At 49.6% G+C, this 69,341-nt stretch overlaps 2 protein-coding genes across 3 annotated transcripts in view; both read left to right on the forward strand.

Annotated features, from left to right (window-relative positions):
* The first annotated feature begins 3,319 nt into the window (after positions 1 to 3,319).
* CTNNBL1 (catenin beta like 1) lies at positions 3,320 to 50,745 on the forward strand. Its single transcript, XM_041478778.1, has 16 exons — positions 3,320 to 3,430; positions 10,781 to 10,969; positions 13,139 to 13,245; positions 14,113 to 14,252; positions 17,885 to 17,982; positions 20,174 to 20,267; positions 21,062 to 21,153; positions 23,731 to 23,803; positions 24,076 to 24,134; positions 24,782 to 24,930; positions 29,489 to 29,670; positions 37,892 to 37,989; positions 39,033 to 39,113; positions 44,621 to 44,758; positions 45,356 to 45,428; positions 50,496 to 50,745. Exons 1-16 carry the CDS (start codon positions 3,401 to 3,403, stop codon positions 50,582 to 50,584), a joined length of 1,692 nt encoding a protein of 563 aa, XP_041334712.1. The 5' UTR covers positions 3,320 to 3,400; the 3' UTR covers positions 50,585 to 50,745.
* Positions 50,746 to 59,106: 8,361 nt separating this feature from the next.
* The window catches only part of VSTM2L (V-set and transmembrane domain containing 2 like), a 12,655-nt gene continuing 2,420 nt past the window's right edge, over positions 59,107 to 69,341 (forward strand). The window contains exons 1-3 of one of the 2 annotated variants that reach the window (XM_041478780.1): positions 59,107 to 59,308; positions 66,644 to 66,813; positions 67,956 to 68,006. In XM_041478780.1, the coding sequence (XP_041334714.1) occupies positions 59,200 to 59,308; positions 66,644 to 66,813; positions 67,956 to 68,006 (330 nt within the window). In that variant the 5' untranslated portion in view covers positions 59,107 to 59,199. Of the gene's footprint in view, positions 59,309 to 66,640; positions 66,814 to 67,955; positions 68,007 to 69,341 lie in introns of both variants that reach the window. The other variant, XM_041478779.1, reaches the window with a different exon arrangement.

The following is a 69,341-nucleotide window of genomic DNA, read 5'->3' on the forward strand; positions in this document are numbered from 1 at the left end:
CCATCTGATGCCCATTGTTCCCTTGCTGGCGGCTCAGCCCTGTTCAGGCACCCGGGTTTGATACTCTGGGAGGGCGAGCACAGGGAGGGGAGTGAGTGTTGGGATGGTGGAGCAGGTCCAGGCTCGTGTCAAACTCGTCATTACAGCAAAGCACCTGATCTGTTGGTGCCCTCCAAAGAACAGCCCCTGGCCTGCTTTGTTTTGTGTGTGACCCCCTGATGGGCAGAGCTGGATGGACCATGATGCCTGTCCCAGTGCCAGTGGCACATCTCCACCGTGGAACAGGGTCTCCTCAATGTTTGGTGGCCCCTACCCTCTGTGGGAGGACAGGGGCTCTGTGGCCATTCTCCTTCCCTGCTTCAGTGGGACAGCAGGCTGGGAGAACTGCTGCCTTTCCCTTTAAGCATCATCCCAGCTTAATTCGATGGTTTTGAGTCCCGGCTCATGATTTCTGCAGCAATTTGGGCTGAGATTTCTCTCTTTCCCTCCATTATCCACTCTGATTAACTCAGCTGGCCCTGTCAGCTCCCATTCCGGCGCGGGAGCCCTGTGAGAGCCTGTTAAAATGCATGAGCCTGTGGCAGCCGCTCCGCTGCCCAGCCAGGCTGAACCGAGGCAAGGGGCTGCAGGCAGCAGGGCCGTGGTGGGGAGCTGGGGGCTGTGGGGGTCCAGGGATGGGGGGCAGGTGGTGTGGGGGTGCCAGTGTCCCCCTCTGTCAGCATGGGGGTGTCCTGGCTAGAGCTGAGCTGGGGGGGAACCCTCTGGGGTGCAGGATCCAGTCACCCCCACATGCCAGGCTGTTGGGTGGCTGAATCTTCCCCCACGCAAAGGCTCGTTTCCCATTCCAGCTCTGACTTGTTCCCTTTTTCTCATTTTAATAAAGACGAAAGCATCCGGAAACGTGGCTGCACCCGCCGAAGAGCGAGATCTGACATAATTAAAAAGTGGCTTCAATCAGGCTGTTTTCCTAATGGTTTGTCATATCAGCCTGCACGGGCCTGCACCCCCTGTGCTCCCAACCCCCTGAGGCATCATTTACATTTCTTAATAACCCCTCATTAATATTCATGACGTGGGGAGGGTAATAACGGCTGAGTGCACACCACTAATTCAATTTCAGCGAGCCTCAGTGTGTTTAGTTAATCACTGGGGGACCTGGGTTACTCAGTACAATTATTTATTCGGAATTAGATCTCGAGGCATCTGGGTTGAAACCTGAACTCGGAATAAAATTAAACCAGGATTCTCCTCCTCTCCTCCTCCTCCCACCTCCGCTCCCATCCATGGTTCTGAGCATCCCCTGCAGCCCTGCTTTGCTGGGATGAGGATCTGGTGTTTCCATGCTGAGACCATTGCAGAGGCTGGGGCTTCTCCTCATCTGCAGCTGCTGCTGGGTCCTGGCTCCTCTGTGCCCATCCAGGGAAAAGTGTCAGGAAAGGCCTGGGGACATGGCCAGCCCCAAGGGTGGCACCCCATCCCCTGTGGCAGGTGGGTGCCTGGGAACAGTAAGCCAGGAGTCCTTGTTCTCCTGACCAAGCCAAGTCCCAGGGTTTGCTCCAGCCTATCCAGAGCCTTCAGCCCCGTTCCCAGCTCTGCTGCATGTTCCACCTGGGAGAGGCTGGTGCCAGCCCCGTGCAGCACCCACCACCCAGAGCAGCTGCTTCTCTCCATCCTTCTTTTATTTCCTTGAGAGCTTTTTTAATACTTTGACTTTGCTCCTGGTTTTGCTTTTTAATTCAATATTTTGTCCCTGTGCTCCAACACACCTTATTGGATAAAAATTCTGTTATTGCATCCTGCCCTGTAGGACTGGATGAGAGTTGGGCTTCCCAGGCAGCAATGCGGTGCCTCGGTTCCTCAAATTCCTGCTTTTGTTTTTTTTTTTGAATGTTCCCCCTGGCCTTTGAGTCCTGTCAGGGAGGTGAGTTGAACATTTTCTATCCCTTTCTTTAACAAGAAGCTCGAGCCAAAGGTGCCGGCCTTGCTGGCTGTGCTCAGGTTGGGGCTCTTCTTGTCCCTGGTGGTTTTTGCCTTCCCCCAGCTCCTGCAGAGCTGTTCACTCAGCGGGAATGAGGTGCAGGGGAAGCCTCGGGGCAGGAGCAGCTCATCATATTCTGTGTCTGTGGGTGCTCACTTCTTGTCCCCACTGCTCCGTGTGTGTGCTACACCTGCCTGGTGTGCTGTCCCTGGGTGGGGGTCGAGCTTCCCAGCAGCTGAATCCTGTTCCCAGTCTGTGCCAGTACCCCTCCAGTGTCTGCAAATGTGGAGATTTCACAGCTGGGGAATTATCTGAACACTCAATACCCCAAAGCCAGACGAGCTAATAATTATCTTCTATTTATCTCATCTTTAACATGCAGATTTGTTGAGTTAATTTTGCCATGACCGATCTCCTATATTTTCTTGAAACAACGGGGGATGCGAGGGACTCCTTCAAAAACATTATATATTTTTTTAATTTTCTGAGATTTCTCAAACCAGACTCCTGCTGAGATAACTGCGTAATAGCTGTGATCATTATGAAAAATTATTTCAGCTCAAAACTGTTTTTTAAAGCATAGTCGAAATAAATTCAGTACGATTTTGGCCGAGTTGACTCTCTCCTAATTATTCTTATTTGTTAAATTGAGAAATGCCTCGGTCTGCCTGGGGTTTTGCATCTTGTGGAATTACAGAGCCATTTGTCACGACCTCAGCAAACAGAGGGGCCGTCACGTCGCTGCTGCCGCGCTCAGAGCCCGGGTATTGGCGTGTGTTCAAGGTGACAGCGGTTAATGACGCCGGGTATAAATAGAAATGGGCTGTCAATAACCGCTGCCAGCAGCCGCCTGCATTCCCGAGCAGGCAGCGCCTTTGGGCGGCTATGGACAGAGAATGTGTCACGGGAAATCGCTGATTCCCGGGGGCAGCGCTCGGGGCCGGCTGAGGGGGCTCTGCCGGGTGTCGCTCCCCCCGGGGCACAGCGGGGCCGGGACCGCCCGCGGCACCAGCTGCTCGGGGCACGGCGGGCCCTCCTGTCTCCGGGCGTGCCTCGGGGTCTCGTCCCCTCCCTGCCCTGCACCGCGTGGCACCGGGGACAGGCGGGATGTCCCCGAGCCGCGTCGCGGAGCCGTGAGGGGCGGGGGAGGCCCCGCTCCGCCCGCGCCCGTTCGCGACAGCCCCGCGCTGCTTTGCGGCAGTGTGGCGCCTCCCGCCTCTCCCTTTCCTGCACGGCCCCCCTTGCCTCGCTTTCCGGCAGTGTGGCGCCTCCGCCTCTCCCTTTCCGGCACGGCCCCCCTCGCCTCGCTTTCCGGCAGTGTGGCGCCGCGCCGCCCTGGCCTGTGCTGCCTGCCTTACGGCAGGTGTCGCGCGGCCCCGGTGGTTTGCGACAGGTTCCCGGTGGCGGGGCCCGGTGGGCGCGATGGACGTGGGGGAGCTGCTCAGCTACCAGGTGAGCTCGGGAGGTTGGGCCGTGCTGGGGGGTCGGGGTCCCCTGTGCTCCGTTCCCAGCACGGAGGTGACCGCTTCCGTGGCCCCGCTGCGGCGGCAGCGATGCTGCTCCGGCTCCGGTGCGGCCGCGGGCCTGGGGCGGCCGCCGTGCGGGGCCTCACCGCCGCACTCGGTGCGCTCGCACGGGGTCTGGTTAAAGTGCCGCTAGGTTTTGGGGGTCTCTCCCGTTTTTCTGCGCGGCGGTGCCCGGTAGGACCCGGTTACCGGCGGCTCCGCGGCTTTGCCGGTGTCGCTTCGGCCGCAGATGGGCGGATTGGAGCTGGAGCGAGGCCTGGGCTCGTTCCGTGGCTGTTCTTTTTCTCCCTGTTTTATGACAAAGCTCATTTAATTTAATTTTCATCAAAATATGTTTTTAGAAGTTTTCTTTATGAAAGTTTTCCTTTACTCGGAGCGTTTTCTCCCCTCGCCCTGCAGCCACTGGCGGCTCGTTGTGTGCAGGTGTCGAGTGTTGGTTTATTGTCCCAGGAGCAGATTCCAGGTGTTCCCTGTGGAACAGGGAATGCGGGCACAAACTGCAGTAACACTTTGATACCTTTTCTGGGATAATGCCGAGCTTTGCTTCGCTCCTCAGCCCGGCTGCAGCCGTGGGTTTCCCTGGGTGGGGAAAACACCCCGAGGCATTTCAGCCTGTAAGTGTGGCCAGCTCTGCTCCGAGCTGAGAGCACAGAGTTGCTGGTGTGCCTCATTCCGTGGGGCACACAGGTGGAGGGAGTGTCCTGCTGTTCACTCCATCTTTGTGCTTTGGGAATGTGATGTTTGGAGATGCTCAGGTAAAAAGGGGAAGTTTCTGTTGTGTTTGAGAGTTCCTCAGCAGTTTTCCCAATGGTATTGAAGTTTCTGGGGCAGTTTGTCTTTGAGAGCTCCACTGGATTATTCCTTGGTAATCTCCAGGATGTTTCCCTCTGTGGATTGCTCTGTCTCAAACATCCTTCCACATCCTGCTGCATCCAACAGCATGGCCCTGCTGGTCTGAGATCTACTCCACTTCTGTATTTCTCTGTCTTTTTCAAATGTGATTTTTCAACATCAAGTTAGAATTCTCATTTCTTACATTCCTATGATTCTTTGGCCTTGTCCTCCCCATCTGGGGGTCAGCAATGTCAGCCCTTACATGTCTGGGATGCAGGTTAAGGCACAGAGAGGTAAACCTGAATGAACTTTGTCATTTTTAAACCAAGTTCCAGTTTGGGGTTTTGTTGGTTGGTTTTTCTCTTGCCCTCAGAATGTGAACTCCCCAGGATTCCCTCCACTCTGGAGGGGAGTGTCCATCCACTTTGCTTTGCTCACTTGGATTTTGTGCAGCTTTCCCTTGGATGAGCTTTCAGCACAGTGAGGGGGTGATTGCTTGTGACAGTGGGGGCTCTGTTCTGTCGAGGTAAAGAAGTGCTGCTTAGCTGCAGGGTATCTAAATTTTAATTCCATTTCTTGCTGCTAAAATTGTTCTTAGCTGTGGGGAAAAGCATTTTCCAGCTTTCAACCAACTGCTGAAATAGTTCCTAAAGGATTTGTCCTGGCTCTGTGCTCTCCTGGGCTCTCAGCTGAATGCAGGTGGTTCTTGTGTCAGTAGCTGAGGTGATGCTTTAGTGAGCATTGGAAGTGAGTGGTGCTGAGTTCAGACCTCCAGAACTGCGTGCAATGTGAGTACAGCTGAAAGAAGTGCAGGAGCAGAAGGCAGGCAAATAGCTCTGGTTCTGAGAAAATGAGATTCCCTTCTGTGAGGGCATTTCCTGCTGAGATGTGGGGAAGAATAGTTGGAAACAGCAGATTTCTCTGCCTCCCATCCTGTGGGTCAGGCTCTGCCTGCAGGGAGGGTGGCTTGAAGAAGATGGCCAGGAGAGGGTGGCTTGGCAGCTCCCCCAGCAGCTCCTGGCCTGCTCCAGCCCTGGATTTGGAAGTTTTCCTGCTCTGGGCTGGGCTGTGGGCTGGCTCAAGGTCTCCTTGCTTGTCCTCGTTGCAGGGATGGTACCGGCTGTCGGGGAGGTGGTGTGGTGCCTCAGCTCTCTGATTTTAATCTCTTGCTGCAAATGAGTTGGTCTTCTCAACCTCCTTCAGCACAAACCAAAATAATTGCTTTCCTCTTACATGTTTTGAATTTTCTCCTCTAAATGTGTAATCTGTGCCCTTGCTTCGGCAAGAAGATGTTCTCCCTCAGAGGCAAACTTGGCGTGGAACACTGCAGGCACCGTGCCACCAATTCAGCCCCAAGTGTCTGCCAGAACGGGAAAAGAAACCTCTTGCAACAAAAAATACAATTAAACAGCACCTGGCCGTTTATACAAAGCTCAGGAATCCATAAACTTTACGTGTTGCTGCAAAACAGTTGCAGATGGTCTAAAGTGATGATTAAATATTGCTGCTGTTTGCCCAGATCCTCCGTGTTTGGTCTCTGATTACAGAGGGTAATTAAGAGGACAAAGCCAACTCCAGGGCTATTCAGCGTCTTCTTTCAGTTGTCTTGGGAGGGAATAAGGGAGATTATTTGAATTCTCATTAAAGGCAGATTTCCTCACTGTGAGTGATCCTTGCAAAGCACTGATTGTCAGTAAAATCAAGCAGCAGAAGAAGCAGTAACCGATGGGGTGAGATCTCCCCGTGGTCTGTCGGGGTTCAGTGCAGCGTGTACAGGGATGGATCTCTGTGGATCCACGGGGGCTCATCATCATTTCTGCTGCTGGTATGGATAATTTGCTGTCAATTTGCAATGTAATGGATGCATCTGATGGTAGGGGCAGCTCAGATGAGCTGGCTGTTGACTACTTACAGCATTATTACCCCAGTAGCTCGTGCAGTTAAACAAGGAGCCTTCACTGGCTCAGCTGTCTGCCACATCCTTTGGCTCTGCTCTTGGGAGTACAGCCCCATGCTGCTAGAGCTGTCTTGGTGCTCTCACAGGGTGGCAGATGAATCTCTAGTTTACTTCCCAATGTATTGTCTTTGACCACCAAACCAGGGGATGTCAAGAAAGATCCCTGTCCTGCGCCTTCCTGATGCGTTCCTTGGGTGGTTCAGAGCCTCACTGGAGGGCACAGGGGTTTGTTCCCTCTGAAATTAATAATCTGTATCCATGTGGGTACCTGTCATTACATTTGCCTCAGATTGTGTGATTTTGGAACTCTTGGGTCTCTTGAGATTTCTGATTTTCCTGGGGTACCAGTTCTTCCAGTTTTTAGCACTCAGATCCTGCACATTTAGAAGTGCTGTGTGTCATGCCTCAGGAAGAAAAAGCATGGGAAAGTGAGATTGATGGTAGCCTGCTTTATCACAAACGTTGGAAACAAAATTAGGAAGTCATTGAAGATTCCTCTGGAGATCAGGATCCCAAACTGACAGCTGCTGTGCTGCTTTCTGAGTGGCTCTTTGGAGCAGGCTGGGATGTGGGCACAGAAGCTGCATCATTTATGAAGATTTATTTCAGATTTCATTAACAAAAAATTTCTGAGCTTCACAGTAATGAGGTTACTTACAAAACAGATACCTTAGTAATACGAAACTCCTGAGTATTTCCTGGGTAATATGAAACTACTGAGACCTCTCTAAACCTTCCTTATGTTTGGCAAAGGCTGAAGCAATCAGGATTCTGAGAAATGTGTGTTCTGATTTTGTGGTGTACTTAACCTTGATATTAATGTGCAATCACTGCTTGGAGGGAGCCCAGGGGCGCTGGCAGATTATTGTGCTTTGATTTAGGACGTTGTTTCCCTGTTCCTCGTGGCACACGTGGCTGATGCTGCTCCTGCTGCCCACACTGAGGTCATGCTTGGCTTTACCTGGCTGTGCCTAGACCAGGATCTGTGTCAGGTGTGTCTGGGGAAAGTCTGTACCCAAAGGCTGGGCCCCAGGGAGTGTCTGCCAGCTAACAGACACAACCAGTACAGGAGGATTACAAGAGTAAGGCAAAGATAATTCTCCAATTCTCCCGTTCCCAATTACCAGCTTCTGTTTACTTTATCATATTTTATAAACAGTAGCTTTTTTTAAACCCTTTTGTATTCATTGGTTTTTGTGTGGTGCTATCAGTGTTAGATTTAAATGAAAATGCCTGCTGAATAAATTACTGTGAATGCCCTGCATTCATCAGGAACAGAATTAAGCTTAGCTAACATAACAATTGAAAAATGCTTTTCTTGTGCATTTTCTAATGAATTCTAACTTCTTGCCAGATTCACCTTAGCACAACTAAGTAAAAAACCCCACATTTTGTTTATCAAATAAATGATTAACTTTCTCTTTTCTACCAGAAAGACAGAACTTGTGCAGATGTCTGTGAAGCTGTGGGATTGGTTAAATAAATGTGTTTGATCACAATCTGTGTGTTTGCTGAGCGAAATGTACCAGGCTCGGTGCAGCAACCTCTGAGCTTAATTCTTGCTAGTTGGTAAGAGTCCTTTGCAAAACACAAATGCAAACCCAAGATGAAAATCAATGAACAAAAAGTAATGCCTGCCTTAAATCAGTTGTTCATGACTGTGCATCTCTTGTGGAATGAGCAGGACCCAGGTGTTCCACTCAGGCCTTGGTTTCTTGGCTTTAATAAGTGCTGGTTGGGAACAGCAATGTTCTTAGCGAGGTTTTGCATAACATCAATAAGGAGAGGCAAAGCCTTAATGCCTGCTTAATAGCGTTTGCCCAGAATTCAATTACTGCCTATTGCCAGGCTGCTGGCAGCGTTAATGATCGCACGCGGGGCACTTCCATGATTTATCATAATGATTCTGCTCTGTGTTAGAGACGCCTCCCCCAGCAATGCATAAATACAAAAAAGGGTAAAATAATTGAGATGGAAGCAAGGGTGTAAATTCTGGTCTTGAGGATTGTGTACTCAGAGGAAATGGGGATGGTTTCATGATGGAGTTTTAATTTAGGTATTGTTCTGGGATGCAGTCCCTTCCTATGGCACATTAGTTGGCATCTGACAGACCCCCAGCTCCCTCAGCCTCTCATTACACCTCTGGCTTGCCAGAGGCTTTGGTCCTTTTTAATGTTTAGAAATAAGAGTGAGGATTGAGATTCCAATTCCGAATTAGGAACATCCATGGCAAATCTTGTTGAGATTTAGGTGTAAATTTCAGGATTTATGTCACTAATTGCTGTATTTGTGACATTAATCTGTCAAAGATGGTTTAGGATGAGTGGGGTATTACCAAGGAGTGAATGGAAGGACATAGGAAGGGCAGGGCCCCTTGTGACATCGAGGACATTGAGTAAGGAGTATGGATTTACTGAAGTTTTTTCTTTGGGTGATGTCATTTAGCAGAGCACCTTTTCCTTATTCTTTTTATGGGGTTGCTGGTTGCTCAGGGAGTGTTTGAATTATTAGTTGTTGTCAATGACACATTTGTTTCCAAATGGATCTATGTGAAATTATATTTTAATGTACCTAGAAGATAAGTAATAGGAATCTGCTTAAAAAAAAAACAACCCAATCCACAAAACCCTCCAAGCAAATAAATTTTTCATTTCACAGAATCTCTGGGTATGCTTCCATGTCATGGCTATTGAATTATGAGCTGAGTAACTGCTTTAAAAGTGCATGGAGGCACTTTAGAAGGGTTTTAAGTCAGGAATGTACCATCTGTAATGGAAATGGCAGAGAAGATATAGGGAGAAAGGAGACAGATAACAGAGCTTGAACAGGTTTGCCTGGGAGTGAGCAGATACAGCTCTGATTTGTGCTAATGTGTTGTCTGGGAAACTTGATTCTGCATCTTCCCTAAAATGGTGACAAGGTGTAACCCTGAAAACAAGGTGATCCCAGCCAGGCTGCTCTCTGGCCTGCTTCTTAACTATAATTAACTCCTCATGTGCTTTTTGGGGCTGGGGGGAGGGTGGGCTTAATTTTTTTACATCTGAAAGCAGCATTTTCTCTGGAGCAGATGATTTACCAGCTTGTTGTTGGTACTGGGCTGTGCCACTGGTGCAGCACGTGGCAGAGCTGGAACCACAGCTGGATTCCCTTAGGAGCCTGGAGGGTTTATTACCCTCTGCAGCCCAAAAGTTCCTAACCTGCCAGGGAGCTGGAAATTCCCATCTTGATGCTCACACAAGTGCCAGACCTGGCAGGAGAATGGAAGTGTCACTTTTTTCCTCTCATCAAACTTCTTCTCATCAAATCAAATTTCTTCTCATCAAACATGAGAAGGATCTCAGTCTTGCATAAAAGCAGGGTCTGTGTTCGTGGAAGCCTGGTGTGACTTTTGCCATTTTAGACAAAGGGTCCCACAGAGCAGAGGAGTAGGGGCTGCCTGCCAGGTGGTGTTTTATGAATTAAGATGGACATGTGTTAGACCTAATGAAGTTACAAAATCACCTACCAAGTGACTTGAGCAGTGATGTAAAGTAAAAGTATTTTTGTTATTATTTATTATTCTTGATACATACACTTCTTTTAAATAGTAAAGAATTAAGCTTTGTTTTGCTGTAATTATAGAGCATAGAGTACTCCTGTTCCAGCTTGGTTGTCCTTCAAAAATGTGAGAGACCAAATTTAATGTCCTTGTAGCTTTTGAGGGGAAAGTTTTTTCTTCTGTTGCAAATGCTTTTATCCCTTTCTGCCTGAATGAAAACATGGGATTAGGATTAATGGACTTCTTGTCCTTGGCAAATTTTATTTTGACAATTAACTAGAAATAGTGGAATAAAATAATAGGTTGTTCCAAGCAAACCACGATGGTTTGGGCACTGTTTAATCCAGTGCCAAGCCCCTGCAGAGCTGCAGCAAGCAGCAGTCCTCCTTGTCTTGCCTACACTGGGTTGGGCTGATTCTGCTTTGACTTGTCAGCAAACTTCAGACAGAAGGATGGGGGTGAAATGGGAGGCACACAGGAACTCAATATAATCTTGTATACATTGTGGGTAAAAAATTATCTTTCCCTGCTGTCTGCTGAGCATGTCAGTCTGCTGGCTGTGAAATGTGGGGTTGTCTGAGCTGAGTCAGCAGACCGGGGTGCCTTGATGGGCAGCTGTGCCCCACTGAGCAGGGCTGTTGGGCCACTCCTTGTCTGTGCACTCCTTGTCCTTGCTGTCTATGAAGATATTTTCCCGTGAATTGTGTTCATAGATCAAAGAAGGTAGGATGTTGACACAGCTCTTGGCAGAGGCATTCATCTACTCATGTGATGTTCCACTTCACTAAATTAATTTCCTTTCCAGTTTTCAGAGTTGTTAAGTGTCGTGTAAGCAAATCTTTTAAACTTGTAAGAATTTCCTCAATATGGCTTGTAATATTGGTATTCTGGTTTGCAAGGGTCACTAAACGCTTGTATTCATTCACCTTTTACTTCTCTGACTTCAGCCTAACAGAGGGACAAAAAGACCCCGTGATGAAGAGGAAGAGGAAATCAAAGCACGTCGGAAACAAGCCAGTGCCCGAGAGCATGGTCGTCATAGGGAAGAGGAGTCTGCTGCCCTGGAAGAAACTGATGATGAGAAGAAGAAACTCCTTCAGATAATTGAGAGGGATGGAGAAGAGGAAGATGAGGAAGTAAGTCCTCTGGGAAAGGAGAGGCAGTGGAAATAACCAAACACCAAACCCCTTCTCTGTGATTTCCATTTCTTGCCATGTAGGTGGTGAGGCTTAATGTGATTTTTCTGTGCTCATACAGCTTCGGTTTGTGGGTTTGCTTTCCTGCCCTGCGGGGTGTTCATTAATTTCAAATTTCTCAAATATATCAGCTGAAGATTTAAAGTGGGGGCAAAAAGGAGAGGGCTTTCATGTCTAATCTCTGTTTGGTTTGAGAATATCCATATCATCTTCTAAAGTATATTTTTAGGAAACAGTTTCTGTGTTCTAACCAATTTCCTGACTGTTGTTCTCATCAGTACCCCCAACCATGCAGCTTCTCCCCCTCTTTGTAGCTGTGCAGCAGCAGCAGCAAATAAACAAACATTCTTCTGTACAAGAAGGGTCTTAGGTCAGAGGAGGGGGGTGGCAGCTGTCAAGGGTAAATGATTTCAAGCCTTGGAGACAGAAATCCAATGCTGCATTGGCCTTTCTGCCAAGGGCCAGGGAAAAGATCACTTTATAAATGTGACACATGGATTGGTATAAATCTAGAAGATATTTGCCTCCTGCTGCCTGTGTCCTGTTTGATAAAAAAACAAGTGATATTCACCACTGCAGAATCGTGTAGCTTTGTAAAATATCATTGTCCTTTGTATACAGCATTGCCAGCATCCGTCTTTAAGAATCTCCCTCTTTTTTTGATGTTGAGCTATTGCCATGACAGTTGTTGCTGATAGCAGAGAAAGATAATGCAGGATTTCTGTAGCATTTCAGCTCCTGGGAGGATGGATCGAGAGAAGAGTCCTCCTGACTGGCTGGAGTCTCGTGGATTCCTGCAGTGTGCCAGTCCCTCATCTTTGTCAAGTGGAGTCCTCCCAGCCAGACATTTTAAAGGCTGAAAGTCCAGGCTTTCTTTAGAACTCAAATCTCTTGTTTATTACTTTGGACTGCAGTTAATACAAGTGCCTTAAAATGTGCTTTGTCCCAGTAAATTTGATGTGAAGAAGCTAATCTGTAGGACACTGCAATACTGAATGCAAATTCAATACAAGATATAAAGCAGATCCTAATGGAGATATCGTAGTGATATGTGTTAGAGGAAGCAAAGAATCAAAGGGAACAGAAGGAAGCAGTGTCAGCATGTGTGGGTTGAAATCCCACTGCAAGAAGAATGTGCTTTGGGCACTGTAGTATTGATTGGCTGAATGGGATGGTGACATGAGCAGGATGGCAATGAGACAGGTTGGGCAAAGGAACGGAGGAAATCCAATCATAACTGAAGGCTGGGGCTGGTGTTGTTATTGTAATGGAGTTTGCTGAAGAAGTGGAGGTTTTCTGTCTCGTACCACATTGCTGCTTAGAGTCACTGACCAAAGAAACTGCAACACAGCAGCAGCAGCTCTTGATTTAATCCTGAGCAGGGGATGGGCACAAAACTTGGCTAAAGATGGGAGGATGTCTGGTTTGGTTTTTGAGAGCTTCTCTTAAATAGTGGTTGTAACACAGTCAGAGGAGAGGGAAGAGGTTACACAGGGAAATCTATATCATCAACTTTTTAATAAAAGAAGTGCATTAAAATCGTAAACTAAGGAAAATGTTTGTAGGTGTCAGGGAGGCAGCTGATATTGCATTGCTGCTGTACAGTAAATATACAACTCCAGCTGAGAAACACCTTAGGAGCATTTACAAAATAAAGAGAAAATACTAGAGTGGAATATTGATTTATTTTTTTCTTAGGAAAAGGCTTTAAGATAACAGTGAAAGCTTATCCAAGTGAGGAAAATGCAGAAGAACATAAATTCAGGGCAGTTAAATGTAGACTTAAAAAAAGCAATAGCACAACAAGAGACTTCTGCAGAGAAGCTCTCTGTGGGCACAGGCTGTGAGTGCAGGTTTGCTCTGTGTCAGAAGCAGAAAAACCTCGATATGAACTGGTGGTGCCAGGTTACAACAGGTGTAAAAGAGCAGCTCGAGGTCTGAGCTGGAGTGGGTACTGATGGCATCTGAGGTGTTTGGCAGCTCTGCGCAGTGAGATTCCAGAGCTGGCTGGAATTCCCAGGGCCCTGGGCCTGGCTGCATTCCCACCACATTGCTGGTATTTCTCCAGCCATCGAAAGCTCACTTTTCTGCCTTTTCTGATTTGGTCAGGAGGAACCTTTGGATGAAAGTTCAGTGAAGAAGATGATTCTCACCTTTGAGAAGAGATCCTACAAAAACCAGGAGCTGCGGATCAAGTTTCCTGATAATCCAGAGAAGTAAGACTATACTTAACTTTTTTTCCTTTGATTTTAGGTGTAAACCTAAATAAATTTCTGGAATATAGAGATGTTTTCAGTTACATAAGGCTTATGTAACAGCAGTTATTGCCTTGTAGTTCTTCTAAATATTATTTGAAACTGACTTTTTTAATTAAAAATGGCTTTGTTGAGACTCTGGTGGGGCCAATATATTGCTGGCAGCACAAAAACCATCATCAGCAATAATGAAAGGTTCCATTCCATCATTTGATGTGAAGGTGTGTGCTTGCATACCAGCCAGAGATCTGTGTGGGGAGGAAATAATTTCGTGTTACCCAGTGCTGTGGTGAGCAGAACAGCTGGATGGGCTCTGAGAGCCAGATGTGTGTTTGTGTTCTTGAAGCCTCTTCCTCCCTTCAAGGTGTTCTTTTATATACATTAAAGGGATTTCTTCCTACAGTTTAATGCCATTATTTTTTTGTCCTGTTTGCTGTCCTTTCCCTTACCCAGTTTATTTTTATGGACTTCAGACTCATACAACCCACATACTAATATTTGCTAGCTAGGGAAGGTGCAGCGCTCTACAGAATTTATTTTATAAGCAGTTTTTCTCTTGTATGGCTGCAGCATCTTGATTTTAATTTCTTCTTGAAATTCTAGAACTGATTTGCAAAATTGGAACAAATCTGCTTATTTACTCTATGTAAATTATACAGTAGAAATGTTTATGCTGCTGCAGGATTAAACTTCAAGGGGCAGGTGTAGGACAGGGAGGATAGAAATGCTGGTGCTGTGTGCACCTGGGGTGACAAGTCCTACGTGGTGTCTCCTGGAAGGTAGTGGTCTCTTCTTGCCTTTTTGTTACCCTTTTTTGTCTTGCCTCAGGTTTATGGAGTCAGAACTGGATTTAAATGACATCATTCAGGAAATGCACGTGATTGCGACGATGCCCGGCCTGTATCACCTGCTGGTGGAGCTGAACGCTGTGCAGTCACTGCTTGGGCTGCTGGGACATGACAACACAGATATCCTTCAGTTGTTAAAGCAGCTCTCGTGGGAGAGGCTTTCCACAGACTTTTCTGTAATCTCTCATATCCTCTTTCCCAGGCTCCTGTAGATGTTTTTCTCCTCTTCCCACCACACTGAATTTATGTGTTGGTTTTTCATTTTTTTCCCAGTGAAAGCCTTCTTTGTTCAAGTGATATTGATTCTGAATTTTTTTTCAGTGCTGTTATTCTCCTTTCTTGTTTTATGATCCTTTCATCTAGTTTTGAGTGGCAGTGTTAAGAGTGTGAGCAGATGAGCGGCACAGGAGAAGTGAAGACCTGGACTTCACAATGATAATCTCAGACTGTGCAAATTTTGGAATAGCCCCAATGAAAAGGAAACTGTTTTACCCCTTCTTGCTGAGAGCTGAGCTGTCAGGCTGTCAGCTGTTTGTCATGGATTAGCTCACCACATGCTTCACCTTAGTTTGTAAATGTGTCCTCTTCATGTGTCCATGCCTTTAGTTTGGTGTGCACAGAGCTCAAGGCTGTGGGTGGCCCCTCTGGTTAAGTACACAACCAGAGACAATTCCATTTCCATGCTCAGTGAGGTCCAGTGTCACTGACCCTGATCCCTCTGTGCACCTGGCTCTTGTACCTCTGGAGCTCTGAGGGCATCTGAGGAAGAGCTTCCTATTAGTTGTTGATCAAAAACAGTGCCATTTTTTGAGTATCCTGGTGCCTTGATGCTTAGCTGTCAGCTGGGAACTGGCACTGTGCCCAGCTCGCCACTGTGCAGTCTGTAAAAGCAGACCTCAGACCGCTTTGCTTGTAAAATACTCTACAGCAGATTAAGCTGAAAAATTGTTACATGACTTGGGAGATTGCATGTGTGTGTTCTGAAAATATCTGTGGGTGGAGGGAGCAGTGAAGCCCTGTGGAAAGGGCACTGCGTGTCGACTTGGGACTCAGGCAGTCCTTTTTCCATTTTTATTGATCCATGGCCTTAGGAAGGTAATTTATTCTTTGCTTCTTTATGTGTAAAGCAGGAGATAACACTTACCAGCTTTCCTGAGGTGTTTTGGAATATACAATGTGAAAAGGCCTGTTAGTGCTGCATGTTGTGGTCTGATGCACAGATCTTGGTTTTCTTTTTTAGCACTTTTCTTTATAGCACCATCTATTGAGAATTCATAATTCATTCTTTCTAAGTGGGTGCAGTGATCAGAAGCTAAAACCAAAACATAAATATTTTATTGCATGCCAGTTTATATTAGCGAGCACTGTGTTTGGGTATTTTGACTTGCATCAGGCAGAACCTTGATGTGATGAATGCTGGTCCCTGCAAAACAGTAAAGCCCACAGCTTCCCTTATCCAAGATCTGCAAGGAAATGGCTCTCAAATAACTGTTAACAATTTATGTTGTACAGGGGAAAGCTCCTCCCATGCAAATCCAATTTCGTGGTTACTGTAGTTTAATTATTTATTTTATACCAGACACCACAGATTTGTTTGTACTGTGTACTTTTATACTGAATTTCTCATTCACAGGGGGAAAAGGAACTCTGGGAATATTGACTGGGATAGCAGAGCTGTTTGGCAGATAAAGTGCACCAGAGCACAGCTTGCTTTGTCCTATCTGCCATGGAAAGCTTTGTGCTTGGCTCACTGCTGCTGTCAAAGACTTGTCAGGGTTTCCATCGTGAACTCTTTTTATTTGGTTTGCAACTTGCCTATCAATGAGTTAATGGGTAGGAATTTGGCCTGAGAACTGCAATTTTGGGAAAGTGTATTTCTTGTTGTAAAACTGCTGAAGTGTTTTGAGCTCCATTGGAAGCAGAGACTGCTGCTGCTCACATACAGGGTAGAAGCACTGTTAAGATGAAGCATCTAGACATAAAGCTGAATTGATACAGCTCAGATTTCTAATGACATTTTGTTAAAACAAATGGGAAAATATTTTTTAAAATGAGTTCTTCAAGGAGAGAACTAAACAAATGACTCTTCAGATGCAATTTAATTGTGGTGTCTTGAGGGACTAATGCAAGGAGACAAAAGCAATGTCCAGGGGGAGCAAATAATCTGCTGAATGATTCATACAGTTTTACACAAAACATGTGAATGAAAGATGATCACCAACAAGATTTTATTAATGAAAGACACAAAAGCTTCAAGCAAGGCTTTGCTTTACTATCTCCTAAATTTTATAGGATAGCTGATACTCTCACTGCAAGCCCCAACAGAAGCTTCCCAGACAGGAATGCCCTGTGTGATGAACTCTGCTGAATTCTTTGCTGTGCACTCTCAAAAGAACTTGGTTCAGTTATCTTTGTGGCACCCAGGAGACAGCAGAAATCTTCAACTGATTCCTCCCTGAGCTTTCTCTCCCATGAGCTGATGAAACTCCATTACCTCAATTTGTCCTCATCCACCCTGTATTAACCCCCAGACCACCTCAGTGGTCCTCTGCTCTCCCAAGCACAGTGTGTCAAGGTCTCTCTTTTATTGGGAGAGCCCACAACTGAACAAAATATTATGCAAGTTGCTCCATGAGGGCCAAGGAGAAGATAAGAATTCCCTCTGTTGACTTGCTGGTTTTGCTCTTGCTGGTGCAGTGTAGGGTGTGATTAGCCTTTGTCGCTGCAGTGACACTCTGCTGAGGTGACACTTGCCTGAAGTGACACACTGGTGACTCTCCTGCAGCTTGTCCAGCAGAAGGTCCAGGCTCTCTCTTGCAGAGCTCACCTCTCCAGCCAGCCCCAGCACATGGCTGAACCTCACTAAGAAAAGACAGATGAAAATACTTTTCCTGTTGCTGCTTGTGTGTCTGAGCAAATGCACAAATAGGAGACCTGGGAGCCGCTTTGTCAGCCCGGGCACTTGAGAGAGATCCATCACAGAGTGGTTATTTAGGACATTCAGAAAACCACGTCTCCTGCTCTGCCCTTGGGACGCAGGCAGGATTGATCAGTGTGTCTGAGAGAATAGGGAAGTGGGTCTAATGAGCTGGAATACGTCTTGTCTTACAAGGGAGCTGTGCAGCAGGCAGGGGAGCTGTGTGTTATGCAGCCCAGAGTTAATGAGTGAAAATTGGGCTGGCAGAAGCTCTGCTGTTCCTGCGAGGGCTGCAGTTTGAGGAGTGTGCTGCCCTAATTGGGCTGGGCAGAGGGGGGTGATGCTCCTGCTGCCGGCGGTGCCCTCGTTAGGTGTGTGTGTATCAGGTTAGCAGGGCTATCACTGAGAGCAGAATACCCAAATCACATTATTATAACTCATTTCTCTTCGCTTGTGTTCAGTCTTGACAATGCAAGATGGTGCCTCCTTAGACCAACTCCGGCATGTTTGATTTGAAAAAAATAAGTAACTTCCATGAAGAAACAGTAAAATTGCCTGATACAGTAAGCATAGAATCACATTTGTTTTTATCATTCCCAATTGTTCAGATTCCCTAATTTTAGCACTTCTGGGGAAGGTGTGCTGCAGTAGTCTGTGTGCTCTTGTGTCTGGTATCTGTACCCTGCTGTTGTGATTGTAATGCATTTTATCACCTCACTGGTAATGTATTGCCAGTTGCTTTGGGGTCATGTCATGAACACACTGGCCTAAGAGCCATCTGCTATTGCTACTAAGTGCATTTGCCTCCCTGTTGGTTGTCCTTAACACTCGGCACATGTTTCCATAGCTGTGGTTGACTTGCTGCAAGAGCTGACTGATATTGATACTCTCCATGAGAGTGAGGAAGGAGCTGAAGTCCTCATAGACGCTCTTGTAAGTAGGAAACCCCAGATTATTTCAGTGCCTCAACATCTGCCTCAGCCCAGCAATGAGCACTGACCCATCCTGCTATCTGCAGCTGTGTCTGGCTGTCTTTGCTGCCAGCATTGTGATGGAGATAGCCAGGAGAAGCCTGTTCTGAACCTGAGACCATGATGGCTGTTTTTGATGAAATGCTAGAGTTTGGGGAGTGGGTGGTTGCACCATTTGCACATTGTTGCACCACTTCTTTTTTGGATGGAACGCTGTTATATTGCAAAATTTGTGTAGGCTGGGAGATTTTTTGGCGCTGGGAGGGAGAACAAAGTAATAATATTTGTGACTTGGACAGTGTCCCATTGAAAACAGGAGCTTTGTTTGCATTTCCCTTCTCTCCCGTGAAAAAGTGTGACTTGAGTTCACTAATGGAGAGCTGAAGTTTGTTACCCAAAGGACAGTGATGCTCCTGTGACCTTTCAGTCTCACCTCTTGCACAGGAGACTGGATGTCTTCTACCCAGTAACTCTTGTTTCTAGCCCCAAAATCTGGGCTTGAACTGGGGCATCTGTCAGTGACGGTGGGATTTTTTTCTTAACAAGAAGTAAAAACTTGAAAGTTTCATGTAGCAGAGCAAATGAACTTTAAGGACGGAGGAGGGTACAGAGGTAAGGATCCCTTTTGGCACAGAGAGTGAACCAACCCAGAAAATTGCCTAAGTGGGTAGCAGATGCGTTGGTTGGTGTTAAGTGTTCCTTGCACAGTTAACTCTGAGTGCCTCTTGGCCTCTATGGGGGTGGATTTCCCCTTTTCCTGCTGTTTGTGCTGGATGCCTTCTGCTCCCCCGCTGCAGAAGGGGAATACCAAACTCTCCAGAGAGGTGATGCCCAGCCAATCATGAGTTTTACAGGTCTGTCCTACCTTGGAACTGGTGAATTGCTGCCTTTGAGCATCACTATGGCTGTGTCTGTGTCTAGTTCTGTAACTATTATGCTGAATTTGGAAGACAGGAAATTACAGTTTTTCTTTTGTTTGGTTAGTTTGGCTTCTCTGTTTTCTCCTACAATCCTTGTCCAGTCACTATAATGTTACCTTCCAGAGGTTAATGACAGTGCCCAGAGCCCAGTTCCTCCAGCTGGCCTCTGGACTGTTGTTAATTACTCTGCCTTGGTGGGGAGGTTGCTGGGTGAAGGAAATGGGAGGAAGGAGCTGCTAGAGAAGATGTTTTCTATAAAATATGTGGAGAGGTAGTAAATCAAGTGCAGTTCTTCCTGTTTTCATTGTCACCAGCCAACTGATAATAGCCATGTTTAGAGGTTTCATTGTCCTGCTTGAAAGAAACAGGTCAGGCCTATCTTGGGAGAAATGTTTAGATATCTGCTTTTTAGATTACTTTTTCTTTTAAAGAAAGTAGGTAAAAGGTTGTAGGGTATCTGAAGATTGTTACATTGTTTTCTGCAGCAGCCCATATGTGTGTTTTTTCCACATACTGGGTCCAAAGCTGGTTGAGAGTGTTTGAATTTGTAATGCTATTTTGTTTAACTGTTCCAAGCTCACATCCACAATGGAAAGTTTGCCAGAGTCAAGCTGGGACTCTTTCCAATTCCAGTTTCAAAGGTGTATTTTGGGTGTGAGCTCTGTGATTCAGGGACTCCCCCCTGCCTCTCTAGTTTTCCTTAACTCACTGAAGCCAACTTGGTGCATTCATCTTGAGAGGATTTAACTGCAGGACTTCAGCTGGTGACAGTTCAGCTCTTGGGTTTGGATCTGTGTGTGAGCGTTGTTCTGTCAGCTTTTTGTACCTGTTAGGTGGAAGGTCCAGCAGCAATGTAGGCAGGCAGCAGTGACCAGCTGGGAGTGCAGCTGCTCACAGAGCTGACAGTTCTCCCATCCACAGTGGTTTGTGAGCCTCATGCTTCAGAATTCTGAGGGATTATAAATGAGTCAGGCTGGTTCAGGAAATAAGACTGTGACAAGGTGCATGTTTTCCTCCTGATGGTTTTCTGTTTAATCTGAAACACAAAAGTTTTTTCATTAATTAGGAAAAGCATAGTGACAGATTTGCATGATGACTCTTTTTCTTCCTCTGAGATTTTACAGCAGGGTTGTTCATGTCTTCTGGTCATGTTTGGCAGGGTATTTCCTTAATTTTCTTCTTTTCATTCTTGTTTCTCATCTCTTTATCTTTTCCATGACCCCGGGGATTTAGGTGGAGGGCCAGGTTGTGGCCTTGTTGGTCCAGAATTTAGAGCGCCTGGATGAAAGTGTGAAAGAGGAGGCTGATGGTGTCCACAACACCCTGGGTAAGTGGCTGCTGCACAGCAGCACAGCAGTGAAAAAATGCCTAAACATTCACTGGAAAATGCTGTAGAAAAAGAATGGATAGTTCAGCCCTCTCACAGAAATAGTGGTTTGTACCAAGGGGTATGAATTATCCCTTCCTTGTCACCCTCCTCTTTTTCTCTTGGACTGCCAGCACTGCAGTACAGGATCTGGTACAGCTTTTATTCAAGCACAGCTTGGGATCACTTGTCCCTGGAGCCAGAGTTTGTCCTTTGTCCCATGGCTGCATCATGAAAGGTGCCTCTTCCCAAGCCAGCTGTGTTGGGAGGTGCAGATACATGGATCACTGCACTGCACCAGAGGCAATCACAGAACTGTTTGTGTTGGTAAAGCTCTCTAAGATCACTGAGTCCAGCTATTAACCCAGCACTGCCAAGGCCACCACTAAACCATGTCCCAAAGTGCCACATCTACACAGCTTTTAAAAACCTCCAGGAAAGTGCTCCACTGTCCATGTATTTACTATGAACATATCTGTGAGCTATACTTTGTGTCTTAACAATATATTTAACTTTCAGGTAGTAAAACATTTGCAATTCATGGAAGGACATAACTGCTCCTCTGCTGCCTGATCACTGCACAGCACAGAACCATTGCAGGGTGGTGCCACTGCTGGCAGTCACACCATCACCCACTCCTTGCAGTCCTTTGGGATCGTAATCTCCCAGGACTGCAAGAATGAGAGATACTGGAAACAAGAGATTTGTACTTCCTGGTGGAGAAAACCATCTTTTTTGTGTGTTTTTCTTGCCAGGAATCGTGGAGAACATGGCAGAGTTCAGGCCGGAGATGTGCACGGAGGCTGCACAGCAGGGCCTCATGCAGTGGCTGCTCAAGAGGCTGAAGGTGAGCTGGTTTCTCACTTTCCTTCTACAGACCAGTTAGCACAAAAACTAGGTTAAGAAAAGTCAGTTGTGCTTGTGTGTGTTGTAAAAGCCCAGTTACGGACAAAAAGTTATAGTTCAGGGTCTATGTCCTCAGCAGTTTTAGTTTTTAGGTTTTGTCTTTATAAATGTCTTGCAGTAGAAATTGTGTCTTTTATCTTTTCATATGATTCATATATGTTGAATTTCCATGTGTGAGATCTGTAGGACTATGAAAGCTGACCAGTGAGAGGGGACACTAATATTAACCATTTAATGGTTTTTGCTTCCCACATTTCTAACAATTTTTGAGTTTTAAGTGATGTTTGTGTTTAAATGCTGCTGGGGGCGGTTTTTACTTTGAACTCAGCTAATTGCCTTTTAAATTAAGATCTGGTTTTCATACACTGCATCCTTTGACAGCGAGTTACACACTTTAACTCTGTCTTGTGTGAAAAAATGCCTAAACATTCACTGGAAAATGCTGTAGAAAAAGAATGGATAGTTCAGCCCTCTCACAGAAATAGTAAAGGAAATATAGCAAAGAAATTCTGGCTGTTCTCTGACCTGTCACTAAGGCATTAGCACTTCCATGCTTAAATGTCTGCATGATTAGCAAGCCTCTGAATTCCAGAAATTCTCCATCAGCTGTGTAAGTGCAGGTACCCCTCTGTGCACTTCACATCCTTGTTAACAGAAGTAATCTGTAATTTCTCACTACAGGAAGTAACATAATTATGTTCTTTGCTTGAAAAGAAAAAGTGAAGTTAATTTTAGTCTTGCCAGGTATGTACTGCTGCCTGCCATGGAATTGCTGTGGCAGCTGAAAGACTGAAAAACCTGGGAAAGCAAAATAAGCCCAACTAGGAGTCCCCTCCTTGGTGCCACAGAACATGAATGCTCAATGGTATTCCAAGCTTGTGCAGGATGTGTCTGTTGGGTTCTCTGGCTGTGTTAATTGCTGGATTTGGGATGTAGGATCAGGCAGGGCTTTTTCTTGCCTGTACAGGGTTGTGGGGAGCTAATGAACCCCTCTGCAGGTGCTTTGGCTCTTGGCAGTGCTTGGTCTTGAATCTCTCTCCCTGACATATGTGTTTGGGATTAACCCAGGATCTCAGCAGCTGGGTAGAGCTGCTGTGGAATGTCTGCAGGATAAGTTTTAAGATCAGGGTTCTGTCTGAGCAGTGATGAGGACATCTGGCACACAGCACAGAGCATGACTTTGTTTCCTGACAGCATTTCAGGTCTTATAATTGTATTGTGACTGTCAGAACTGCATCAGAAAGCTCAGGTGGAGAGCTCAGAGCTCACTTCTGCAAACACAAGCAGTGTTTGATGACGTGTGCAGTCTTATGAGATCAGAATGTTGTTTCCCAGGATTTGCAGGGCAGGAGTTGGTCACCCCATGGTGGCAGGGCTGTACAGGACCGAGCACCCTCCCCTCTCCCTCATGGTCTGCCTGGAGGTGTCACCTGGCTGCTGTAAATGCCATCCTCTGCAGAGTGGTTAAGGATCATTCTGCAGACTGGTTGGGGATCATTTGGAATGAAAAGCTTTATTTAAAGTCAATATTTGGTGGTGTTTGGAATCTTCCTGCTTTCCATGTTTCTGTGTGTTGCCTGGTGCTTGCACACCATGCTTTGTCCCTTGGCAGAAGGGTGGGATGATTGGCCCAGCAGCCCTGCGTAGGCAGGACTGTCCACCATGCTGCAGGGAGTTGTGTGTTTGGGGAAAAAACTGGGTGAAAAATGCTATGTTTTAAGCCTAGGACTTCTGCTTTTTCCCTTCTTGAACAGTGGAGTATAAATAGCTGGTACTGATGATTTTTAATCTTGTTTTATTTTATGAATCTCTCAGTAAAACAGGTTGCATTATTATCTAATTGGTTAATGTTAAACAGTCTGTTTCTGTAGATGAAGCAGCTTTGGCAGCATACAAAAACATTGGATCCAGCTCAGAATCCACTCTAGGAATTTTTTGGGGGGTTCAAATTCAGCATTTTCATTTCATTATGACTTCTTTAGCATAAAGAGCATGGAGGAATAGCTGAAATGGAAGTTAGGTGATTGTGCAGGCAAAACCCATCTCATGTTCTTCTGACTGTGACACTGATCCTCAGAGGAAACTCTGGCAGTTACTATATAATGTTATTGTGACATGTGTTCTGAAATTCTGGTTTTGCTGACAGGCACAGGCTTCCAGAACAGAGATAAGTGCCATGCACCCAGGTAACATTGTGGAAAATATATCACAGGAAAGAGATTCTGTGTGGCAAACAACTGGAGACTGTTCTTAGGGGTTTTGAGCCAACTTGGCCAAACCTACTGATGTAGGACCATGTGAAGCATTACAGTGGACATTCTACATGTGTGCATGAACCCACACGCACCTCCCATCACCCCTGCATCAGAATTGTTACTGAGGAAAACTGCAGAATTACTGCAGATGTGTTTTATTTTATGTGCTGCTCATACATTTGGTGATTTGATTAATGTGTTCTTCAAATCAATGAGGTGCTGAGGGCTGTGCCCTGATGGGTCTCTTGTTCCTTCCCCCACAGGCTAAGATGCCTTTTGATGCCAACAAGCTGTACTGCAGTGAGGTGCTGGCGATTCTGCTCCAGAATAATGATGGTGAGCCATGCCTGCCATATCTCTGTCAGTGAGGGCAGAATCCAGGCTTCTCTCAGATCACAGCAGCACTTTTCTGCCTCCAGCTTTCCTTTGCTGGCTTAACTCTCCCCCATGTGCTCCCTCACCTCCACCCTCTCTTTCTCTGCAGCTTTTGTGCTCTGTCAAGCTGTATTGATTTTGTTTGCTGATGTATCAGTGTTAGATGGCTGTAAAATCTGACAGTTAGCTTCATTTTTCTCTCTCTTTTCCCCCTTCCCCCCACCTCCGTCTAGACAACAGAGAATTGCTTGGGGAGCTGGATGGGATCGATGTGCTGCTTCAGCAGTTATCTGTGAGTAATTCCCACATGCCTTCTCTTCCATCGGGAGACTGCTGGGCTGGGTGGGAGGAGTGGAAAATATCAGGGGTGCTGTCCTAGCAGTGCTTCATATTTGGTGAGGCACAGTCCCAAAATATCTTCCATGTGGTGTGTTATCCATGGTCAGTGACATGAATCCCTTCTGTAAAGATGTTAATGCTGAGGTGCACGGAAGTTGAATTATTACATTATAGTTTCATGGCAAGTTGGAGGTAGGCAGGGTTGGAATTGGTCCATCTTCAGCATGCTCCACTCCAAGCACAGGGCTGCCCATGTTTGAGCTGGCTGAAGGTAGTGTGTTGCTAGCTTGCCTATATTTCTTCAGGCAGTGCTGTCTGCAGCACCCTCAGGTATGAATTGTGTAGGAATCTCTGGTAATCAGCTTATCACATACCTGAGGGTGAATTTGCCCTTCCCCTTGCAGGCCCTGTGTATTATCCTTTAAATCCTGCACCAGGCTGCTGCACATTTGTGGGTGCACGGTCAAGGCAGCAGAGGGTAGCAGCTACAGAGGATGCAGCACTTCTCAGGTGCTGGAGCTTTTGGTGCAAACTCTTCACGTGTGTTTTGCAACAGCACAGCCCAACATCTGGGGGTAATTTGCTTTCTTTGTCATTCAGGTGTTTAAACGACACAATCCAAGTACAGCAGAGGAACAGGAAATGATGGAGAACCTGTTTGACTCCCTTTGCTCCTGCCTAATGCTCAGCTCCAACCGCGATCGCTTCCTGAAGGGTGAGGGTCTGCAGCTGATGAACCTGATGCTCAGGTACCTCATTAGCCTTGTGATTTCCTTCCTCCTTTTGATGTGCCAATACATATTATAGCTAGATATTTGGCCGTCTTCTCTTTCTTTTTTTTTTTTTTTCTATCAGGTAAGTAAGTTGGACTTTCTCAAACATGGAATCTCCACTCTTTGTCTTTATTTTCTAAGAACTGAGGTTGCCACAGTGGCTGCTGGAAAGTGGCATATCTTTTCATCTGGGTGTCTGCTAGAGAATGGTGTAGGTCAGGTAAATCCTCTAAGGATTTAAATAAATGACCTCTATGAGGGCAGGAGAGGACCTTTGGATGTATCTAGGGAAAACATTTTTCTTTTTTTTCCCCAGTTCAGGCTCCACTGTATTGTGTAGCCTCTGAGCTGCTGAATTTTTGTGGTTGCTGATATAAAAATTACTTTTGTGAATGGGGCGTAAGTTTGCATTTCTTATGCTGTGCTTTGTCACACCCTAAACCTCTGGGGCTTCTCTGCTCTCTCTCCACTTTTCCTTGCTGGGCTGGCACCGAGTTGTGTCTGCTGGGCTGTCTGGCTCCCCAGAGCTGCGGGAGGGCACAGCGGGCTCTGTCTGGCTGTCCCCAGAGTGCCAGGCTGTGTGCTGGCTGGTTAGCAAACACCAGCCAGGAATGCTGAGCTCCTGCAGCTCAGGGCTGGGGAATGTGTGGCAGCAGGGAACTGAATAAATAACCCAACATGGATTATTCAAATGGGAACGCTGGGTTTTCTTGAGGCTAATTAAAGAAAAGCTCCAAAACTAAGAACGGGAGGGAGGCCTCCCTCTGCCTGGAGTCCTAAGCTGCTAAACCAGCCTTGCAGAACTAATTAGTTGGAGTTCTTGTACCATGTGGGTGGGATTCAGTGTTTGGATTTTTAAGAGCTTTTTACCCATTTTTTGGCTCTACTGTTTACCACTCTCTGCACAGGATTCCAGCTGGAAAATTATGATGAGCGGAAAATTCCTCCTTGGCTGCATTTTGCCCCCCATAGTAGTTGCAAAGGGGTTGGGAGGGACAAACTGTGATGAATCTGCCAGCAACAGCTCTGTCTGATAGACAGAATTTCCAAGGCCTCAATCTGTGGATTCTACAGTTTGAGTGGGATTGGTAAAGTGACAGTGGAAAAAAACTAACCATTTACAGAATTTGTTCTAGAAGCTTCTGTCGCTATTGTCCACAGGCATGTACTATACTGACAACTGATTATTTTATATTTTTTAAACTCTTCTAATGTCGTGCTTAGAAGCTCTCACAGGTGCTCAGTTTTTCTTGGATAGAGCAACTTAGGTGACTGCAATCTGTTGTTGTAAATAGGGAGTGAATGTGGATAGTTGTGATCTGAAGCTGTACATCTGTATCTGCTTGATACCTTCATGATAAACAGCAGAGAGCAGACATGCCTTTCAGTTGTGATTGACCACCTTGCCCACAAACAAGGCAGAGTATTTTTCTCTCCTGTTGGTGTCCTCTGAAGGCCGGGGGCAGAGATCTGTTATTTTTTGGTTTTACTTTGGAGGTGGTTAATCACTGTACCACAGCCTGTGCAGATGAAAGGACAAATAGGCAAAGTTGAAAGTGTATTGACATGATGTGAGATAGATAAGCTGTGTGAGAATAAAGATATCAGGCTTGAATCTCCATTACTGTCGTAGGGAACACAGCATTCTGTGTCTGGTGCTGCCCGATCCATCCAGCCAAGTCGTTCCATTATTGATGGTTGTGCACACAGACCTGCAGAGAGCTCAGTTGCTTTCAATGAGCATTTAATGTGCTCATGATATTCCTACAGATAGTCATGAGAACAGGATGGTTTCTCTTGTACTGAGCCTTAAAATGTGTGGCCAACAGCAAAAGGCAATGTTGTATCATGTGAACTTCTTCTGGTTTAAGGGGGGTCAGTGGTAATGCCTGAAAATGAGCCCAGTGTGGTTGATGTGCCTTATTGTGCATGTCCATGGCCAGATGGGTCCTGGGCTCATGCTGTGATCCGGGACTTCAGTTGGCCCTGAAGGAATTGGGGCTTCACCAGGCAGGTACATGGGAGGTGAGCAGAGGGTCTGGGAGAAGAGCAGATCAAGAGGGATGAAGCTGGTGACAGCAGGAGTGAAGGAGGAAATTTGGAAGTAGAATGAAAGCAGGGCTATGTATAATTATTTAATTTACATCTCTTCACCAAGGGAAGCTTGTTTATTTTATGTCACATCTTTATCAAAAACAAGATGGTTTATCAAGGTAGTAGCCACCAGCAGAAAGTTTATAAATGTCCCTTAGAATTAAACTAAATTTTCTTTTTAGTTCAGGAAGTACTTCGTACTGCTCAGTCCCTCAGTCTTACCTTAGCAACCTAACTGCAGTTTAGCCAAAAGGGAGGAAAACAGGCTTGTCCTGTCAGCTCCTGGTGCACACTGACAGGCAGTTACTGCTTTGGCTGTAGAGCTCTGTGGGGTTTGAGGAGATGCAGCCCTGCCACTCCTGGGGGATGTCAGGGAGATTCTCTGTTGCTCAGGGAAAACGATGTGTGGCTTCCCCAGCTATGAACTGAGGAGCATGTGTATGCACAGAGACAAATACAGCCCAGGGAGCTTATGGGGACCTGCATCACTTGGGCCACAAAATGTTCTGTCCTGCAGCTATGCTGGGACTTTTCTTGACCCCCAATAAAAGCTTTTGTCTCCTGTGTAGAAAACAAGGTGAAACCAGACAACTCCATATGGCACCCCAAAGCTTTTCTGTAGCTATTTCAGGGTACATTTTTTTAATATGATTATTAAAATATTTTTATGTTTTCTTGTCCTGCTGTTCCTAATGACCCCTGGAAACATAAGCTGTCTCTTTACTAAATCTTCTGTTTAATTAAATGGAACCATTTTATGCACACTTTCCCAGGAAATCTAGTGTTCTGTGTATTTTGGAAAGTTAAAGGCTATGTTCTGCTAATGTGGAAAGTACAAATAATGTCAGCACACCTTTTTTTTTTTTTAATAAAAGATATATCAAAAGAGTTGTCTCAGATGTAAAGGTGTTAAAAGGAGAAAAACAATGCTCAGTGAGTAAAGTTGTAATTCAGAGTTTCCATGAACATTGAGGCCCCTCTGCATTTGGTGATTCTCATGTTTGCTTGTCTGTGAATTAGTGTTCAGCTAAAAGTTCCCTCAATGAGCACAGATGAGACTAAGATAAACTGCTTGCCCTCTGGCAGAATAAATATTTCAAATAAAATCAACTCCAGACAGTCCAGGCAAGCAGCTATTGATCTCTAAAAGCCTGAACTTAAACCCAATGAATATTCCAGAGCTCAGCCCTGCACAGCCTTCCTAAATGCTGATCAATATGCAATTACTTCCCCTGAAAACATTTCTGGTGTCATCTGGCCTAAGGAGTACTTTATTTTTAGCTCTCTGTAGTGGGGATGTGGGGGTGCCAGACCACCCTCCTGCATAGCTCTTGGTTGCTGGGGGGAGCTCAGGGTCCAGCTCCACACGCTGCCCTCCCACCATGGGGTCACAAGTGCCTGTGGCTGCACTGGGCAGGGTCACTTTCTTGCAGGCTGGGGTGTTCATTTTAGTTATTTTAGTCTGCCTGTTGTTAGGGGCTCATGAAATTGGGTCTCTGCAGGGAAGTTGTTTTCCACAGCTTTCTGGAGGCTTTGAGGAGCCCCTGCTGATGGACATGGGGTCCTGGTGGTTCAGTCTGCATCTGGGCAGGGTCAGAGGAGATTGGCATGTGCTTGGGGTAGAAGGTGGTGAGGCTTGTGACTGTCCTGTCCTGGAGGGAATGTCCTCCTAGGCTGGCCTTTGGGGACACTGGTGGCTTATGCTCATGTTAGCTCCTACTGATACTACTTGGTCTGGGCTGTATTGCTAACCAGTTTTTAAGTTCAGTTTCAGTTTTGCCCTGGATGAATTATAAATTCCTCTGGTTTGGTTTGTGAGGTACAGGGCAGCTGGAGATCATTTTCAGGGCATCCCTGTGTTATTGGTGTGAGTTACCACCATCAACATTCTGAACTGGCATTAAAGCAGAACAGCCCAGAGTCTGTCAGCCTCCTTCCATTGTGTGGTTCCTGGTGATGGGGTTTCATTAAAACTGACCCAGCTATGCTCACCAAACTTACTCCTTTGTTAAATTAAACTGTAATTAGATTGAAATCCTGATCTTTTTGGAGATAGTATTTGCCTTTTGTATCCAACCCAGCCTCCCCCTTCTGTTTTGTGCCAGTGTTTGTAAAGGAGTGAAAAAAATATCTTCCTCAGTAGCCAAGAAATAAGAAAATAAAACCATGACAATAAAATACATAAAATGAAATAAAAACAGAAAATAAAAAGAAATAAAAGACATTAAAAAAGAAATAACCAAGACAATATTCTCAGCCACAGTTTTGAAAAGAGTTACTGTTGATACAATGTTTTGGCTTCTAGAAGAGAAATCTTGCTTAGAGCTTGTGCTCAGACTCTTCATCTTGTCCTTGTCGTGTTCCTTTCCTTGTCTCTTTAAAGTAGGGTGCTCCAAAGCTCCTCATGTCCCTGTACAATTTAATTTGCCTCTTTTCACAGGGAGAAGAAGATTTCCCGCAGCAGTGCCCTGAAGGTGCTGGACCACGCCATGATTGGACCAGAGGGCACAGACAACTGTCACAAGTTTGTGGACATCCTTGGGCTGAGAACCATCTTCCCTCTCTTCATGAAATCACCCAAAAAGATAAAGAAAGTTGGAACAACTGAAAAAGAACACGAAGGTTGGTGTGCTTCCAGATCCTTCTTATTGCTGTGGAGAATGGACAGCCAGTGTCTGAAAAGTACCTGCAGGGAGGAGGGAAGGGCACAGCACCCATCCTCACAGCTTTCAGGTCTGGGTGTCCAGCCTGCTGCTCCTGTCACAGCTGGCTGTTGAGGGCACACTTGTCCTGCTTGTTTTGGTATCAGCAGCTCCTGGCAATTCCATTTCATGTGCTGTTAATAAGTTATTTTACTCCTGTAGAGTCTGTTGTTTGAAGCTCTTACTCTGATGCAAAACTCTTTTGAAAAGAGTAATGAGGCAACTACAAATGTCACCTCAAAAGCAGTGTTTTCATGGCTCTGAGCACTGAAGTGTGACTGGATGAACATCAGGCATTGCAGAAATAAACTGCATTGCTTTTGAAGTTGCTTTTTTTTCCTTTTTATATTTTTTAACTCTCTGCCCTGGAAAACTGCTTCAACAGTGATCTGCTGTGGAATAAAACTACGATTACTGTGGGACCTTACACTGAGCTGAGTGGTCAGTCCCTCCTGCTCCTGGTAGCACTGCCTTTCCCATTTTGTTGGGAAACAAAGTAGACTGTGGACCGTGTCTTGAAAGAAACTTTAAATACTGCCAGTGATGCTTAAGGTTTTGTGCCAGTTCATTGCTCAGCTCAGTTCTACAGAGGGTGAATATTGTGTAAAGCTGAAGAAGTGTGAGTAGCTCTCATATATGCCTAGGATCCATCCTGAACTCCTGCAGCAAGCCAAGGGAAATTGGAAGGAAATAGCAAAAACATGGGAGTTTGAAACCCAAATCCCCTGCTTTCAGACTGTCCTGTCAGCTGAGGTGGGACTCAGGTGTTCTCCCAAGGCCGGGAGGGAGGTGCTGTCCCTGCAGAGCTCTCTGAGGCCCTGGCTGGGACTGAGCAGCTCCTTCCTCTGGCAGAGCTGCTGAGCTGGGACAGCTGCCTGTCCTCCCTCCTGAGGACAAGGAATGGGCAGTGGCATGGGCTGGGCATGTGTGGCAGTGGTTGCTTTCCTGGCACGGGTGGAGAGCAGGGGCTCACCTGTCACCCAATCCCAGAGCAATTCACACACCTGCTGACAGTTCTGGTCACTTTATCTGCCTTGTGTTTCTTGTCTTGGATAGATAATGGTGAGGGGGAAATTGTGGTCTGGGGTTTATTCAACGGACTTGCAGAGATAGGTTTGGTTTCTGTAGGTTATGTAATAAGATTGTAGGTTTATGTAATAAAATACACAGTTATGCTTCGATGGATTTAGGGGAGGTTGAGAAATTTTCATTTGCAGTGTGCAAGTGAGGTTTGTTTAATTCTTCTTACTGAGAGAAAGCTTCAGCTGGAAGGGGAGGTTCTGGGTAGAGTCTGAGTCTGTGGCTCATGCCATTGACTTAATTTTTCAGTTTTGGAAAGTGAGCTAATCTCTGTCTCATCTGCTTCTTCTGGAGACTGCAGTTGATACCTGTGTGCAGTCCTGGCTGCTGTGAGGATTAGTCTGGAAAGCTCTGACAGGGTCAGTTCCTGACTATTTCTGTGATAGCACGAAAAGCCAGTCTGGCCTCAGGAGAATGAAGTGATCCATGCAAACAGGTTTTGTATCACATCTCCGTCTCATTATCATGCTGAAGAAATGGAGAACATTAAGATGAGTCCAGAAATCAGTTCTATTAAAATAAACTCTCCCTAAAAGGCTGTGGTAGTAAGTCCAATTTTCTTTGTTTTGCATCACTGGGCAGGTGAGTTACTGAATTTCTAACGACAGGAGGTAATAGAGATGTTCAGCAGGGCTCCCTGGGGCCTGTCACACCATTGTCCTGACACGGTGGAAGCAGCACAGTCTGTGCTTTTACTCTGCTGAGTGTTGCCCCAACCATGCAGTAGTTGCTCCTGGGGGGAACCTGGCACAGGCTCCTTGGGTGCCTCTGGCTTTAAGGAACATGCTGCAGGTGTGGCATGATGGAACTGGTTCCCTCCGTGCTGTTCTGGTCCTAGGAACATGCTGCTTTCTGCTTATCTCTTTGTTTATTGATCAAAAAGAAATCTCATGTTCAGTCTGCATCTTTTATCATAAAAACTTTATCCTGTGTTCAATCTGTTTCAAAAAAGTTAATTAGAACAATCTTGTGTTAGGAGACCTTTTATGTGTATGCCAAATGGAGGAAGAGATTCCTTTAGAGGGTTCTTTGGAATGGCTTTGCAGCAGTGGCATCAGTATTTATTTAAAGCAGCTCTGAGGAGCTGGGCTGTGCTTGCCCTCTCTGCATTGCTGCTGGGATGGTGTTGGGCTGGGCACTCCAGGCTATGCTGTAAAACACAAAATCCTCAGTGGGCTCTGAAATCTGGGCCCTAATTACAGCTGCCTAAAGGCCAGCCTTGCTAAAATGCTCCAGCACCGGGTGAGGTACCAAACAGCTCTGCTGAAGGGTTTGTCCTGCCTGTCCCTCTGTCTCCTTGTGTGCAGTGGCTGAAGTGCCACCAGGCTGGGGGTCCTGGCACTCACTGTGGCTCCAGGTGCTTCACCTCTCCCAGGACAACCAATGCTCAATCTCTAGAGCACCAAATCTTCTGTATGCATCTGATGGTTGTAGGAAAATATCCCCTTGTCTTTATTTTACAGCAGTGTTGCTATTTACATAAGAGATAGTCTATAAAACCATGTTTGTTTTATTGTCTCTAAGGCAGTGTTCTGAATGTGACAAAATAATAAATACCCCAGTGAAAAAAAAATCTCTATGTGACTTGCTGAGCCTTTATTTATTGCATAAATTTATAATCCAAATTAAATTTGATAAAAGTAACTTCTCTGTAATGTATTTCTTCCTTTCTAAATGCTAGCATAAAGGTGTCAGTGCTGGTTAGCTACATTTTAAACACTGTCAGTGTTTAAAAATTATTTTACTCTAGGGAGCCTATGAACAATTTAAATCCAAACTGCACGTATTTATGCTTTATGTACACTATGTAATTAGGAAAAAAGAAAGGGAAAATTTCTTAACCATCTTTATGGATGATCTGAGCCTGAAGATTGGGCCTGTGGTGTCTAACTGAGTGCACATTATCTACACTTGAATTTTGCCTGTGTTTGTACAGATCATTATATTAGGATATTAGATTTGGGAGAAAAAACTCATTGGAAGCAATTTCCCTTTTTCTGAGGCAGTGAAGCAACTCAAACCAGAAATATTTTGCAGCTGAAGACAGAAATGGCTTAGAGTTTTCCTGTGTCTGTGGAGTTGCAATACTCGTGTGAGTGCCCAGCTGGGCTGGACAGCCACAAAGAGAACCAGCCTGGCTGTGGAGGAGGTGTGTGGTTGTGTGTGGTGAGCTGGTTGAACAGCAGTGTCCCTTTAATGTCTTTGATTGCAGGGAGTGCACAGAAATCTGCCTCTGGGTGGTTCTTGGTATAAATAGAGGGTAAGATTTTAAATAGCACTTCTGTGTTGTGACTTTTGAAATGTGGGGATTGCTCTATGAGCATCTACATTCCCAAAACCTTCCTGCTGCAGAGCTGAGAGTCGGGGTGTCCCCCTGTCCATGAGGGTGCAGCGGTTCTCAACACAGTCAAGTCACAGTGTTGGATGCTGGTTTAAAATTCTTGAACAGTCTCAGTGAGCTAAAAATGGAGAAAACACAAATTCCTCCTGAATTAGAGAGTCTGTAGTGAAGCAATCATAGCTGGCTCGACAGGCTGTATATCCTCCTGCTCTTTCTCAGGATGGTTATTTGCAGCCGAGTTTTGCTCACTTGGAGAGTGTAATGAACTATAAAAGGATGTTTGTCCAATTCATCTTCATTTAAAAGCCTTCTCTTGTCTTAGATGTCAGTTTTACTTAGGAATGCTTAATTTGATAACCTGAGAATTAGTTCAGCCAGTTTCCAAAGGAGAATTCCTGTCGCTGGGGTGTTTTGCTTGTTTGCCCTCTATCAATAACAAAGCCTCTTTTGGAGATCCTCAGCTACACCCTCCCTTTAAAAACAACAACAAAACCCATTTCTTAGTAAATATACTCTTACTCCTTTGTGACAGCAAAGGAGTAAGAGTATATTTACTAAAGGCAGCAGAGCCCTTGGAATGAATGTCTGCTTCGGAGCCAGGTTCCCTGGGCGTGGGGAAGTGAAAAGGCAGCAGCAGAAACATGGCCTGATAAGGAGTTATTGGTATTAACTGAGCACCCTCTGACAGCCAGCAGAAAGTGTTTTTCTTTTGGTGGTCTTGAGGAGTGAGCACCCAGGGAAGGCATCAGTCTGTTTAAGCAGAACTTTATTATGCCAATTTGTTATTTCACCGTCACCCTCCGACAGGAACCTGTGATTTGAGTGAGCCATGATGCTGAGAACAGAGATAAATTTATCTCAATTAAAGTGAGCGTGCTCTGTTGCAAGAGCATCAGAAAAATAAACTTTCTCAGTCAATAGAAAGAATTTTGTTTTACGTTCAGCTTGATGACTGGATCCAGCTCACCAGGGCTGTTGCATGTGGGGCTTTTCCAACCCTCCCAGGCCCCCCTTCACCCATCCATAAAATTGGTGTTCATGCTTGTTCTCAGTATTTTAAGATTTTTTTTTTGCAAATGCAGTGATATTCAAGTGGGTTACTCTTCTGAAATGTAGATTATTAATGCACATGGAAACAAGTCAGGTTATCAGATGCTACACCACTGGAATAGCATGTCCCAGTGCCACCTGTAGTACTGGGATGGACCAGTGGCTTCATCCAGGTTTCTCAGCAGCCCTGAAACCACCGAGTTGTGTGTCTAGGAGGGGTAGAAGTATCTCAAAGAGCTGGCTTGCTTTTTTCTAGTATTTTCCTGCTTCTAATTAGAAACTACAATTTATCTTAAGTGTTCTTTACAAGAAGGTTCTTAAATGTGTTCTGCTGGGTTCACCAGATCATCCTGCTTGGTCTCCAACGAGCTGCTCTCCCTGGCATCCAGAACTGCCCACTGTCCCCTTCTTGCAGGATGATGCTTGCCTCCTCTTCCTCACTGTTGAGCTTCCTCCCCTGCCAGGCAAATATCCATTATAATGAGATGTAAAAAAAAAAGAAAAAAAAGCAGGGGGTGGGGATAATATAGGCAGAGGAGTGTAGTGTTACAGCTTGATTTGACAGGACCCCCTGCTGTTGCAGCTGCCAGTGCCAGCCATGGAATAGATTAATCTGTATTCCAACACGGTGAGCTGAAGTCAAGATCGATCTAATTAGGGTGTTTTAAACACTGCCTGCATGCTGAAGTCTCTGTGCCTGTCTGGAGAGGGAAAGGCTCCCGGGAGCTTGAGGTGATGCTGGGCTAAGCAGGACCCCGGTGCTGCTGCAGGAAGCACATGGAATATGACCTCCTGGAGCCAGGGATGTGTTTGGGATAGTGCCCTGCAGGACTGGGGTCGTGCGGAGTGGCAGGGCTTGCAGGTGAGCCAGCCAGGGGGCAGCAGCAGTGCTACTGGCTGGTGAGAGAGAAGCCTCCCATCTTCCCACATCCATGAATTTAGGGGATTTTGGGATGTTTGCATGAAAAAAGTTGTTCTTGATGCATAGTAGCTGCCAGCTGGTATCTGTTATTTCTGTGAAGGCACCTTTGTGGTGCTTCAGCACAGCTTGGTTTTGTGTTTGCTTCTCAAAGGAATCACATTTAGTCATTCTTTGAAATAGGGCTCTTCAACAACCTCTGCCTCTGGCCTTGCTGTGCCCTTTCTGGAAGTGATGCCTTTTGTACAGGATGTGGACTTTGGCTGAGTGTTACATTCCTATGGAGAAGCTCCCAGAATATTCTGTAGCAGGGAGGCTGCTTGTGGCTTCACCCTGGGGCAATCACAGCTCATGGCCTCTGTCTGCGCTGGGATCAAAGCCAGGCAGCTGCAGGTTCTGTGTTCTGGGGACTCAAAACAGCATCAGCTACTCCCCATTTCCCAAAGGAGATCCAACCTTGAGCAAATACTGTGATTACAGCTTTTAGGATGTTGCACATGTGAGATGGAGATTGGGTCAGTCCGTGGTAAAATGGTGAGACCCCATCTGTGGGAGCCTGCACCCCAAGGTTAGTGTTTGTCCCTTCCCATGGCTGTGCAAACACTTTAATCCACTGAATCATGGACTCAGCCTCTCATTCCATCAAGCTTTGCCCTCATTTTGGCCAATGTCCTTGCCTGTGGATGTTGGTATTTATTGGGCCAGGACTTGCATTATCAGGCATAACCTTGATTTTTGGGTGCAGCATAAAACACACTAGTGTGTTATTTGTCAGGAAGCTGATAAAAAACCAGTTTAGATGGTTCAGAAATACTTCTGTAAAATATTTCTTTGAACATTTTGACCAGGCAACTGAATACTTCCTGGATTTTTCTGCAGTGATGTGTTGAAAGAATAACCTTGTTCTCAAAACCTCTGTGTCAGCTCCTTTAGACTTGTCAGTAGTTTTAAAGATTTTATTGATAAAATGGATAAATATCTGCATACAAGCACCAAAGCAAAAATGATGGCTAAAATACATTTCTTAGTAAAGGAATATTGGAAAAAAGCAATGAAGATAGATCATTGGTGAGAATACTGCTACTAAAATGCTGCATCAACACTTCCAAAAAAAGAAGGTTGGGGGAAAAAATAGTGTGACATACAGAATGCTGACTTCTTCCTAAACCAGCAGAGCATATGTTGGCATATATGGCAAAAAATTTCTTCATTTTGTTGGATTTCTTTCTCCTTAAGAAAATGTGATCTTGCAAGAACTTGAAGGTTTTTACGATGCTTTTAATGCCAGCATTTAATTTGGTGTTGCTTTTTGTGGAGTAACAGTTTGTGTGCAGTGGGAGCGTGCTCTGACACCCCCGGAGCCATCGTTCACCCCCGTTGGGCTGTCGGAATGACGGAGCAGCCGCACGGTGCGGCCACCCGATAAACCTGTTATCTGCCTGCTCCTCCTGCCAGCAACGCTCCCAATCTCCTTGGAACATGAAAAATTGACACCACCTCAGGCACAAATCTGTTTCGAAAAGGAAGCTCCATTTATAAGCGGCTAATGAAATGGGGGGTGTGAGTGTGCCTGTGCAGCCTCTCCTCGTGCTGCCCTTGTGCAGGATGCAGATGATCCGTGCAGCAGGGAGCACAGCACCCTGGCCAGGCAGCCTGTGTGCCTTCACCTTCCAGGGCCCAGGCAGCTGGGAGCAGGAGCTGCCAGCAAACTGGATGGTGGTGCTCATTCTTTGTGCTGGACTGATCAATCAGGGCTGCTCGTGGCTCTGGGCTGGGCAGTGCTGGGGAAATGCGTGGTGTGACAGCAGTGAGATGGTGATCCCTGTCCTCTGTACGCTGTGTTTCCCCCTCTGAAAATATAAAATCTTGAGGTCTCATTGCTCCCTATCACCATGGCTGAGGAACTGTTTGTGGCCATTAATTTTCATCAGTCTTAATCAGCAAGATTACAGTGAGGACATCTTGGAAAAGGTAGGGTGGCTAAACCAGCAGGTCTGTGTTTAATGCAGTCATGCAGGTGGGAAGTTGTACTGAGTGGTTTGGAAAGGGAAGGAGATTCAAGCCCTTCTCCTTTGCTTTGCACTGCTGTGCTTGGGCTTGAGGAGAGTGGCTCAGTCACCTCTCAGAGTGGTGGGACATTGACACAGGTGTCTCCTGTCTGCTTGCAGCCTTGAATTTTACTTGTCTCCTTGGTTTGTGCTGAAAAATATGACCCCCAAGTGCAATTGAGAAGACTGTAAATATGTTTATTTGGTCGTTTCTGGTTTGTTGTGGCCCATTTATATTCTTTGATGGGATTTTCTTTAAATGAAACTGGTTGGTTTGAGAATTTTTCCACTAGCTCATACCACTTCAGTCTCTATAGGAGTGCACTTATTCCCTTTCTCCAGCTCTCTTTTTTCAGTAGCTGTCCCTGCTTTGGTGACCTGAGGGTCATTTGGATGCTGGTTTTGGCCAGGGCTCCTTTAGGCACAAAAGAGGAGAAAACCAATTTCACTTGTTCTTTAGGTCCCTGAGGCAGAGGAGATCTCACTGGCGGGGCTGGAATGAGGAGCTATCTGTGCTCCCTGCAAACATGGCTTGTGGCTCTCACTGCTGCTCTGTCTCTCTCACCATGATGGGGAGGAACCAGGGTTCTGCTTATCAACAGCTAGGTGCTGGAGTGTTAATAGTGAATTTAATGGCATGTTACAGAGGGAAATAAGCTCCTCTTCCTGATCTCAGCATGCAATTTTCATTTTGTATTTCTAGAACATGTCTGTTCCATCCTGGCTTCCCTTCTGCGAAACCTGAGAGGGCAGCAGAGGACACGGTTACTGAATAAATTCACAGAGAATGACAGTGAGAAGGTGAGTGCGGAGTGTGTCTCAGGCTCTTGGCCTCCAGCTTGGGAGGGTTCTTGCTCAGGGTGCCTGGTGCACTTGCTGAGTTAGGAAAAGCCATCCTCGTACCTGCCTGCAGAGACTTCTGCTGTCACAGACCTTTGTTCTCTCATTCACATTGTATTTACAAACTGCAAAACTGGATGTTTAGTGCACGGCCTCCACATCCCCTGTGCTCTTGTTTTCTGGTGCCCTTGCCTATGGTAGTAGTAATTCTGTCCTGGGTTGTGTCTCTGCTGAAACCTGCCCCTAGAAGACAATCTGTGCTATTACATTATGCTGGCTCTGAGATCAGGACAGCGTGGAAAGGCACCAGTGTGTCTGGTGAAGCTCTTTTGCAGAGAGTTTAGGAGTTGCTATGGTACACATTTAACATTCTCCACTCTTGTCCTAGAATGTTTCATTTTAGTGCTGTTTGCTCTGGGAAATTCTTCCCAAAATATTTACATGGTGGTGGATAGATCAAAGCTTCGCAGAAAAGAAATAGCTTTTGCAAACCAGGGATCCCAAGGGATTTGTAAATTCTGCCACTGGGAAAACACTGGCTCCTTAGTATTCCTCATTAGTGTGTTTTAAAGGTGTTTTTCATAACCTGTTCTACCAATTGTAGATAATTACTAGACAGGATTTCAGCTGCCCTAACAGTTCAGAGGAGAGTGGGAGAGCTGGAACATCCGGCACAGATAGACAAGTCCACTGGGGAAAGCAGGAGCCTGGAGGACCACAGCACAGAGAGTGAACTGGGGCATGTGTCTGTTTGCTGCCGTTTATTTGGCACTGATGGGACCGTGTTCCCATATAGGATCACATCCAAAAGCCTGCAGCCCCAGTGTGCTCATCCAACCAGCACTTGTACCCTCCTTCTGTAACACATTCCTTCCTGGGAGGGACAGTGATGCCTGTTGCTTTGTGAAGGCTGAAGTTGAGAGGAAAACAAAATTGCATGAAGGATAAAAGATTATTGCATTGTTCTTTTTTCTTGCTTATGTCTCTCTCTTCTGCCCTTGCAGGTTGATAGGCTGATGGAACTGTATTTTAAGTACCTGGATGCAATGCAGGCAGCTGATAAGAAGATTGATGGGGAGAAACACGTATGTATTGCTTAAGATTTGCCAAGTCATGTCTGTAACACCTGTGCACAGCCATGTCATCTGTACAGGACTTCTGGCTCAGCCAGTCGCTGTTCTCAGGTGTGCCCTCATACCTCTGCTGTTCCTCTGAATTCCTATTGCCTCACTTTCCAAGTTCCAGGTAACCTCAGATAAAGTGGGCCAAGAATTTCTCTACAAGTGCTTCTGGCTGTCTCTTATAGTGAATTTTACTAGAAGTACCTAAGTCTGTCTGTGCTTCAATTTGCATTCACTTTCACCTGGCTGCAGTCCTGCTTGGTTTGGCAGATGGAGAGCAGGTGAAATGCGGAGAGACAATTACATGATAATGTGTGAGGCCTCCTACCCTGGTCTGCAGACTTGTGATCAGCAATGAGAAGGTGTCTGTGTTGATGAGTTGGCTGAGGAGCAGCCAAGGGCTGTGTGCTCTCTGCACACCAGCAGTGAACGTTTGAGTGACACGAGCCTTGGTACCGCACAGCACTTTCTTGGAACTGAAGCTGGAACAGACCTTTTGAAAGAGCGGCTGGAGTCAGGAAGCAGCTTGCAGAGCTGTTAGCGAGCTTTGGCCAGCTTCCCACAAGATTATCTGTATCAGTGCTGGGGAGGGTGTGAGATTGATTAGCACTGACGGAGAGCAATGGCTGCAGCTGCCGTCGCGCACGCCGCGCTCTGTGTGCCACGGGCAGCAGCCCCCCACCAGGCCCCGACAAACAGCTGCCTGCCCGTGCCAAGGCTGCTTCTCTGGGCACTGCCAAACATTCCGAGGGCATCAGAGCACTGCTGCTGCTCCAAGAGGCACGGGAGTGAGTGATGAATGGAGCTGCTTTTGCTGCCAGCACTCAGGCTCCATATGGGCAGCGGCACCGCTGAGCAGTGGCCTGGAGGAAAACAGCATTTACCCTTTCCTGCTTTCCTTCTGTGCTCTGTCCTTCCTCCTCAGGACAGGGCAAGAAATTATTTATTCTTTACATTTTGGTGTTGGTGTGGAGGTTTTAGAACTCAAAAACCAGACTGGATTTTTTCAGTTGAAGCCTTGTAGTGTGTTGGAGCTGCTTGTACAGAGCCCTAAAATACCACATGCAGAGCAAGGATATGCACCCGTAATCCAGGAAACCCTGGAGCAGCCTGCAAACGTTAACATCTGTAGCAAACAGCCAGCACAAAGCAGGAGTGGAGGGAATTTGAGTGTGAAGAAGTTTTTGTGAAAGCTTTTAAATTAATAATATTAACCCATTCGTGTCTACTAAATGCATAAGAGAAGTAAGACTAAGAAATGTCAGATTCTCCTCCTATCCAAAATAAATGGACCTCAATTCTTTACCTTCTATTAAAACTAATAATAGGATTTGGCAGAAGCATCTCATGGGTGTAACATATTGGCCACAACATGTATAAAATATGATGTTCAAGTTCATTCCTAGCTTGGAGCACTTCTGGAGAATTATCATTTGCTTTATTTTGTAACATCATCAGATGGTCAGTGGGACATGGTCTCCTGAGATCTGAAGTGGCTCAAGTGTTTTCCCCACACAGAAATAAGCAAAAACCATCATTCTGTCTGTCACATCATGGCACTGTCTGGCTGTGACAGGATTTATGGGATACTTTAATGTTCCTTGTTGTGGCACATGAATCACTGAGGTGGATTGTATGAACACTTCAGAAACTGTGCTCTGTCACTGGGGGGCTTTTGACCTTTCCCTTGCAGTAGAGGACATAGTACCCCAAAACTCTGGTATACAGATCCTCACCTTTTTCCCTGCCCCAACGGAAAAATGATACTTGGTGAGATTTTACAGGTTCAGCTTACACTGATGAGAGTGAGATCTGAGTCTGATGGACAGAGTATCCTGGTGTAAGTCTTGCATTACAAGGAGTGAAAAGCTGCTTACACCAGAATGACTGAGTGCTTTATCTTTAGTAGTGCAGCTGGCATAAGAAATTCCTGCTCTTGTAGTTCTCCTCCTTTTTATTTCTTTTAGCTTGGCTTATTTTAGTGATTTGGTTTATAGCCCTGCTTTTCAGCCCATGGCAGTGATGGTAGTGGAATAGTTGAGGGTGGAAGGGGGGGCGGAATTTCTGAAACCAGCTGTTTTGAGGAGGAACAGTTGTAATAATCTACACCCTGATCTGGACTGTGAAACAGGATGAGGTCATTGAGCCCCTTTTTAGTGTTACTTCCTTGTTTCCTTCAGTGGAATCTGTTCAGAAAGGTTCAGAGGTGATAGCTTGGTGATTATCCTAATTGCCATGGGAAACCCAGGAGCAAAGTCCATGAGAGCATTGTCTCCCAACACCTGATGTCTATCTTAGCACTTTTCTCAGAATTTTTACTTAATGAAAATATCTTGTTATCCTCTCAATTTCTTTAATTATTTCTGTAGGAAACGGTGCAACATCCTGTGGCCTTTACCTCTCTCTAAAATGAGGTATAATTATGGGTGGCAGCAATAGCCTTGATGATCTCTAAAGATGGTAGGAAATGACAAGAGATAGTTTAATATTTTTATAGTTCCATGGAAAATTATGCTCATCAGGTTTATTCAATGAAATATTCTCACCAGACACTTTGTGCTATAATGACTTACAAATTACATGCTAATTGTGGTACAGCTCAGCCACTCCATCCTTGAAAGGAAGAGGTGGAACTCCTAGGATGAGTGTGGTATCCACAGGTGGGGATAACAGGTGGGGATTTGTGTCAGCCCATCCTTTCAGTTTGGTGTAGAAAGACCGAATTGCTTGGAACTGTGCTGAGGGCAGGACATGATGGCTGTGAGTGTGGCTCTTAGCCTGTGGTCTGAAGGCCCTTCCTGAGCATGTCTTGCATCCCTCAGCTCTCCCCAGTAATACAGATAGAAAGTAGTAAGGGCAGAGACTCCATCCTTAGAGTGAGAGACACGTTGTGGTGGTTTTTCTGGTGTGTGGCTATTTGGAACATGTTCATTTCTGTCCACCTGGACTGGCCTTGCTGTTCCACATTGTGAGGGTGTAAAACCAGGATCCTGGAGGTGTTCTTTGTTTTTGATCAGTGTCCTTTTCCTCTGCTCAGCTGTGCAGTGTGTGCTGGAAGGTGAGTGATAGATGAGGAGGGAGGAGGATGCAGAAATTTCCTCCAGTGCCTGTATGGAGCCGTGTGATTTTTGGTACAACACTGGCACATCCATCGCATCTTTAGGCTTGGAGTCTCTACCTGACACCTCGAGGCCTGTCAGTCCTGCCTCATTAGTGTGAGAGAAGCTCATTTTAGCTTCACAGAAGCCCATCTTATTGCTGTCTTCTCCCATCAGCAAGGGGCATCTCAGTACATATTGCTGGCAGATTAGAAATGGCACCTGAGCGCTCATTTGGAGGTTAGCGACTGACAGCTTTGAAAGAGAGTCCAAGTGGGAAAGGGGCTGCTTGGTACTGTACTGGAGGCAGACTAGCACTGAAAGGGTGGCTGTGGTTTAAAAAAAAAAAGGACTGTGAAAAGGCACCTTAAAACTGTACTTGTCTTCTAATTCATATCTGCTTAATTTACTGGCACAAAATAATCTCCTCTGCTGAGAGGGGCTGTTGGAGCCGCCACCGCTCTGTAATCGAGACCGTGCCTGCCTGGATCCAGCTCCTGTGATCGCCGTGCTCGGATCAGAATACAGAGCAGACCTGGCCTTTGTTTCTTGCTCTGGAGATTCAGAGTCCTGGCCTGTGGATGTTTTTCTGCTCCGGAATTTAGCACTGTCGAGCAGAGCAGCCAATGAGCCTGTGTGCAGTGCAGAGTGTGAGCGGTGGTACAGGAGTGAGTGTGTTGTCTTTCTTTAGTGTTTTTTTAGGTAATTCAGTCAGTGTTCAGCTCTCTCACTAGCCAGACTCATCATTGTTCAGCTTTAGAGACCAGATTTGAGCCATTTGGCACAGATTTAGGGTGAGGGAAGTCACTCTCTGCACAAAATTAGATTTTTCTATTTACTGGCAAGAGCTCACATGCTGGCTTTGCCCAGTCATGCCTGTGCCCATGATTTTGAAAACCTGGAGTAAATGACAGTCATGCATGTGTTGGAGTCTTCAGGATCTGATGCTAAAGCATCACATCTGAGTGTAGCCAAAGCAGTTGATTTCACAACATGATTAAGAAGGCACTGGCTTCTAAACTTGTTCTTTTACTGGCAGACTGGATTCCTAGGAGGAAAGGAGAAGTATTTCACTACCTAAGCTTTCCTCTCTCTTTCAAGCGGAAGTGAGAATCAGCTAAGTCACTCCATCAGATTTCTATCCGGGGAGCATCCATTGCCCCCCTGTGGGGAAAGTTGCACAGGGCTCATTTTCCTTCTTACGCCTAAAACCCTCAACTCACCACTAGATGCAAGGGCTTGGCTTGACAGAAGAGCAAAATTTGGCAGCCTCAGTCAGCTTTGGTGCTGGTGACTGGAGCACGTGTGCCCAAGGAGGCGCGTCCTGTGGAGCGTTGCGGGCGCGCAGCGCTCGCAGGTGATGGCTCTGATGAGGAAATATTGCTCCACCTGCCAGACTGCTGCAGAATAAATCACAGAGCTGCAGCGAGCTCGTGGGGCTGACGAGCTGCTTCCTTTGTTTAAGAACAAAACCTGAAGACAAACCCCAAAATGCAGGAGGTGACATGTGACATAGTTGTTTGCGCCTGTCAGTCCCCATGAGGATGGAGCACAGGCACATCCAGGGCCAGCTCAGAGGAGGCTGCTCTGAGCTCGCTGCCAGGTGGGTCTTGACTGTGTTTTGAAGATAAGCTCTCTGGACATGAGGAATGGAATGGATTGGAATGGAATGGAATGGAAAGAGTCTGTTTCTTTCATTCTTCCTCTGGCCTCTCTCTGGGCAGGTCTCTCTAGTGAAACTCATGTATACAGAAGAAGGATGGATGGTGGGTCATCATTCCCATGGGAGTCTTTGGCTAAAAAGCCCTGTCCTAGATCTGCCCTGGCAGCACCTCTTAGAAACAGATGGAAGAGCCTGGCTGGGCATGGAAAAGCTGTCCTTGTGCATGATTTTCAGATGTGTTTTCTCATTTATCAGTCAGTCATGAAGCTAGAAGCCCGATAGCTCTTAGAGTGTGCTGGAGTCATGTTCTGCACTGCTGAACAGCACCCTCAGATGGCCAGTAAAAGAGCAGGTTTTGTTCCATTCTGACAAAGAACTTGTAAATCACGGATACATGCATCTGTTCCATAGTCACACTCTCTCACCCCTCAACGTAGAAATGTGATTTGTATGTTTAAATTAAAATTTTGACTTGCAGATGGACACACTTCATGGGCAGCAAAGGCAAAACTTCTTCAAAACTGAATGAAATGTTTTGTGAATTTAAATGAATTATTAAAAATACTTCTTCGGCAAGAAATATATGGCTGGTAATGTTTGGGGGAACAAAACAGCTCTTAAGAAACTACAAATTCCACCAACATTTTGCCACTCCAAATGGGAAGTGCTCTGAGAGAATCCTCACACCTTTCCTGTGTGTGGTTTTACAGGACATGGTGCGTCGAGGAGAGATCATAGACGATGACATGGAAGATGAATTCTATCTCCGTCGTCTGGACGCCGGGCTCTTTGTGCTGCAGCTCATCTGTTACATCATGGCAGAGATCTGTAATGCCAACGTTCCCCAGGTAAAGCTGCCTGCAAGCTTGGCAGATCATCTGTGTTTCCATTCATGATGCAGACAAGGCTCTAAATCTTTGCAAATGCTGCATTGAGTAATTGTTTCTCTGATTTTCTTTTGGGGAGGAAATCTACTGTTTATTGCACTTGTGTCCATACAGTTCCATCAAGTTGCAGCAGATAGGGCATTAGTGGGCACAGAAGTTGATTGTTGTCACCAAATTCATATAATCTGTGTGAGCAAGGTCAGGGTTTGAAATGGAAAGGCCATGTTGATGCCATTGCTGAGGGAGCAGGGGGAAGGGACCTGCTCTCAGGAGGTCTCACAAAAGCACAGCTACAGCTTTTCTTGATCTGTGCAAAATGCACAGATACATCTCTGCTTCCTCTGTGAATACATTGGGGTTTGTGAATGCATCCTGTGACTTCTTATTTCTGTGCCATGTGCCTTCCTGGGTGTTCCTGGGCAGGTGCTGAGGGCTGCCAAGACTGAGTTGGTTTTTGTGGTGCTCAGGTCTCTGCTTATCCCTCAAAGTGGGAAAAACTGGGGCTGTGCATGGACTTGTGTTGAAGATCTCTTTCTTCTCTGTCCTACTCCTCATCAGATTCGTCAGAGAGTCCACCAGATCCTGAACATGAGAGGCAGCTCCATTAAAATTGTTCGACACATCCTGAAGGGTGAGTAGAGATATTTTTGTGCAAGTGTCTCATCGCTACCAGGGACAGCTTGGTCATTGCTTTGCAGGATGAGCCTTCACATGTAATTCTCCCTGGCTTCCTGAGCATCTCCAGGCAGCAGCTGAGCAGTGTTCTGAGATCCTGGCAGGGCTGGAATCACCCTGATTAGTGGCGTGCTTTGCTTTGCCTCCGAGTTAGGACACTTGCTGTAGCTGCAGTCAGAGAGCAGCACATCACTGCACGCTTCCATCAGCTCCAGCCTGGCTGGAATTCTCTGCTGACATTAACGTGAGAGTAAATATTTAAGGGAATTGTACATGCCTGCTAGAGGGAAGAATAGTGGAGTCTCATCTTTCATTAACATGGCCTTGCACTTTACCATCTGCACCATATTAGCACCCGTGGTGTATTTGTCTTGTTCTTAGTGTCAAATTAATAGGGATTATAGCATTAAAGTATCCTCCATAGCTTTAAAATGTAGCTGTTGTGATTTGCAATCCCAGTTTTAAAGTACTGCTTGTTATTTTTAATGCTCATGGTGAATTAGAGCAATGCCTGTTTGAGCTGTGGCCCTCCTCTGCAGCCTGCTGTCCTTCAGCAGCAGCAGCCAGTGGAACTGGGGGAGAGGAGGGCAGGACTCAGCCTCTTCCCATGGCCCCTTGGAGCTGAGAGGCTTAGTGGGAGCAGCAGAGAGCCAGAGCTGCCTGGAGAAGATGCTTCCTTATGGAATGTATTTGCTCCAAAGGGGCTGTGTTGTTTTCAGTGTGAGAAGAGTCTGTTTTTCTTCTGGAGGGAAGGGAAGCTTGGCAGCATTTCTGAGATAGTGGGCTATGGGATGTGTTTCTGCTTTCTTTGGGAGCAACAATGTTCTCCTGGGCTTTTCTTGCCCCCACTGCAATAATGGTAGGTACACACAGCTTATTTCCTGCAAAACCTGTCGGTTTTCTCCCTTCTGATATGCAGGAAAAAAGGAATCAGAAGGCTGGCTGGTATGACAAAATCAAGAGTGATTTTCTGACAGTGTGAAATTACCTGCAGCTATGGGCAATCTCTTTGGCCCTTGTCTTTAGCCACAAAGTGCAAGTTAATGCCTGCTGGTGAGCAGGGGGGCTGCATATGATGTCTTTTCTGATTTTAATTATGATAGTTGAAAATTCCTGCCTCTAAACTGCCCCTTTCCAATGTGGACTATGGCACATGTCCGTGTTCAGATTCCCCCACTTGCCCTGGGCCGTGTGTCCCTGGGGGAGTTGTCTGCACACCTCGCTGGATTTACACACCTCACAGTCACAGCTCTGGGGTGTTGACTTACATACCAAGCTGAATTGGAGGGCAGCTGCATTAAAATTTCATCTGATTCTTTCTTTCCCAGTGACTTGCATTGTGAAACTTTCTCCGCGGTTGTATTGGGTGTTGCAAGCTCAGGGTTGTGCTGGGCTGGGTGCTCTCAGCAGCAGCACATTCCCTGCCTTGAAGGGGCACTTTGGCTTGTTAAAAATGCAGGGATGGGTACAGAGTTTGGGTTCTGACTGCAGCTGTCCCCAGTTCTTATACTTGCCAGTTTTAGAGACTTCTAGAGACAATAATCAAAACCTCAGTGATAAATTTCTTAGTGGGTGCTTGTGAAGTCTCACAGTGGGACCTGGGAGGCAGGAGCAGCACTGGGCTCAGCTGCAGTCTGGGCTCTGAAATTTGAGCATTTCAGTAGTTACACACCTGTGTCCACATGTGCAGTCAGCACAGACTCACCAGCCTGTAACAGCACCAGAGACACACATCTGCTTCTCTGAAGGAGTCACTTCCCTGGACACAGCTTCCCCAGGAAGCCAAGGGGTTGGAACAGGGATTTGGTGTGGACCCTGCAGTGTGCTGCTGGGATGCAGGGGCCAGCAAGGGGCTTCCAAAACTTCACTGGAATCTACTGCACAAGACTGTTGCATGTGACTGAGAGCTCAGGAGCTTGAGCCTTGGCTGGAATGTTTCCAGGCTACTTCCCAACTTGCTCTCAGGACAGATGAGGACCAGTTTGTTTTTACTTTTTGTTCAGTGTTTTGCTCTTGTTCAGTTTTTATTTTCTATTTTTGCATACTAATTAGGTGCTCAGTTTTTAGTTTGATTTTTATGGCCTACATATTCTCCATGTTTCTCTGGCAACCTGACAGCTGATGGATCCCTTGGGGTGGCTCAGAATTACTTACGATGCAAGCAAGGAAGCGAAACTGTTTTCTTATGGTAGAGCTTTCAAGGGGGAGGAGTGGGCAGGGAATAACAGCAGGCTCATTAATGCATTTCTGCAGGCTGACCAGTCCTCCCACACTTCCCTTTTTCTCGAAGATCAAGCATTTCTTGCAACAGGACAGTTAGTTTATGCTTTGGAAGAAAACAACTGAGTGGTGTGTACCTTGGCTAGGAAGATGTTTTGGGGATGGAGGCTGGATTTGAGATGGCAGTGTCAGTATCTTGGGGAGGTGCCTGGTCTCCATCTGTTATTGGAAATGGAGTGAGGCACAGGTTTCTCTGAGTGATACTTGGCTCTGGAATGGCAAATCTCCCTGTTCCTCACTGATCCAGAGAGACTAGCCATTGCTGCTGGCTACCTCAGGAGCTCTGTCAGAGCTGCTCCTGCTGAGGCCCCCCTCTCACACCTGGTGTCAGGTGAGCAGGCACGCTGGGAGCTGGGCATGTGGAATGTCTGCTGCACATTCCAGCCCAAACCTGTTAGCACAGGTAAACACAAAGGAAGGGTCAGTGTGCTCTGAGGATGGAGCTCAGTCTGGCTCATGGTGCCTCCATCTGTGCAGGCTCCACAGCTTCCAATATCCATTACAAGCCTCAGTATTTCCCAATTGATTTTTACTGTTCTGTAACCATTGTATTTTGTCTAATGAAGCAGAAACCAATCTTGGGCCCTTTCCCTTTGTGTAGCTACAGCAGTGTGTAAGCTCTGGTTAACTGTTGGCAGGAGCAGCTTACATTTGATTTTTTTTTAGCAGTCTCAGTGAAGTGGTGGAATTTTAAATAAAAAAGTAAATACATAAAATCTCAGTTGGAGATTTACTTTTTTAAGCCTGGTTCTGGGGGTTTTATCTGGTGTCTTCAAGCTGCTAATGCTTCAAATGAGCATTAGCAGCTGTCATAACCCAGTAAACATTCTGCCTTGGAGTAACAGGGGTTTTAGTCTTACAAAGCCTAGATGTTTAGAAGGAGAAATGCTGAGCTCTTGGACAAGATAAGAAGAATTTGTGTCTTGTTTTTGTTTGGGTGATCTCTCAGTACAAAGGAAGGGCAGTGTCATTAGTGGCACTCGGTGGCTCCCTGCTTGAGCCCTAGTCCAAGCAGTCTGGCCTTCCTTACTGGATGCTGGGGGCAGAGCTGCTGGCTGTGCCAGGCTTGGAGACTATGGCTGTCCCTCACCTGGGCTTGGAGAGGCCACTGCAGGTGGGAAGTGTTGCCTTTGGGCTGCAATAAACTCCAGCACTTGCATCCGCTGCCATGTTCCAGAGGCACTTACCCTGATGGAGCACGGAAGGGGCTGCTGGGGACAGAGCTGGCTCCTCCACCAGCCCCAGTACTCAGGCTCTGGTGCTGCCTGAGGGGACAGGGGAGCCTGAGCTGAGTGCCAGCCTTGGCTGGGAAGGGAGCCCCTTCCCTGTGCACTGGGATCATCTTGTTCCTGAGGTTTGGATCCCCAGTGCAGCCCAAGGCACGCACAGCCGGGTGCCTCGCAGCAATCACTCCATTCACAGGAGCTACAAGGAATCCCTCCTTGTAGGAGCTTTCTGCTGCTTTTAAGAGCTGTGGAGAGCAACTCCTCCACTGAGAGAAGGTGCCCTGAGCTGGTCCCTTTGCTGGGACAGTGGGCAGCTCAGGTTCACCTGCAGCAAACCTCAGCATTATCACCTGCTCATGTTACTGGTAGCAGTTTATAAATATTACAAGTATTTTTCCCAGAGGCTTGGTAAAGAACTCTACTGCTTTTACATGGAGAGAGAGAGTGTACACACAGGAGGGAAGACTCCCACATCAGCTAACTTCTGCCTGTCCTCGCTGCTTTCAGTGCTCCTGTAACAAAGGCTTTGATGGAGCTCAGAGCGTGTAGCTGTGCTAAATGTATAAATATTAAAGCAAACTTTCTGCAGCAACTTACCATTCAGTGCTGAATACAAGCTGTTCTGTTTGTTTGGAAGAAGGAAAAGAATGCAAGCAGGCAGAGGCAGGGAAGTGCTGTCTTAACCATCAGCCTGCTCCTGATTCCTCAGATTTGTTCAGCTCCTTGCTTCTGCAGCTCAGAACCTGCTTTTCATATTTTCTTTTTAAACTGTCTTTGAAAATGCAGGTTCTGGTTGCGGGAAGGAGGGAGCTGGTAGGAGATGAGAGCTGCCAGCTCCAAATGAATATCAGGAAGGAGAGCTACAGAGGGAGTGTTTAGTTCTGTGGTGTTTGACCGTGTGCATGGATGGGCAAGACCGTGATCAGCGTCTGGTGTCCTCTGCCTGATGACAAGTAGTTTGGTTTGTAGTTAAATCTGAATTGGTGGCTTTTCTTCTGTGTGGTTAAAAGCACTGAGTAGATGAAGGAATTGGGGTCTCCTTGGCAAAAATCCTCATTCAGGATGCTTGGCCAGCAGGCAGGTTAAACCAGGACTGGGAATGATTAACAGTTGTCACAGACCCCACCTCACCTTCCCTGATGACACTCAGTTGCCAAAGGGGCCTAGGAAGCCGGTGATTTGCAGTGATTTATGGTTTGCATTTCTTGGGCATAATGCCATGATTCCCATGCCAGGGAATGGGTGCTCCTGGGTGCTGCTGTCTGCTTGGGCCAGAGCAGGGAGTTCTCTGTGTCTGTCTGCCTCAGAAGCTTTAATGAGTGTCAGCAGGTGTTTGTTATGCAAAGCTTTAACCCTGGGGATGGGCAGGAAAACCATCAATGCTCCTTGCATTAATTCCCATTTGGCTGTCTGCAGTAGTGTGGGTGTAGATTCTGCTGTGGTGTCTGCAGGAGTTGTTGTCCTTTGTTTGTTCCTGGTGCACTCAAAGGCTGTGTCCCTCTGCTCTCTCCCTGCAGAGTACGCGGAGAACATCGGGGACGGGAAGAACCAGGAGTTCCGGGAGAGCGAGCAGAAGCGGATCCTGGATCTGCTGGAGAATTTCTGAGGCCCTGGGAGACACCTCTGTGTCTGCCCACAAGGACATGGCGCCAGTCCTCCCTCCTCCTGCCCCTCCTCCAGCCTCTACTGCACGATCAAAGTGATGTTTCTATGAAACTGCTTCTAAATGGGATTTGGGAGATATTAAAGATAGTTTGCTTTTTTTTAGTTGCTGGTTTGTTATTTGAGCAGTGTTCTGTGAGTGGGGCTGCAGCTGCATACCCAGCACAAAGCCAGCATGGGGTTCTCATTTTTTTATCTTTTTCCCCCTAAATCAAGCTGCCAAGGATCAGTGTGAAACAATACAAATGTATGTGTGGCAGGGAGGGCAGAGAGGAAGGCTGCATGGCTCGAGAGACTGTTGGCAGGTTATTCCAGCCTGATGCATTAATGAAAATGTACAGCCCTTGCTCTGATGGGAACCAGGGAGGCTGAGGCAGTGGTGTGTGTCCAGTTCATCCCTTCTTCAGTGGCAGACGAGATCCAGGAATTGACCACATCAGCCATTCCTGTTACATCTTCCCAAAGGTGAGTGGGAATTGAAAGTAGGTTCTGGCACAGGCTGGTCACTGTTCCCTTCTGAAGAGGAAAAAGAGGAAATTAGTCCATTGGGGTTTTACCCAGAACTAAGAGTGAAGGGAGGTAAGAAGTGACATGCCCAAATTCCATTGCCTTTCTTTCACAGTCAGCTTTGGGTCTTGGCTGTGCTTGTCCAGTAGAAAACCAGAGTTGTGGTTCCTGGACAGGGAGCTTGGCTCTTGGAGCAGCAAGTCCCTGAGAGCAGAGAGGTGGCCCTGCCTGCCCCAGGGGAAAGGGCCACAGCTCATTCTCATCAACCACGGTGTGGTTTTGGGTGTCACTGTGCCAGACTCCAGTGCTTCCCTGAGCCGGGACTCCCAGCTGGGATGGGAAGTAGCAGAGGATATTTTCCTGCATCCTCTTTTCTGCTGCTGAAGTTAATGACTGTCATCACAAGCCATCGTGGCTCCCGCAAGCTGGGCCGTGCCTAATTTAGAGAGATTTGCATGCTGGCAGCATTCATTTTTTATCTCCAAGAAAAATGCATTGTCAGGCAAGCTTAAAGGCTTCCTTCAATCCTGACTGCACAGGCACTGCTGGCCTGGTGCTATTGAACGCTGGTGTTCAGGGCATCAGCATGGAAGTCGTGGCTTCAGCAGCCACAAAAAGCTACAAAAATACATACTTTTTTTGTGTGGAACTTGTCAAATTCCTCATTTCTTTCTTCTGTTTTCAATCTGCATCCTTAGAGGTGTTTTTTCCTTTAGCTTTCAGGTGTGTTTAGGTTTTTACTTGATTCTGGGATTTATTCCCTTTCCACACCAGTGGAGCTGTGGTCAGAGCTGGTCTCTGGTTTCCCCTGGAAGAGAACTGACTGTCCCCTCATGCTGTGCTTGTGTTGGAGGAGCTGAGGAGAAAGGGAGGGATCTCAGAGAGTTTGAGGCAGGGCAGAAAGGGGACTTAGTGAATGTGGAACAGCTTCAGGTGAGAAGTGGGGTCATGTATCTGGGGGAGAAAAGGGCGGGGAAGGTCTTGAGAAATCTTCAGTAAACTGCCTAGGGTCAAGGTAAGTTTATAAATCTGAGTGTCCATTTTAAACCTGACTTTGCTGTTTGCTGTACATGTGTGTATACATGTGATCATTTCCATGCACAGCTGGTGAGCTGCTGTGGGTGTGCAGTGCATGATCCCTGCTCTGAGTTGGCCCCTCTCAGATGGGGAAAGCCTCCTGCAGCATCTGCTGGGAGTGAAATATCAGTCACTGCCACAGTGGGTTGTGCCAGTGAACTCACATTGGAAGCTCTAGCAGCAAAAGACAGGGGCTGGAGGAAAGAAAAGTGTGGTGGGTGTGGTGTGTGGGTTCCCTGGGCTCCCTGGGGAGCAGGAAAGGGTCCTGGCACTGCTCCAGCTGCCAGCAGTCAGAGCTGTCCTGGGTCGGGAGAAGGAGCAGGCACAGCCTGTGATGGGCCTGGGCCTCAGCAGTGTCCTGTGAGGTGAGGTGGTGTTCCCTCTGCAGGGCTGGGACCTGGTGCCACCCCTGCACTGTCCCTCACAGCTCTCAGGGCCGTGGTGCTGCACCTGGGGAGCAGGAGCGCCTTGCTGTGAGTATTGTGTTCCCCAGCTGAAAGAAGAATTTGTGGGATTAGGGAATGGCAGTGTGCCCATCCCACCCAGCCCAGCCACTGTCCCTGTGATGGATGAGAGTGCTCCAGATGTTGCTGAGAAATTTGCACAGAGATGGTTCCTGCAAATCAGGCTTCTACAAGGTGCATGACGAATTATTCTTTTCTGATTTCCAAGCTTTTTCAGAGGGAGGAACCCCACTGCTCCAAAGGAACCCAGTCAAATTTGATCCTGGTAATCACAGCAGGCCCTGCCATGCACCCATACTGACCCCACACCCCACTGCTGGGAAACACTGGATCCTCTGCCTTGGTCCTTGGGATAGGCTGGAGGCCCACCTGGGCACACTCTTATTAATTAAGGTAATTATTCAGCTTAATGTGCTGCTCTTAGCCAGCTCATTTGTGCTGTCATATTGAGCAGCACAGAAAAGCCTTGGAGGTGTGAGGATGGGCACCCCGAGTCTTGGCAGTTGTGGAGAATGATGTTATTGTAATTGAGGGAGGATTAAAAGGTGGAGCTAATAACAGATTTCCTTGAGGAAGCATCCATAGGCTGCAGACAGGGGGATTTGTGCCCTGCTTTAACCCTGCTGGTTCTGTGGCCCTGGAACAGCAGCATCACTCTTGGCTTTTGAGCTAAATGTGGGTTTTGGGAGAGGGTGCAGGATTGGCACAACACACAGGCAGCACCAGTGGGACTCTGGGCTGCTGGGAGTGATGGCAGGGACTGGTGACAGCAGCCTGGCCTTGGCTCCTCAGAGCCCCGATTGTGTTGAGCCACACTCCTCTGGCCACTCTACTCTCAGAGTACTGGGCCAGCCTCAGCACAGGGCAGCAAAACATGCAGGGACAGAGACCCCTCTCCACTGTACCCCTCACTGGGCCGTGCTTTCTCGTCTCTGATTGTAAACAGATTTGACTAAAGAGGTAAATGAGAAGGTAATTAGAGGGAACATGATGGATGGGGCACTCTGGTGATGGGAAGCAGGAATCTTGCCCTCCAGGAGAAAGGAGCTGGGAGGATGTTCTCCAGCAGAGCACCCGCGGTGCCTCACGCTTCCCTCTGCAGCAGGATCCTGGGATGCAGTGGTGGGAGCTCTGACCCCTGGGCATGCCCAAGGCTGCCCAGGCTGAGACCAGCTGTGGGCAGTGGCTGCTGCAGGCAGGGATGAGCCTGTCACCCGGACATCTGGACATTGATGCCCTTTTGTCAGGGCACTGATCAGGGCTCAGCAGCCTTCGGTACCAGGTGCACGAGGCTGCTGAGCACCAGTGCAGGATTTAAAAGCAGGAAAGCAGCCAAGGATGAGGGAGATGGTGTCCTCAGTCTGTGGGGTCATTGGATTCCTCTGCCCTGTGGTGGGGTTTGGTTGGGCTGTGGCCAGGCTGGACTTGGCTGGGGCTGGGCAAATCCTGGGGCAAGTCCTGGGGAAGCAGGTGGGGGAGCGGGGAGGGAGAGGGATGGTGACACCATCCTTGCAGTGGGTGGCAGGGTGAGATCCCCATCTGGCAGCATCAGAGAGGGTGGGAGCACTGTTTTCCTCCTGCTGGGAGTGGCAGGAGCTGGTGGCATTTCCCTCTGGCCACGGGAGACAGGCACCGACTGTCCTCACTGTGTGTCCAAATCCATCTTCAGCTGCGCTCCCGGCTGAGCCTCCCTAAACGGGGAGAAATGAGTGTAAATCATGGCTGAGAAACATCTCCTGATATCCCAGTGGAGGGACTGAGGCTGTGCTAAATACAGCGAGAGGCTGTCAGCACTGGGAACAAACCGTCAGCTGCAAAATAAGTCACTTACACTATTGATTTTTTAAAATTTTTTTTTTCTTTTAAGGCCTTGCTCTCAGGGAAAGCTTTTCTCTTGGGGCAGGAAATTATTTGGAGGGGGAAGGGCTGGTTCAGTTTGTGGTATTTTTTGTTTGGTTTTTTTTTTTTTTTTTTTACATTTTTTTGGTGCTTAATTGTTTGGAAAGAGGGAACTGTTCCACAATGATGGACACCTGTGATATTGCTCCTCTCCATCAGGAACCTGGCGGTGGGTTCTGCAGAGGAAGGAGTTAATGGCCTGGAAACAGCCTTGAGTTCTCTGAAGAAATAATTCTTTTCAAGTCATTTTCTTCTGAATTTTATGCTTTGGAGACTTCCCTGTGCAGGGGCTGCTCTGGGCAGAGGCCTTTGAGTCCCAAAGCCCCCATGCGCTTGGGGGGTGCAGTTCCTGCTGTCTTTCCCACATTGTGCTGGGACTCCCAGGGCTCCCCAGGGTGGGGGGCCAAGGACACAGGGCTGTGACCATCCCAAAACAGGCAGGGGGACAAAAACACCACGTATCCCTGCCCATAAATGCTCCCACTGGAGCATTTATGGGCAGGGACCATAAATGCTCCAGGCTGGGACCTGCTCTCCCAGCCAGGTCGTGCCACTAGGAAGGGCTGTGCTGGCAGTGACACAAGGAGCCCGTGGTGGTGCTGATCTTGGGCAGGGTTCCCTCTACCCAAAACCCCTCTCCTGCTCGGTCTGTTACTTTTGATGCTGTTGTGGCTGTCGTGGTGTGGGTGGGTGGGTTGTGTTTGCTCAGCTCCCACTCTCTGCCTCCCTGGCTGCTCCCTTCCTGCACCGGGGGATCCCGACAGGCGCTGCCTCCGTGGCTGGCTGTGCCCGGGATGATTTGTGGAGGAGCAGGCTCTAATGTTGCCTGGCGGGAGCATTGTTTTCCTGCAGCGCACGCAGACCTTTGCAAATAATCTAATAATGCAGGAATGTCAAACTTCAGCTGTGGAAGGAAATCCTTTTATACAGGAATTGTCAAGTCTCTAAACAAGTATCAGAAATGAGCTCAGTATCAATGTGGAGGGTGTTTATTCTGCCCGTCAGAGAGATGAACAACCCAATTCACTCTCCCAGGCAGACGCAAATTCGAGCGTTGGCTCCTGGACCTCAGGAGAGCTCAGTGCTGAGCCTCGGGGTGCCCCTGCACAAGCCCTTAAAGAGGTGAATTTCAAAATAATGCATGAGGCAGACCCCAGTGCTTCAGCAGCTCTGGGATTTGGGGTTTGAGGTTTTTTCTTCCATTTGCTGGGCAGCTTTTGCTGTCAAAAGGGAGCATGAGGTGTTGGCATTGGAATGAGCACGAGCAGCACTCGGGAGCCAGCAGGAAGGACCAATGCTCTTGCTTTCATTCTGGGTGTCCTTGGGCAAATCCAGGTTAGAGCTGTGTCCCCAGGGAGGTTCTTTGTGCCCCTCAGCGTCTGGGTGTCCCTCTGAGGCTGATGCCCCATGAGGTGCTGCTGGTCTGGCTGACCCGCATCCCCTTCCAACCCCACCCAGCTCTTCTGAACTCCACTGCACCCTCCAGTTTTGGAGGTTGCCTTTTCCTGATGGACAGGTGTCCCAGGGAATTCACATGCAAACCTCAGGGGCGCACGAGCTGTGACCATGGTGGATGTGGTGCCTCTGGGATCTTTGTGGTTCCACTGCATGGAAGTGCCCGCTGCTTTCCTCCGTCTGGCGTGTGCCCCCCCGAGCAGAACTGAGCAGTGGGCAGGAACCTGGCACTGGCAGAGATAAGGAGTGTTTCATCCTCGAGAGCGAGTCCCTGTGAAAGAGAAGCCTTGTGAGGGAGGCGGTCAGAGCAATAACGGGTGAGCAGATAAGGGACCCGCTCCGCGGCGGGTGCGGGCTCGGCTCCGGGAGCCGCTGCCTCCGCTCCCGCTGGCGCTGCTCCCGCCTCTGTGTGCGAGTGACCTCCCTGCTATCCCTGTCAGACAACAGGGGGTTCACGGCGGCACCCACAGCAGCACCTGCCCGAGGCCTCGTCACCGATGGATTAAAATTGAGGAGGAGAACCAAACCTTCCCAGCGTGTTTAAGATGCGGGCGCTGGCACTTCCCTGCCCGCTGGGTCGTGCAGAGCCCCGGTACCCATTTTTCATCCACTGTGATGGCAGAAAATCTGCTGGAAATGGGTCTTAATTCAGGCTCTGCCTCTGGAGGTGTTCCTGGCTCCAGGAGGAATTTATGCTCTTTGCTTCCTCCTGGCATGATTTAAATATCTCGGTGCACAGGCAAGTTTCAGCCCTTGAGGTGCAGCTGCGTGGCCTCAGCCTCCAGTGGGGGATGTGCTGCCCTCGTGTTGGGTGCAGGAGCTGGGCTGGAGCTGGGAATCCCTGCCTGGAATGTGCAGTCACCACTGGGTGATATCTCCTGCTCCTGCTCGGGCTACACCTGTGGGTGGGTGCTTCACAAAGCGAGGTGCCAAGTCTGGGGGAGCACAGTTTGTAGCTGCCACCTCAGTGTGGGCTTGGTTTTATTCCCTTGCTGGCCAGTGGCAGAGGATGGACCCTGGGCCAGACAGCAGCCACGAGACTGGGCCAATCACCCAAAATGTGGAGAACACAAGTGCTTGGCCTTTGCTGCTTCTCCTGTTGCACTTGACCCTGTGCATGAACTCCATCTTTCAGTACATGAGCTCTCTCTTTCAGTGCAAGAACCCCCTATTTCAGGGCTTCACAAACCCATCCTTTGGTACATGAATCCCCCTGTTTCAGTGCGTGGGTTTTGCCTCCACACATGCCTCTGGGAGATCTGAGGCTTTTTCTTTGTCAGGATCCAGCCCAGAGCTGCTCCCTGACCCAGCTGTGTTTGCTCAGCAGCTCCAGGCAGCTTCACCTCAGGACACCTGAAGTCCTTAGCCACTGGTGCTGCTGCCATCCCAGAGTGAGACCCTGTGATCCCAACCAGCCATGGGAATGTCTAAATGCAGTTGGGCATGGCTGTGATGCCCATTTTTCTGTCACTGCTGCTCCCTCCTTCCCTCAGCTTTTAACTCCAGAGGGAGTAATGAACTTGGGCAGAGATCAATGCTCTGCTCTGAGCCAGGCTTTATTCTGACATGCAGCAAATGCTGCAGCAGGTACAACTTTTTTTTTTTTTTTTTTTTTTTTTTTTTTTAATTATTGATTAGTAAGGCAGGTACGAGGCAGCACAGCTCCTGGCCAGGGACCTGCCTTGCTGGAGGGGAATGGGAAGAATACCCCCACTCTTTTGGAGCCCTGCCAAAGGAAGGCTGAGGAAATACAGTCAGTATTTTCAAATCCAATTTAAAGAATCCCCTTGCAACCAACATCTGTCATCTCATGGCAGAAAACACCTAAAATAATCTGATTTTTTTCTGTTTATCTAGAGAGCAAATAATATCCTTTTGATTGCTCTGTTGCATGCAGATACTCTTGTGTGAGTGACGCCTGCTCTGTGCCTCCGCTGGTGCTGAGCCCAGTGTTCAGGACAGTGATATGGCACCACTGGGCCCCTTGGTGAATTTTAGGCTTTCCAGAAGAGGTGCAGGAATTGCACAGGTGCTGGTGCTGTGGTTGTGACCTGCTGTGAGGTGCAGCTCTGGAAGTGTTGGTGCTGTTGGTGGGTTTGGCCTCAGGGTTTATGCACCCAAAGGGCCATCGGCATCCTGGCGGTTCCATGAAACGCTGCTGGTGTCAGGAGCAGGGTGGCTGTTCCAGCTCTCTCTGGTGCCACCAGCCACGCTCCAGCTGGGCTCTGAGGGTGCAGGTGAGCTTGCAACCCACCCCAGCTGCAGGTTTTTCCTTTTGAGACAAATCTTGCACAGTCTGGAACAGCGGTCAGGATACACGTGGGGACGCGCGTCCTTGTTCTTCCTGTAACGTTTCAAACACCCCTGGAAGTGTCCCCAGCTGGGCCCTGGTGCAGCCGGAGCAGCGGGACCGCACCCGCCGGGCACTGCCCCTCCGGCCCTGCGTCGCAGACAAGGGGGCCGTGCTGAGATGAACTGGGTCGCACTGGGCCCTACCAGACCGAGCCGTGCCGTGCCGTGCCGTACCGGGCCGGTCGGGCGGAGCCGCGCTCTGCTCCGGGCGCTGTCCCGGGTGCTGAAGCCTCCCCGCCGAGACCGGCGGTGCCCGGGTCTCGCCCCGCGGGGACCGGGGTCCGGGTCCGCCGGGGATGCCAGGGAGAAACCTTTCCCTGTGCGGGACTGTGCGGGGCTCTGGCCGTGCGGTGGTCCCGGCAGTTCGGTGCGGAGGGTCCCAGCGAGGCACGGGAGTCCTGGCGGGACGGGGGGCGCTGGGGATGCCGAGGGGTCCCGAGTGGGCGCGGAGGGGTCCGGGTGGGGCGGTGCGAGGAATCCCGGCGGTGCGGGGCAGCACTGGGGGTCCCGGTGGGGCGGTGTCGGTGGGTCCCGGGGGTCCCGGTGGGCGCGGCGGGTCCGGCCCCGCCCCGCGCAGTTTGGGAATGAACCGTGGGAAAAAAACTTGGGGGGTGCGCGCGGGCCGGGATCCCTCCGCCGGGCGGGGGAGGCTCCGGGCGAGCCGCGGCACCGCCTCGGCGCGCGGCGCCCTCCGCGAGAGGGAAGAGCTCCGCAGCGCGGCGGCGCCGGGACCGCGGCGCAGCCCCGGGGACAGGGCTCGGCCCGGCGGCGCCGCCGCCCCCGGGACGGACGCGCCCGCGGCAAGATGGGCGCCCTGGCCCTGGCCCTGGGGATTTTCCACTACCTGGGGCTCTACCTGCAGCTCGGCGCCGCCTCCCGGCACCCCCCGTGGGACGCCCCGGCGGCGGGCAGCGGTGAGGCGGCGGCCGGGGCTCGGGAAGGGGGCGGCTGAGCGGCGGGAGCTCCCGGGGCTCGGTGTCCCGCGGGGCTGGCGGCGGGTCGGGGCGGCTCCTGCCCCGGGAGCGGGACTGGTGCCGGGGATCGGGGATCCCTGTCGGGCTCCGCCGCCGAGGGCAGCTCCGTGTCGCGGTCCGTCGCGCCGGCGGCTCGAGGAGCGGGGGGCAGCCGGGGCGAGCTGGGGTTGGGCTTTGCCGCTCCCGTCTCCGGAGCCGGGGGGGCGGCCTCTGCCTTTGCCGCTGGGCTGCCGAATCGGGGGCTCTGCACGGTGCGTCCCGGTGCCTGCAGCCACCCGCGCCCCGTGCCCGTGAACCTCCCGGTGCGCCTCCCGGTGCCCGCCGCCGTCCGCACCCCGTCTCCTTGTGTCTCACGGTGTCGCCGCCACCACCCGCACCCCGCGTCCGTGAACATCCCGGTGCCGCCGCCCGCCCCGCCGTGCGGTGCCCCACGCCCCGGCAGTGGGGCTCCCGCCGCCTCCCGCTCCTCCGCTCCCTCCGGTGCGCGGTGGTTCGGCGGGTCCGTGCTGCCGAGCACGGGGTCCATCCCGCTGGGGTCCATCGGGGCTGGGAAGGGGAACCTCTTCCTGCATCCTGCACCCTCCGGTGAGGAACCTGGCGCAGGGGCAGCTCCCTAGTGGGTGTCGAGAAGGTGACAGGGGACCAAGCCCCCTCGGAGGAGGCTGCTGGGACCCTGCTGGCTCTCTGGAGTGACACGGGCACGTTCAGTCTGAGCCCGAGCAGTGACCACGGGGACATCCTGGGTGCCCGGGTCCCAGCTCTTCCCTTTCCCGGCTCCGGGGCCTCCTGTGAGCGGAGGGAGCCACTCTGCCCCGAGGAGCCTCCAGGCACACGACACCTCGGGCCATGCCAGGATGGCAGGGGTGAGGTGTCCCGCAGTTTGGGGTGTCCCGCAGCAGTGCGTGCCCTTCCCTGCCTGCCCAGGGAAGGGATGATCAGCCTCTGCATTGGGGTTCACGGCAGGAGAGTTTCCAGAGCTGCCAGGCTGGCATGCCAGATGGAAAGGTGGGTGAAGAGCCTCCATTAGCCACCGCTGCTCCCACAAAAATTCAGCAATAGGCAAATAAATAGTGAAATGGTCGCTGTGAGGGAGCAGGGAGCCAAGGAGATGAAATATTCTGGGAGGGCGAGTGCACTTTGGAGCCACATTACAGCTTGCTACTCGAGCAGTTCTGCAGCAACTCACTTAATCACAACAGAAACCTTTATTAACGATACTGAAAAGCAGTGAATAAGTGGGTCATGTATAATAAGCCATTTGTGTTCAGTAGGTGAATACCAATTTGATAAAAGCTGTGTGTGCTGAAAACCTGTATAAATCGCTGTTTAGCAGATCGGAGACTGATCATTTCATTACTGGCTGGTGCAGCTTTCCCTCCACACCACGAGAGTCCAGCAGGTTGGAGACGTGCAGCGGGAGCGGGGCTGTGGCCGGCGGGATGGGCTCGGCCGTGGCCGGCGGGCACGGGCATGTCCTGCCAGGCTCTGCCCGCAGCCGGCAGCGCCCGGAGCTCGCCGCCGTCTCCATCTCTGCCCGGTGCTGGAGGCCTGCAGGAGCCTCCACGGCATCGCGAGGCTCTGCCACAGCCCCGGAGTGTGTTCACTCTTCCTTTTAACTTGTCCACACCGGATGCAGCCGGGGAATTGACCGGGAGCAGCTCAGCAGGCATGGTGAGCGGCCATGAGCATCCCCGGAGCGCGGGCGGCTCCCCCATCCTGCCACACCACAGCGGGCAGCGGGGTTCTGCTCGCAGGGCAGCCTCGGCTGTGGGGAGGGAAAAGTCACAGTCAAAGAAAGTCCTTTACCTGCCGCCACAGCAAAGGCTCTGCCTTTGGCCAGGATGGAGCCAGGATGGGCTCCAACTGCCCCGTGAGAGCATCTGAGCCGCAGGATCCTTCCCACCATCCCTTCCTTACCCACAGTGCTGCCTCTCCCCCTTCTCTCCTCTCCTCAGGCTGGCGCCTTCAATTATTCATGCCCCCCATTGCAGCCTGTGCACGCTGTGTTGCTGCCATCGGCTTTCTCATGTGCTGGCTGGGAAGCTCCAGCCGCTTTCCCAGCCCGCTGGCTCTGGAGCGGGGCAGGGGAGCCGTGCCGTGAGGAGGAGCAGCCCGGCTTCTTGCCGGCATCGTGTACGGGCGATCTCGCCTCGCCTCAGCAGAGCCGCGGCTGCAGGCTGGAGGGAGCCGTGCCCCGGCTCCCCAGGGCGCTGCCCTGCTCCGTTCCCGCACACCCCAGTGATTATTCTATCAATTACTTTCATAAACACTTTGCATTCTGCCGGATTTTTGCACACTTCCTGGTGGGAATTCTCCACGCGATGTGTTTTTCCTGCTGCTGTTCGTGCAGTCATTCAACACAATTACATCTGACACCTCTCCTCATCAAACGTCTGGGCTTTCTCTTCCCTTGAAGCGGCTGACAGACGACGGGCCAGACACTGGGAATTATTACGTTAGGACAGTGACAGCTAATTTTAATCATAACGTTCCTTGTGAGTGAGGCAGGAATCAACCAAGAGCCGGCACGGCTGCATGCGGTCTGGGAGCTGTGGGCAGCACGGCGGGGCTGGAGTGAGGACCTGGAGTGGGCCAGGGAGCTGGAGGCTCTGCTCTGCTGCCTCCTTCATCAGGGGCTGCTCCGGGGGCCAGATGGATGCCCAGGTGGGCACCTGCTGAGCCCTCTCCCCTTCACAACTCCGCTGGGATTTTGGTTCATGGTGTGAGTGGGACTTGTGCACCTCAGGACAGACAGCCCTTCCTGGCCTTGTCCTCAACAGCTCTCTCTGAGCTCCTCTGTTCTGTGGCTGTTTCCCCTTCTGCAGGGCCCTTTCCTGCCTGGCTGTCCCCTCCCTGCGGCTCCATCTGCGCTGGGTGCCCGACTGAGCACCAGGGATGTCGGCTGGGCTCGGCTGTGCCGGTGCATTCATGACTTGTGCTGTGTGCTCCGTGTGAAGCTGGATTGGGATGAGTCCAGCAGTGATGGGGTGGGCAGAGCCGGGCAGGAGGATGCTGTGTCCATGAGCACCAGGCACTGCCAGCTCTGGGGATGGTACCAGCACCTGTGCGTGGTGTGGGCAGCTCGCGGCAGTGGCTGACTGCTGGTAGCTCGTGTTTTGGGTGTTGGGTGTGAGACCGGGGGGGCTGATCCTGTCTGCCCCATCCCATTCCTTCTGACTGATTCCAGCTGAGAATCCTCCCCTGGCTGCTGGGAACCATCCTCTGGCTGCTGGGCACAATCCCCTGGCAGAGAGCAGCACCAGAGTGAGGAGTGGTTGCAGGCTGGCTGCACGCACTGCTGGAGCCCCACGGGGAGCTGTCAAAAAAAGGCCATTTTAGGGCTTTGCTACTTAGACTATCAAAGAGCAGCTCTTCCTTGAGCCCCTTGGGAGGGAATTTTCTGAGAACTGTGAGTCCCCAGGAACCAGATGGGAGCAGCAAGTCCCCTTGCATGGGCAAAGCTGTGTGTAGCCGGGGCCAGGCTGGAGACACTCACCATTGGCCTCGCTCTTGCTGAGAGGATTAAACATTAGGGGAGTGGGAAGCGCTGAGGGCAGGAGCTGGGGCAGCGAAGGGGCACTGTTGGAAATATCTGCAGTTTTCAAGGTTCATTCCAGCTCTCTGGTGAGGTGAGCGCTGGTCTGATCACACTCACCGAGTTAGGTGGCAGTTTTTTTTGTTTTTAATTCACATGCTGCAAATCGGAGCTCCTTCTGCTGCTCATATGACAGTAAAGAGGGGCAGAGCAATGGCGCTGCCATCCCCAGCGTGTGGTGGGAGCCTCCCGGCCCCAGCCACGGCCCCGACGCTCCAGCCTGACGCGTCTGGTGGCAAGGGAGATGTCAGGATGGCTGGGTGGCTGGAGGAGAGCAGCGCCCGCCGCCAAAGCGCTCTGCCCGCTCAGCTGCCGGGGCCGGAGCCAGCTGCCCTCTCGCAGCAGCGACGCGGCCGTCACGCCGTGTTTGTGCAGCGCTTCGCACCGCGATGTGTTTGCAGCGCCCCGGGGTCAGCATCCCTGCTCGCAGGCTTGTCAGGAGGAGAAGCATCCCCGGCTGTTCGCGGCGCTGGGAAGGGGAGGGGAGCGAGGCTGCAGCCCGACCTGTGCAGCAGCCTCGGCAGAGGCGGTGTCCCCGCGGTGGGGACAGCGAGGGTCACACAGGCACTGGGGCAGTGCCCAGCTCTCTCCCGCGTCCATCCGGAGGGTGCCTCCGATCCCCCGGGATGGCTCTTTCCCACGCAGGCTGTGCCAAGGGCTGGGGGGTCCTGTGGCAGCCAGGAGGGTCCATCTGTGTCTGGGTCCGTGTGCCGGGATGTGTCCCGGGTGCCCCTGAAGCCAGGGCTGTCATTGTCCATCAGCCACAGGAGCCGCGGGTTCCTGGGAAGGGGAGGGTGCTGGGGAGGTCATGGAGGTCTGGGGAGGGGACTGTGGGTGCCTGGGGACAGTGCCAGTGGTGGTGGATTCTGTTGGACTCATTTGCTTTTCCTGCAGTAGTGCAGCACAAACCCAGCCGGTCAGAGCCGGCCCCACACCGGGGCGCAGGGCAGGCTCTGGATGGACATTCCAGCGGCCAGGAGCAGGAGCAGAGGGAGGTCTCTGCTCCCCCAGCCCCTGTCCCTGCCCAGCATGGGACGGAGCCAGCCCCAGCCCTTCTGCCTGCTTGGCACTTGTCACCCCTCCAGCCCGGCTGCAGCTCCAGCGAGGGGCTCCAGCCCTGCTGGGCAGAGAAAGAGGCTTCTGACTCCTGGTTTAGGGAAAAAAATCCCACCCGGAGCAGGAACCCGCGCTGACTGGGTGATTAACAGGAGTTTGCAAGTGTCCAGTGCATATTTCATTGTCCTCCAGTACATCTTTGCACAGCAATTACCCTGATTTGGCGCCAGTGATGCTGCTCTGGTGTCATCCTTGGTGCTTTGTGGGGGCTGTGGTGGGGGGCCGTGGAAGCTGGCACAGCTGAGGAATGGCAGGCAGCAGGCAGAGTCCTGCAGGGGCTTTCTGTGCTGCGTGGGGCCTGTGGACGAGGCAGGGGGACGGAGCAGGGGTCTGAGGTAATTTCCAGGTGCTCGGGGCAGTTCACGACCTGCTCTTGCCTCGTCCCTGCTGCTGGAGCCCCCTCCCTGTGCAGAGCCTGGCCAAGGTGAGGGCTGGTGCCCACAGAGGTCTGTCTCTGGTTTATGAGAGCACCAAGCTGTCCCAGCAGGTATTTTCAATTCTGTTTATCTGTGTTTCCCCATTGAGTTCATTTTATTTCCCCTGATTTTTATTTCCTGGAAGATTTATTGATTCTGGTGTTCTCAGTTTATGACAGGTAGCAGGCCATAAAGCACACGGAGCAGCGGCCCCTGACGGGCCCCTCCGTCCCTCCCGCTGTGGGGATGAGGCTCCAGTGTCAGTGGGGGGAGAGGGACGGGGCTGGGGTGGGCAGGCACCGGGACAGCAGGGGACAGGGCAGGGGCCAGAGTTGGTGACTTGTCCAGTGTTCACAGGAGCAGTGTCCAGGCAGCCTGGCCAACCCAGTGCAGGGTCCATGGCCAGCCTGGGGGCTCCTGGGGAGACCCTGATCCCCACTGGTGTCCCTGTGAGGGGCAGGGCTTGGGGGGGGCACTGAGTCACCTCTGTCCAGGCGGGGCCGGTGACCACGGCATCCATCAGGGAGGGCACACGGTGCTGCTGGGGGACATACCTGAAAGATGTGTCCCCAGCAAAGGTGATGACCCTGGGCATCCATCTGCAGGATCGATGCTCCTCTGGATGTGCTTGGAGGTGGCTGAGCTCTGGGGTTAATTAGTACATACGCTTCCCAATTAAAATCGGAAAGAAAGAAGGCGCTTGATTCAATCCAGCCTTTTCTCAGCTTATCGGCCAAATTCCCGTCTGTGGGAGCAGATTTTAATTGTGTTCACAGCAATTTGGACCTGGCTGGAGCCCTGAGGGCATGACCCCACCCCTGCACTGCTGGAGCTGTGGTGGCTGGGGGCTGGTGCAGGCTCTGCTGGACCCGCTGGCTTTGGCCATTGCTGCTGCCAGCAGGAATTCTGTGGGGCAAGAGCCTGATCCTGCCTGCAGCCAGGGAATGGTGGGAGAGTGCTGGTTAATGACTGGACACAACAGCCTCAGCTCCACTGTGGCTTGGAGCACAGAGGAACACTTTTCCTGTGCCAAGAAACCCCCCTGCTCGTCCCCCAGCCCTCGGTCACCAGAGCTGTTCTCCTGGAGCTCCCTCCACTCCCCAGCACAGAATCCACGTTCTGTGGTGCCGGGTTCTGGGTGAACAGGATGTGGGAACAGCACTGGGAACCCCACCAGGACACCCTGCCTTGGTAAACCCCAGCGTTGGGTATTTGCCTCTGTTCCCTGCTGAGATGGATTAAAGGAAAGTGATAAGTGGATGGGATTTCCATGTGTCCAGAGGGACAGGGAGATATTAGAAGTATTAACTTTTTGTCTGGGCTGCTAATAATTGGTTTTCCGAGGGATCAGGGCTGGAGAGAGTGCTGCTCCCGACAGGCTGTGTCCCGGAGGGCGCCGGTGGCTCCCATGGGAGCTGCCCCGTGGCTGTGAGCCGGCAGTGCCGGCAGCAGGAGGGGTGAGCGGAGACAGGAGGCACAGGGCACCCTCGGCAGCCTCGGCAGTGCCCGCGGTGTGCAGGGGGCTGGCAGCCCTGTCCCCATGCCGTGCCACCGAGAAGCCACTGCACCGATGGTGGCAGCAGCGTTTGCCGGTGCCCTGCACACTGGGGCGTCTGTACGGAGGAACAACAGTCTCTCCAGAGGAGATGAAAAGAATTCTAATTACATCTCTGAACAATATTTGTTTTGAGCGAGGAAAGCAAACCATATGGCGTGTGGGAGCCTGTTTGGGGCCGCATTAAGTGAGGATTTGTTTTTCAGTTATGTCCTGATCTGAGTGAGATGCGATCATGCTCTATTTATTTCCTTCACCTCAGAGGTGTGGTGCTCGTTCTGGGGCAGGGGTCTGAGGGATGCTGTGGGAGCAGGGGGGCACTGCTCCCTCCCTGTCCCCTTTTGGTCTTTGCAAAGTGCCTGGGGTGGGGGCCAGGCACCTCTGCTGTGGTGGGGAGGGGACACCGGGGTGGGAAAGAAGAAGCTGGGGATGACAGGGACCTGCCTGCTCTGCTGTAAGGGCTGGGTCTGTTTGGCCAGGGAAGGATCCAGGCACCCCTGGTGACTCTGCCCGTGTGGCCGGAGGCATTGTCCTTCACCGGGACAGTGCTCTGTCCCCGCAGGCCCCCGCAGCCCTCGCTCTGTCCCCAGCAGCTCTCTTCACCGAGACCCCCCACGACATGACGGCGCAGGCGGGTGAGGATGTGGAGATGGCGTGCTCCTTCCGCGGCAGCGGCTCCCCCTCCTACTCCCTGGAGATCCAGTGGTGGTACGTCCGCAACCACAAGGACTGGACGGACAAACAAACGTGGGCTTCCAGTCAGGTAATGCCCCTCATCCTCCTCCTCCATGGCAGCACAGAAAGGCAGAGCCCTTCAGGCAGAGCCCCCCGGGCAGAGCCCCCCGGGCAGAGCCCCCCAGGCAGAGCCCTTGCCCGCACTTGCCGTGGGGAAGGGCTTTTTGTGCAGCCACGGTTGGGTTTTGGTGGGACCCCAACCCGCAGCAGCACTCGGTGCTGACCAGACCGGCAGAGCAGGGTTTCACCCTCTGCTCTGACAGAGAGCGGCCGGGGGTCCTGTGGTGCATTACTGGGCTGCTCAATGTCCAGCTGCACTGAGGGTCCTCCGGGGCAGTGGGGCTGGGCTGTCCTGGCTGCCCTTCCCAGCCAAGGGGCTGCCTGGCCCATTGCCAGGACCCATCCTAGGCTGAGGCTTTGTTTTTGTGCTTGTGCCTTCACCTATCTCATCACCAGCTCATCCCTCCTGGCTCTGCACCCTCCATCCCTCTCTTGTCCCCTGTTTCTCTGTGTACTGGTCCGAAAAACAGCCTCTCTTTATTTCTCTCTCTGTTCACACAGAGATAAGGGCCAAAGAATGGGAAACAGCTTTGGGGATTTTAATGAGCCTTTATTGTAGTGTCTTTGGCAGGGCTGCTGCTGGTGTTGCCATAAATTGAGAAGCCTCAGGGCAGTGCTGCCAGGATGGGGGGGAGCGCTGCCAGGGGTTGAGGGTGGGCAGGGCCAAGGGTGTTGGAGGCACCGGGAATGCACAGCCAGTGGCTGCAGGAGGGGTGGTGGCACTGGGGCAGGAGCTGGCAGTGACAGGGACAGAGCTCCAGGAACAGGGGTCACTGCTGCAGCAGTGATGCCACAGCGATCAGGGCTCCATCCCCACTCCTGGATCGTGGGGAGCACCTGGAGCTGAGCTGCAGTGGGACCTGTGGGTGAGCACCCCATTCTCCCTGGTTCCTGTGCTGCTGCTGGTGCCTCCCATCCCGGGTACCCAGAGTGGCTTCACCCCCCCTGCGTGCCTGGGTCTGCTGGGCTGGGCAGTCTCTTCTCTCTTCCCCCTTCTCCCTCTTCCTTCCTCCTTGGGACAGCCATCCTGGGAGTGGGAAGGGGTCTGGTGGGCTCAGCTGACCATTTCTCTTCCCTCTCTGGTCTCCCCCTACCCTGCTTTTTCCACAGCTGAAATCATCACCACCAGAGGAGCCCGGGAAAGAGGCGACAAAAATCAGCGTGAGTTTGGGTGATGGTTCTTGTTGAGGGCTCAGCAGGACATTCTGGGAACACCAGGGTGGGAACAGCGGGGTGGGAGAACTGGGTCTGCCTTGGCTCAGTCCTGGGGGTGGCCGGGGTGAGGGGTGGCTGCCCTGCTCTCCCTGGCACCGAGAGGCAGAGCCTGGACCCTCAGTCCAGCATCTGAGTGGCACATTAATGCCAGGGATAAAATAATCCAATTGACTCAGCGGATTAGCATCCCAAAGCCATTTAGGCTCATGTGAGCAGAATGAGGAGCCACTAATCAGTTAAATAAAACACTCTTGGCCTTCTGCTGCCAGGTGTGTGCTCCCCTGGCTCTCCTGCCTTGGGGAGCTCTGCGTTTGGGGGTGCCACAGACACAGAGCAGTGCTGGAAAGCTTCCCACTGTCACCTGGCAGCTCTCCTGGCACTTCCATTTTCCTTCACTGACTGAGTAAGGCACCCGTGGCTTCTCAGGTTGGTGTCTCCCGCACCCAGGATCAGCCTCTCATCCCTGGGAAACCCTTCCCAAGGGAGAGCAACACCTTTCAGTGCCCTCCTGCAGGATCAGTGCATGGTTCTCTTGGTGGTAACGAGTCCCCTCCTGGGGTCATGTCCCCTTTGATGAATTGACACCCACAATCCATATCCAAACCTAAGCAGGTTCCTCCAGGATCTGTTCCTCCCCAGGTGCTGTGGCTCCCTGCCCCACAAGCAGCAAAGTTCCAGGGCTGCTGCTGGAGCAGCCAAAGCCTGGGCTCTGCCAGGCCCTGTCTGCTGAGCTCGGGGGCTGCTGCTCCCTGCATCCCACCCAGGCCCTGCTCCAGGGGCAGGAGGTGCATGGAGCCATCCTGGGGCCAGCACTCCCTCTCAGCTCAACCAGTGCATGTTTCAGCATAATTAGGCAGTTAATTACACGCTGGGATGGAATTGATGGGTGTGCGAGTGTAACCAGGATTTATTTTGAATCATTCGAGGTCTCTGCTGCCTCCTCCAGATCCAGCCAGCAGGGAGAGGCTGGAGCTTCAAACCTCTTTTGTTTGTTGTTATTTCAAATGTCCTTGATCATTAAGTGTTTATGGAGTGGAGGAGGTAAATGAGCATGGGTGGTTCTGATGGAATGTGAGGTACAGCCACAGCAGCAGGTGACTGGGAACAAACAGCAGGGTCAGACAGTGACAGGGAGGGAAATCCCGAGGGGGAGCCACAGTGCCAGGCACCCCTTGGCTGTGTTATCCACCAAACACACCTGGTGCTGGAAATGCTTTGCAGGGATGAAGAGCAGTGAAACATGATGGGTTTGGGTTTATTTTTTCCCCCTTTGAATCCAAT

This window comes from Pyrgilauda ruficollis, unplaced genomic scaffold (assembly GCF_017590135.1).
Source record: "Pyrgilauda ruficollis isolate IOZ18807 unplaced genomic scaffold, ASM1759013v1 scaffold46, whole genome shotgun sequence".
NCBI lineage: Eukaryota > Metazoa > Chordata > Aves > Passeriformes > Passeridae > Pyrgilauda > Pyrgilauda ruficollis.

Coding starts and splice junctions, on each gene's coding strand:
- CTNNBL1 (XM_041478778.1), top strand. CDS start 3,401: ATGGACGTGGGGGAGCTGCTCAGCTACCAG. Junction 14,253..17,884: donor GCTGGGACATGACAACACAG/ATATCCTTCAGT, acceptor AACACTCGGCAC/ATGTTTCCATAGCTGTGGTT. Junction 24,135..24,781: donor TGCTGCTTCAGCAGTTATCT/GTGAGTAATTCC, acceptor TTTGTCATTCAG/GTGTTTAAACGACACAATCC.